Source organism: Lycium barbarum, chromosome 9, assembly GCF_019175385.1.
Source record: "Lycium barbarum isolate Lr01 chromosome 9, ASM1917538v2, whole genome shotgun sequence".
NCBI classification, from domain to species: Eukaryota; Viridiplantae; Streptophyta; class Magnoliopsida; order Solanales; family Solanaceae; genus Lycium; species Lycium barbarum.
The window spans coordinates 110,134,614-110,195,561 of record NC_083345.1 but is presented as its reverse complement, the minus strand read 5'-3'; the positions used below and the strand labels follow the sequence as shown (position 1 = coordinate 110,195,561).

The following is a 60,948-nucleotide window of genomic DNA, read 5'->3' as shown; positions in this document are numbered from 1 at the left end:
TTGTAAACTTTAGCCACATAATTTTATAATTAATTGTGACTTTAATTTTTGTCACTAATAGTTCGAACAATCAGTGACAATTGTATTATTTATCTCTGTTCAACTTACAAATTAGTCACAATGCAATTTTGTCACAAAAAATATAAATTTGAAATGGCTACGACTTAAATTTCATAGTTGAATAGTGCAATTATTGGCTACAAAAAAATTGTAGTTATAAAGAAAAAGATTCAGACACATCTCGATCTAAACAAAATAAAAATTAGAGTTTTATCTGTCAATAGATATACCCTGCAAGCATAATTTTCTTTGAAATACTAGACCATACTACTGACAAGCGACATAACCATAATACATAATAAAAGAGATAAAATGCCTATACACAAAATTTTAACTAATATACCACTAAAATTTGGAGACGAAAACTTTTGTCGCAAAAACTATGTTGATACATTAGGGACAAATTAGAATTTGTAGTTAATCATTCCAAACTTTAGCTACAGAATTTTATATTTAATTGTGCCTTTAATTTTTGTCACTAATAGTTAGAACAATTAGTAACAATTGTATTATTTATCTCTACTCAACCTACAGTTTAGTCACAACGAACCAGAAGACAAAATTACAAAATTACAACTAACATACCAAAACGACCCAAGCCCATGAATGGTTCTGCTTCGTCTTGTCTTACAAGCTTGTTGTTGGTCCTGTATTTCCACAAACAAAAGAAAATTAGCTAAAGTTCAATATAGCGATTTATATATTATAGAAACAGGTATTTAAAACATTATCCTACTTTGATATCTTTAAAGTAATGCTACAGGGAAGCAAAATATAGCATAAGTAGTGAGATGCTACAACTCTCCCAACTCCCAAGGATGTTTTTCTAGGCTCACCATACAAGCATCAGGTGCAAACCAATCCTCACAAGCATATATTTTGACCTCAAACATGTTGTAAGATGTACTAGATCCTCAAATATTAAAACAAGCTATGTGAACAATAAGAGTTTCCTGCACGGATGGAGATATTACTCCCACAGAAGCTAGGATCTAAAGCATAAAAACTACTAGCAAAACACAATCCAAGAAGCAGTAGACTAATTGTTTATGCCTTCCTCCATTCCTGTTGTCTTACTCAGATTATATTAAGTGGAAAAGGTATACCACACATTTACATTATTACATATAGACACGATTTCACTTTAGAATTGTAATACTTTTCTTTTAAAGGATAGTACACTCTGTCACCTATGATGACCATCTTTGTCAGAATGGGAAATTAAAATTAGTAGCATCTAAAAAGGACCTTCAGAAACAAGTGAATTTTGGCACATCACTCTTCATTGTCTACTTATTTTCAGAAAACAGAATTTCAAAAGTTGGCGCACATAAACTTTTCATGTGCCCTTAACCGTGCACATTTTTCCGGAAACAATGAATTCCAGAATCGCCGTAAGCTACATGCAGATGCTTACCACAGTGATTGACCATTCAGTTTACTGACAGAATTCATTGATCATACAATAAAATGAAGATCATGTTTATCAAAGGCTCAACTCAAGAAAACAAATAAAAGAATGCAATTCAGCAATTCAAAATTCATGGCTATAGATTAGCATACTGCTCCGTGTAACACTTTTCCTCTCCCAATTTTCATTTCCTTATAAATTGGTCAAATCTTAACAGAACACTTTAAAACCAACCGGCACTACCCAAAACGCACTTCTACGCATCTCCTAATTTCACCTGGTTACCTAGACTTCATTGGCGAATGAAATCGTCTTTCAGACAATATATCGAACTGGTTATGTGCATAACTTTAACCAAGTTTTTTGTGAAAACGGGATAATAGAGTTACCCTCCCAAAAAGTGGGAATTATAGTTCAACAATCACATATTCATCACCATCAAACAGAAGCACCAGATTCTCACGATTTGTTATCTAAATTCCACACAAAGAAACCACAAGTATAGAAATGATGAAAACAAAATTCTGCCAGCAAAGAGAAAGCGAGGGAGAGGGAGATAAAGAGAAGAGAAGAGGAGCATACCTGGTGGTCGTGAAAGGTGTAGGGGAGTCGGGGAACTGGGAGTTACAGTGAAATAAATAGGAGGTGAATGGTCTAACACTTACCTGGACGCAAAATAAGGCAAACCATCTGAACCACAAAACACTTTGGGACTTCTTTGTGCCTGCACTCCATGTAACTGGCAGAGAGCTTTGCACTGTTTTAGGCAAGAAAACTTTTGCACTATTTTAACCAAGAAAAGTTTTGCACTATTTTAACCAACTTCAACCCCTTAAACCTGTCCAATTAATTCCAAATAACATGAAACTTGGTATATTAGTAAAAAATAATATAATAAACTATTCTAAAAAAGAAAATTTCAAAAAACGACTAAGAATTTTGAAATCGATAGGTTGCCTCCCACCAAGTGTCACATTTAACATCGTGGCACGACGTGATTCAACTTTATCACATTTCTCGCCACTTTGAGCATAAGAAATCGCTCCCCAAATTCATTTCAAATCTAAAAAGACATATTAACCTATAGACCTCATAATCAAACCCAAAAAGGCATATTAACTATAAGAAATATCAACATATTTTAACAACACAAAAATATCATCATAAAGTACGATCATCAGCCTTACAAACTAAATTTAAACCCAATATTCACTCCAGCCATTCTAACATCCATTCTAACCACACAATCACATTTTCATATATTTAATCCAAATTCAACGAACTTTAATAGTTGTCACTAGGATTACTACCACCGGATGATCTTCTTGTGTCCATGGGTGATATAGGTTCACCATCTACATCACTTGGCTGCAAAAAGAAAAGAAGCAATAAGATCTTTGAATAAAAACCTGATTTTTACCAACTCCTAAGCTTTATTCTCTAGTCAAAATATTTAAACCCAACTCCTACGTTTCAGGAACAATATAAGTTATATTCAGAAATCATCCTCCTAATTCACTGAGAAGAAGCAACATACAGGATCATGTCACCACCACTGGCTGAGGACACATAAGGGATGTTATACCTGGAAAATTTTAGCCAACTCTATTACCTTATGAAAATAGTTAATGCCACAACTGAGGATACTTGCATGAAACTAAAATGCTAAAGGGAAGAAACTGAGAAATGACACTAAATTGAAGGTAAGATACAACTCCATTGCACTTTTAATGCGGCAAAAGTCAGAGTAGAGGGCTGGAGCAGAGAGGTAATCTAATCTTTTACAAGCAAATAAGCAGAATGGAAAAACACAACAATACAAAATCTGGCACCTGAGAGATTCCAAATAGCTAAAATCATAAGTTCAATGAGAAATTGAGAATCAAAATGATATATACGAAGGAGTGCATTCACACAAGATTCTGGTGATTACATTCACATAACAGTGTCAATTATAAGGCACAACACTATCCAGATATATAAAGTAGGAAAATAAGGTAGTTAAAGAAAATGAACATTTTGTGTACATAACTTATTGTGAAAGTCTGCAAATAAATTATGATTTTTTTTTCAAATAACTTATTATGAAAGACTGCAAGTAACTAGCTCTTTTCCAACCAAAAGAAAATGAAAAGAACATATTGTGCACAAAAAATCGATAGAGGGCGATATAGATTGATAGATGGCACTGATCTTATAAATTAATTTGCTGGTAAGAATTTTCAAAAGAAAGACACTCTTACCTTCATAGTTCAAGTCATTTATTATATGATTCATTTACGAAACGATAAAAAGAGACGTTACAAAGGAAATTCAAAATAGTAACTTTGGGAATATAGAGTTATTTACTCCGAAGTAGCAAATAGTATATTTAAACGATAACACATAGTCAAGAGTGACATCTTGGTGATGCACCTTCAAATTCTCCAAGTTAGAAATTAGGGACCCTCCTAACAACATAGCAACCAGAAGCTCATTATATCGGCCAAAAATTTCTTTCACTACTCTGGTTCTTCTTCTGCTCGATATGTTTTTTTCTTTTTTTGGGATAAAAAAGGTGCAGTCATAGCGGATAAATCCATATAAGGTCGCTACTTTTACAGTTTTCAAACATAAGAATATATACAAAATGCAATCAGACAAAATCTGCAAATAACTTATGAAAGTCATCCCCCTGAAATCCGCTAAACAAGATATAAAACTCAGAAGAACTATTAACAGGTAACTGACCTTACTATTATGAGATTACATCACAAGCCAATGTCGTCGCCATCACCTGTGCTATCAGCTTCATCGTCATTAGTACTATTATTACCTTCATTCTCCTCATTATCACTTATGTACTCTACCATAGTGTCATCCTCTTGGTCAGAATCTTCTTCGATATAATCAACTTCAACTTCTGGTTCAGTTTGAGCCCCCAATTCAATTACATTTGTATCCAGGGTAATGGGTTCAACATCATCTCTATGTAGTTTACTCAACATATCCACCGTATCATTGACAATCGAATTACTTTCAAGTGACATGTCTTGATACACATCATTATTTGTAATATGCGACTCATCACTTTCTGTCTCTGAATTTTCCTTCTCCGGGACATCATATAAGTGTCTATCTTGAAATTTGAGCACAATTCGCCAATTTTCCCCCAATTTTGGGTCATCAATGTAAAATACTTGTTTTGCTTGAGTAGCTAGTACGAAAGAATCATGTTCATACCAAAATCTTTTAACACATATGCTCGTAAAATGTTTATCTTTTTGCATCCCTGTTTTCTTGCGAAGATCAAACCACTTGCATTTAAATAGAAAAACTTGATTCTCATCAACATACTCTAACTCAATGATGTCAGTTATAATACCATAAAAATCAATCAACTCATTTTCATGATAGCCTGCAACAACTATACCACAATTCTGACTTTTACGTAATTCATCGCGTCGTTGAATAAGATACCTAACACCATTTATAACACAGCCAGTATGTTTTCTTCCACGCACATCAGATTCCATTGCCAAAGGATATAATTTCTTGATAGACATTGACTTGTCCTTATTATATAATTTCAAAATCTATGATTAAAAAAATATAGCGTTCAATTAGTAAAGAAGAAAAAGATTAAAATTTAAACACAACAACATGATTATTATCTTAAAATCACTTACTTTCCTTTTAAACCATAAAGGAAATTGTTCTCTGTGTTTCTCTTCTATATTCCCAACATCTTGTTTCACCAACTCTTCTTTATGCTCTCTGCATGTAAAAAAAAATTATTTAGAAATAGTATTAAAAAATAAAAATATCAATATATAAATAGAAAAATTACTCACTGAAGAAAAGATTCTGCTTCTTCGCAATTATTCAACACATACCACCGAGCCATATCAAGATCTTTCCTTGGTATGGCATCATAATCTCCATCTCCAAATGGTCTAGCACTCTTTGAAAATATGTCTAGAACATGTTCATCTTTCTTGGTAGATCCATCATCATTTCGATCTTCACGATTAAATCTAGTTTCGATGCCGGTAAGATACATAGAGCAAAATGTCAAACATTCATCAATAATATAGCCTTCTGCAATAGAACCTTCTGGTCGTGCCTTGTTTCGCACATAACCCTTAAGCTTGCACAAGAACCTCTCAATTTTGTACATCCAACGATATTGTACTGGTCCCCCATACATAGCCTCTCGTGGTAAATGCACAGCCAAATGTACCATAACATCGAAAAAAGCAGGTGGAAAGATCATCTCAAGCTTACATAATATAACAATTATATCCCTTTCAAGTTGTTCTAAGTCATCTCGTCTCAATGTCTTACAACATAATCGTTGGAAGAAATCGCCTAACTCAATCAATCATGAAGAGACATTTTTATTTTCAAATCCACGAATAGCAATAGGTAGCACTCGTTGTAACAGGACATGATAGTCATGACTTTTGAGTCTACTTATTTTACCATCATCCTCACTTACACACCCTGAGATATTTGAAGCATAACCATCAGGAAATTTAACATCTTTTACAAATGCCCAAAACTTTTTTTTCTCTTTTTTTTGACATATTATAACAAGCAGCTGGCATTGTACAACTAGAACCATCATGTTGCAACCATAGTTCTTTTCTTATGTTCATATCCTTAAGATCTTGTCTTGCTTTATATGTGTCCTTAGTTTTCCCATCAATATTTAATAAAGTCCCCAGAATACTCTCACAAATGTTCTTTTCTATGTGCATGACATCTAAATTATGCCGCAACTTCAAGCTCTTCCAATATGGTAACTCAAATAAAATACTTCTCCTCACCCAATTCAACTCTTCAGGAACACGTTTATTTTTCTTATTATTTGAGTGTTTTCCTGGTTTATAAGTACTGAGTAAATCCAATTATTGCAAGACATCATCTCCTGAGAGCTCTTTTGGTTTTATTCTTTTTTCTATCTTCCCATCAAATTTCTTGCTTCTTCTCCATGGGTGGCTAGCTTCAAGATACCGACGGTGACCCATGTAACAAATTTTACTTCTTACCCTCTGTGAAGGTGCATCCTTATTGCAAGTAGGACATGCCATGTATCCCTTAGTGCTCCATCCAGATAAATTACCTAATTCATAAAAAAAGATAATATATGTTCAGTAGCAGAAGAAGAGTTCTTCTCCTTGAGAAAATACAATTAATGATTGCGCAACTTTTCTCTCTCTCTCTGTTCTTCATGTTCTTACTAATAAAGTTGGTCTCCAAAATGAAAACGGAAAAAAGACTTACAGGGAGGCAAGTTTCCTCTTTAAGTATGCTCTATAAATATATTATTGATCTAACCAATTATGTAATATGAGTTGCATATTCAACTCGCCTATTTGACGTGAAATTTAGATTTACATGTGAAAATCCGTTAAAATTCCAACAAATATTAGATCTGAACTCCTATTTCTAAAAGTACCACAAGTTTACTGCTAAGAATCTTACAGGTCAAACCTATAAATTTTAGATCCTAAATCCGCATTTGGTCTTCTCATAGTGATCATGTTAATTAGAGACAGAAAAACTTCAACAGAGTTATATTATTTTTTATTTCTGCCAGTGCATCTACCTAGAATGAACTATTAAATAAATAAACCAGCTGTCAAATTGTGTGTTGCTATCGCAAATAGTGCTAAGTTTACACATCACTAACTGATATAAATAAACAGTTTCTAATATACACAGTGTAATATTTGTTGCACATGTCTATGCATCACATAAGTCGGTAATTATACACTACTAATTCTTTTTTATTTTTCATTAACCTACCATCCGAAATACATCTTCATGAACAATGGAAATTACACTCGTAAAACAACGCTTCATGATAAAATAAGTAAAAGCTAATTAATATGATAGAAATAATTGCAACGACAATAGTTGCGTAAGGATATAAAAAATATATAACTCTTCATCAACAACGTTTAAAGGTCACAGGAGAACCTCGTTATTATGCAATTTATTATCTTACGAATCTTCTTGGAATGAGTTAGCTTATTGCTCATTCTCTATGAAGTGAACAGATTGCCATAGAATTAACAAAAATTGCACTTACGAAGTTTGACTCCTTTGGAGAATGCACTGATCACTAGAGCTGAATTCCTCAGCCAGCAGAATTACTCTATTAAGAAAATGTACAACAGACTGAGAGGTACCTATCCAAAGATTCAGTGGAAGAAGCTCATTTGCAATAACCAAGGAAGTCCTAAATGGCTGTTCATTCTAAATTTAGCTCTGCAAAGGAAATTGTACACCAAAGATAGATTGATAAAATGGGGTAGGAACTACAGTCCTACATGTCCATTGTGTGACGGAGCAGATGAAAACATTCAGAACTTATTCTTCCTCTGTCCAATATCAGCACTCATATAACAAAAGATACTACATTGGCAAGGCATCTCAAAACCAGTACAAGGGTTGTTGGAAGAACTGAATTGGGCCAAGAGCAATGCAACAGGAAACAATTCAAAAGCTGAAATCTACAGAATGTCATTAGCTGGCTGCGTCTATTACCTATGGCAGGAGAGGAATCAAAGACTATTTCAAAACACAAAGAGGACAGAAGACACATTGGTGAGGCCAGATCATCCAAGATATCCATTGTAGAGGGACACCAACATCTCGACTAGTAAAACAGCGTGAGAGGTTTAATTTTTATCCTTAGGCTGTTTTAGCTTTGTAGTGCCTATGTAAAGATGATTGAAGTAATAGAACTGGGGCTTTCTGTCCTGTTTCTAGGGGGTCCTGTGTTCGAACTCTGTACCTATTTCCCTGGTAATGCAATATGTCAGTTACCAAAAAAAAAAAAAAAAAAAAAAACTAAAACTTTGACTCCTTCAACTGTTCTTACAATATGATATCAGTAGTCTAATAATAAATAGTATAGATTATTAAAAATCTGTGAAAGTAAGAAATTTCAGAACCTACCATAAGCTGGAAAGTCATTTATGGTCCATAAAACAGCGGCATGCATCTTAAAGCACTCCCCAGTTGACGCATCAAGTGTCTCTACACCATCACTCCATAACTCTTTCAAATCATCAATCAAAGAACGCAAATAAACATCAATATCCTTTCCAGGTGCTTGAGGACCAGGAATAAGCAATGACATCATCATGAATGGGTCCTTAAAACATTTCCAAGGAGGAAGATTATAAGGAACGAGAATGACAGGCCACATACTATACGATGTGCTCATGTTACCGAATGGATTAAAACCATCAGTTGCAAGGCCGAGTCTTATATTACGAGGTTCTTGTGCAAACCACTTATGATTCTTGTCAAACTCTTTCCACGCTTCAGAATCAGCGGGATGCCGTAACACATTCTCTTCATCAAGATGTTTTTCTTTATGCCACCTCATGTCCACACTTGTTTTTTTAGACATAAATAACCTTTGAAGTCTCGGCTTTAACGGAAAATAGCGCAATACTTTATGAGGAATCTTTTTATTCCTTCCATTATCAATTTTCCACCTCGAAGTACCACAATGTGGACACTCTTGTTTATCTTTATGTTCAGCCCAGTACAACACACAATCATTTTTGCAAGCATGGATCGAAATGTATCCTAATCCCAAACCTTGCAGCATGTTTTTAGCATCATAATATGAGTTAGGAAGTGTCTCACCATTAGGAAACGCCTCCTTTAGTAACTCCAGCAACATATCAAACGATTTATTACTCCATTGATTGTACACTTTCAAGTGTAGCAACTTCACAAGAAACGAAAGCTTCGAGAATTTCTTACATCCTGGCTATAGTTCGCGTTCAGCTTCTTCCAGTAATTTGTCAAACTTTTTAGCTTCCTTCTCACTCATATTACCACATATATTACTACCAGTTGTGGTCTTCTCTGAAAAATTGGCAAACGGTCTTCCACTGGCTTCTTCTAACATAGTGTGAATTCCATCATCATTGTCATGTTCTTCATTTTCATCTTCATTGTAAATCGCATCATTGTTATCTCTCCTTTGTAATTGTTCCCCATGGTGTATCCATTGCACGTAAGTTCCCATAATTCCTTGGATCAATAGGTGGTCATGCATTATTTCTTGCGTTTGAAAAATTACATTTAAACAGTCTTGGCATGGGCATCGAACTTTAGATTTTCGATCAAAGTGAGACCGAACAAGTCGCATAAAAGATTGGACACCCTCAACATATTTTTTGGAGAACTTTTGTTCATGCATCCAGCCTTTATCCATGATCAACTGCACAAACATATCAATTACCCAATAAATATTATAGAAGAAGCACATTCAATGTTCTTTCGGATAAAATAACTACCAAAATAAATATTTCATAAATGCTGGAATACTAGCGAAAAGTAGCTACTAGGGATTCCAATGGATTGAAAAATGCTGCTCACCCATTCTTCTATACAGTATTCATTGATGAAAAGTTAAGAGCTTGTCTAAGCTAATTTTAAACGTAGAAATAGAAAAAAAAATCCATATTTGTCATGGTTTTCTACTTCTTAACTATATTTTTAATGAAATTGGCAGTCCAAGTCCTAATTTTTTTTCTTCCTTTAGATGCATTGATTGAACCCAAAGGTGAATCTGTGTTTCCATTAAACTATGGCCCATGTATGGGTAATTTTGTTTGTATTTTGTTACATATCCGTTCGTCCTTTAGATGTATTATTTCATCCAAAAGGCAAAACGCCTTTAAACTACTGCTATGAGTCGCCTGGAATCAGTGGATAAACTCCATCCAGTAATTATTGCAAGAACAAAAAGGCAAGCTGCGGCCATATTTTTTGGGTTTCAACTTTGGCTTGTGCTTCAGGTGTGAATAAGAGTTTTATTTATAACTTTCTTATTTATTAACTTCCTCCGAATCGCAACCAAATTAATGAAATAAGTACCAACAAATCCACATATAAAAATCAAGCCCCAATACATTCTTATTCATAAATCAAAACTTATGATGCTAAGAATCAAATAGAGAGGAAAAGGACAGCGAAAGTATGAGGAGAAAACTAGATTTAAGTACAAGAGAAGACTTACCAGAGAGGACGAAGGGCAAAGAGATGCAGTGTGGAGCGATGGCTGCAGCTATTTTTCTTTTGAAAGGAGAAAGAGAAGAAGCTGCAGACTTGCGGCACAATTCCTTAAACGGTGACACACTCCTAATGAGGAAGTTAGTACTTAATAGAATTGTATAGATTCATTTTAATATGAGGTAAAATTCTACTCCCCGTCTCAAAATATTTGTGGTCCTTACTAAAAATACTTATCTTAAAATATTTATCATTTTATTTAACCAAGTTAAATTAAGTAGATTTTTTAAAATAGTCAAAATGCTAACCTAATAAATGCTTTCTTAATGAGCATATAAATGAAAAATGCGACAAATATTTTGAGACGGAAGGAATAATTGATTTACAAGTGTTAAATAATAGGACTTCATACTGTAATAATTATAATCCGAGTTTAACCAAAGAAATAATAATAATAATAATAATAATAATAATAATAATAATAATAATAATAATAATAATAATACGAAATTTTAGCTACATAATTCAAATAAGGAAAGGTTTAATAATCAAATTTTAATGAATTCTTGAGTTTTCAATATTAGGAAAATATTAAATAACTATTTTGTCTATTATAGAGTCTTTTAATGAAGTACAAAAAGTTCAAATCAACATTTCTAAGGTCCTTTATGCTTTTAATATAACTAGTTTCTATAAACGTGCAGTTGCACGTTATTGTCAATCGATCTCAATCTTAGTTAAAAAACAATATATATATATATATATAAGATATTATTTGAAATTAAAAACATTACAACTTTCTTTTCGGGTGTGCTCGATATGGAGGAAAATGTGATCTTGAAAAATAAGTGAATTTCAAACTTATTTTCTCATGTTCGTTTTGGATAGTGGAAAATAAGTGAATTTCTTACTTATTTTCTCATATTTGTTTGGTTGGTAGAAAATATTTTTCGAAAAATACCCACCCAAGCCCCGCCAACCCCACCCCAACCATACCACACAAACCCCCCACCCCAACCACCCCCTCCCCCTCCCTCAATTTTTTTTCTTTTTGAAGTTTTAAATTTTTTTTCTTGATTTTCTACACCACCACATCTCCCCCCCCCCCCCATACAGTGGACCCATACCACACCAACCCCCACACTCACCTCTCTATCCATTTTTTTTTGAAGTTTTTAATTTTCTTTTCTTGGTTTTCTATACCACAACCCCCCACTCCCACCCCCCGCGGGACACCCCCAAAAAAATTCTTAAAAAAAGTTTTAAAAAGTTACTTTTTATTTTGGATTTTTACACCACCCCCTCCAAAATCTTAATTTTTAACCACAAAAACTTTCAATTTTTATAATTTTTTAATAAAGATAAAATTAAATAGGAAGTAGAAAATTTAGAAGGGGGTAGGGGGTGGGGGGTTGTTGTAGAGAATCAAAAAAGAAAACTTCTCAAAACTTTAGAAAAAAAAATTGGAGGGGGTGGTGGGGTATCGGGAAGGGGGCGGTCGTGGGGATGGGTGGGGTGAAAAAATAAAAAGGGAAACTTTTAAAAAAAAATTAACAAAAAAAGGAAAAAAATGTTTTTTTTTTGGGGGGGGGGGGGGGGGGGAGGGGGGATGTGTTTGTGTAGAAAACCTAGAAGAAATTTAAAAAAAAAAAAAAAAGTGGGGAGGGGGGTAGGGTGCGGGGGTGGTGCATGAGTTGCGGGAGTGGTTTGGGTTTGGTGGTTGGGGGGGGAGGGTGCATGGGTTGCAGGAGTAGTTGGAGTTTGGTAGTTAGGGGTGGGGGTAGGCGTGGGTGGTGCAAAAAACCAAAAAAAAAAAAAACTTTTCTTTCAAAACAAAATTATAATTTTTTTTTTTTAGGACGAGGGGTTATGGTGTTGGTGTGTCGGGTGGGGGTGGTGGCATGCACTTGTGGACTTGTTTTCCCTACTTTTATTAGGGAAGTTATTTTCCCCATTTTTAAGGAACTTGTTTTCCTAAAGAAAATATTTTTCAGATTTTTTGACTAAAAGAACATGAGAAAATTGGAAAACATTTTCCGAAAAATATTTTCCTCCATACCGAACACATCCTTCAAAAAAAATGGAGGGGGACGTAGGGGAAATTGTGGGGTAGGGGTGGTGGGGAGTGCTAGGTGGGGTTGTAGGAGTGATTGGGGTGTGTTGGTGGTGGTAGGGTGGTTGGTGAAATGTCACTTGTGAACTTATTTTTCGTACTTCGATTAGGAAAGTCATTTTCCCCTTTTATAAGAAACTTGTTTTCCTTAAAAAAAATGATTTCCAAAAATTTTGATCAAACGAACATGGAAAAATTGAAAAATGTTTTCGTCCATACAGAGCACACATGAAAATATTTTCCACGAAAAATGTTTGCCTGGAAAATCTGTTCTTGAAAAATAAGTGAATTTCTACTTATTTTCTCATGTTCGGTTGGATAACGGAAAATAAGTGAATTTCTCACTGATTTTCTCATGTTCGGTTAGTTCGTAGAAAATATTTTTCGGAAAATACCTACCCAAGCCCCAGCCCCACCCCTATCACCCACACCCACCCTTCACCACCCAACCATCACCCTTGAACGCACTCCATCTTCACCCACCCCTACCCCATACCACCACCCATCCCAACCCCACCTCACCCACACCACTGCTACCCCCAACCACCCCACTCACCCCCTCCCAATTCTATTTCATATATTTTATTTTACTTTAAAAAAAATCATTAAAAATAAAAAAATTTCCCTTACCCACAACCACCCACCCCGTACCAATTTTACACACAAAGTTTTCATGTTTTATAAAAGTAAAACAACTGGGGTTTTGAGGGGGGGGGGGGGAGATGGTGTAAAAAAAAGTCTATTTGAAAACAAAAAAATGTGAAGAGGTGGTGGGGTGTTGGGGGTGGTGGAGGGGTAGTGGGTGGGGGTGGTGTGCATGGAGTGGTTGGGGTTCGGTCGAGTGTGGTGGTTGGTGGAATGTCACTTGTGGACTTGCTTTCCCTAGTTTCATTAGGAAAGTCATTTTTCTCATTTTTAAAGAACTTATTTTCTAAAGAAAATATTTCCAATGAACATGAGAAAATTGAAAAACCATACCGAACACACCCTAAATGGTGTACATCCTTTAAGTTTTTACATATGAAAAGATATATTAGAACTAAAATAATCCAATATTAGGAGTTATTAGTTAACGGAAGCGCATTTATATCTTGGTGATTGGTGGTGCGAAATGTAATTAACATTTTAAATTTAAGAATTCAATAATTAATGAAATTCAATCAATCACTTTATTATAATTTTAATTTTTTCAATGGTGTAGCAGTACGTAGAACAAAACATCAAAGAGCAAACTCGGGCTTGGCTTGGCTCAACTTGAGCTCGGTGATACTTTGACAAAGCTTAGTTGAGCTCGGCTCGGTATTGAAAGACGGAAATATTGATGAACATCTCTCCCCTTTTAAAATATAATGAAATAATTAATGTTAATAATATACAAAAACTTAAATACATTTATAATAGCTAAAATGCTCAGTCATATTATTAATGCCAAGAGCCTTTTTCTTTTTTGGTCTCTTTATTTATTTGTATTTATACTTATTTAGTGGCTTCAAACTTGTAAACCTTTCCAAATTCTTCATCAATATTCATTGATCTTCTAGATAATATTTTTATATATAATATATGATATGAAAGTATTTGTCTCCCTGTATATCTCCTTTTTCATATATATTTTTTTAGTTAAATACCATTAAGCAAGCTTAGTAGATAATTTATTAATCAAATAATAAAAAGAAGTCCCACTATCTTCAAGCAACACATAACATTAAAAAGGGGAAAGGAGATCAGATCATAACAATAAAACCCTAAAATGTAGAATCGTATATCTGCTGGGTTTGAGCACTTCTCCACTTCCTAAGTTTTTGGGTTAATCAGAGGCACCACTTCCTTCAAACTCGTTGTCCTTCTAATTCCCACCAAAGAGAATTACAGAAAGCTGAAACATGGAAAAAGAAACCGTTTTTTGGCGCTTACATTTTTTCACAATTTTGGCTCCAAAGGAATTTCAGGATAACCACCGTATATATGAGAAAATAAACGAAGAAGTTACATTGGAAAGTGAAGCAGAATTTCTGCACCTGAGCAAGAAGACCAGGTATGTATCATTCCTCCTTTATCTTTAAACAAGATTAAATTGATAGTTATTTGTGACAATGATATCTTGAATGATTTGTTCATTGATTATTTGTTGAACATCCATTCATCTTGATTTATATTTGTCTCATATAATCAATCTAGAAGCTCGAGAAAATAAATTACTATAAGTTTTTGAAACAGAAAGACTCTACTTTACTGTGTAGACTACAGTTTCGTGCCGTGTGTATATTTACCGTTGGTGTGTGGCACATAACGAGTGAAGTATGACATTATTCAAGGCATCTATTGAAATAATTTCTCCTCTGTTTTGTTCATATTGGCGTTTTCCCCTCGGGTTTCGAGGGAAGGATTGATTGTGAAAACATGGTATTAAAGCATGTGTTTGTGTCAAATGATTAGAATTCGGATGGGTAATGACAAATTGAATCCGGATGAATCGAACCGATATCTTTTGAGATGAATATTTTGTAGGTTAATTAAATATTTTGTTGAAACCAATGGGTATTTCTTCACAAGGCTCGATATTTATCAGACCACAGCCTCTTGTTAACACTGTAGCCTATATAAGTTTATGAAAAAGTTTCTGTGCTTTCACATTTGGAAATTTCCTGCATAAATATATCTTTGGTATGTTATACTGATTCTTTAGTACGCTAGTGATGCTTGAAAAATTCAATTAGTAATAGAACAAGAAGACATTGAACTCTTCTTAATAAATGACGTGCGTGAGACTTTCCAGCTTCATAATTTATGTTCTTTCTGGATTTTCCTTTAGTTATCAGTGATTTGATGCTTTTATATAACTACTGATTTGTTAATCCAGTTTACATCTTATGAACATACTAAAATTAGATATTGTGTTTTGTAGAATTTTGCAAATCAATGGCGCCCGGAGGACGTATCTTCAAACAAACTACACTTACAGGGGAAACTATTCAAGCTACTCAATCCCCGGATGAATCAAATAACCTTACTCCTGCTGTTAGTACAGGTAATACGTTTTATTATATTAGTTAGAATTAAATTATTTAGTTATTGGCCAAATTGGAATAAAAACATTAACCTTTGAAACTTTCATTTATGTTAAACTAGTAAAGAAAGAGATAGACATTAGCTCAGTATTTGAGGATGGTGAGAGTGATATTGGGCAAACGAAGTACTAGGATAAATGAAGTTGATTCAGTTCACTCTAGCGAAAATCATTCAACCACGAATGATTGGAATGATAAGCAAGTTTGTTTTTTTTTTTTTTTTGGGTCAAATGTGTAAATTTTGTTCAACCAAATTGAGCATAATTACACTACTGGTCCTTTGTGACTCTAGGAACCAGTTCAAGGCAAGATTAAAATGAAAACTAAGCTGTATTACAAGGATTCCTATCTATAACTATACAATGCTTTTAAGGATGTGCTTGCACAGTATTCAATACTCCTGTCCATTTGTACTGTTTTTGTCCAGCGACAGGCAGTTGCTGTGCAACGTCCTTCAAGATGGTCATGCTATTCCTCCTTTTTTGTTGGAACCTCCGACTATTTTTTTTTTGGTAACTAACTTTCCATTAATCACCAAGTAGTAATTACAAAGCCATTCTTTCTTTTACTAGCTACTAGATATCATGAGATGAAGATATAATAAAGATATTTTTGTTTTAGGAGGAACATTTATAGATATTCAGAAGAAATTTGTGTAGCATGGGAGTGCGGGAGATGAGTGTTAAATAGGAAGATTTCTTTCTTTTACTAGATGTCATGAGACGAACATATAATAAAGATATTTTTGTTCTATTGAGCTAGGAGGAACATTTGTAGATATTCAGAAGAAAAATGTGTAGCATGGGAGTGCGGGAGATGAGTGTTAAATAGGAAGATACAAAATTGTATCTATACTATTGTGGCTGTATTGGCCATTTTCTTTTCTTGTTGAAGGTATGGGGCTAGGTTTGTATTTTTAAAGGGATGAGAAATTGACAAGATTATAAAGGATAGTTTACACCAAATCCACGTGCCGCCCCTTGAACTAGTTCAAATTAATGGTCTATAGGACACTTCGCTACCCGAATTAGGAGGTTAGGATGAAAACGATAAATGTTGCTGTGCTAATTACTGTTTGCTAGTAAAGGTTTGGATGCATCATCTGAACCTTGTCCTATTTTTTGTACATATTGAGGAAAATAGACAATCTTTAGGAGGTGCAAGTATGGAACATGCAATATCAATGTATGATCGTTTCAAATGTATAACAGCCCGACAAGGTTCAAATGAATCATCTTAAATACAAAACATGCAATATCACATTATCAGATTGCTTGAAATTGTGAATTTCTTCCTTCAGACTTTGTCTGAGTTTTTTTTTAACTCCTTGTTCCTTTGGAGTTGGATTGTCCTCATCTATGTAAGCAATTCACATGTTTTGCTTCTTTTTGTTGCTCTTTTACTGTTCCTTTACAATTTCAGTTGTGGCATAGTTGGGGAAACCTATGAGGAATACCTTGAGACCAAAAAATTGCCTTTGTCTACAAAACAGCTAGAAATTGAACTAAACCATCCATGACTATTTCTTTTGATAAGCAAAAATTATTGTATTAAGTGCCAAGTTGGAACTAACCTGTTACAACTAAACCATCCATGCCTTGTGTATTTTCTGCACAAAGAAGAGAATTTCAGTATTAAGCTTGTCATCACCTCTTTTATTGTTTGTCTTTTCACTCGGTCTTTATTAGTGAGGCTTAAAAAGTGAGTGAGGTTTAATTTTTTTTTAGATAGAATCGTTTATCTTAAATTGTAAATGGAACGAAAAAACAAGGTAGTAAATGGATTAGCATTCGTTGATGACACATCACCAAGAAAGGTTGCAGGAAGTAGATCAGGCAAAAATATATACTTTTCCAGCAACTGATAAATCTATAAAATATGAACAGCAGTCCTCTATCATCCTGAAAAACTTCTCGAACCCCAAAAGATATGGCTTTCCGAGACTCTATCCAACCTCTGTAGGCAATGGTCAACTTCATGCAACATGCCTAACCTCACAATCAAGGCAAACAAAACTGCTACCATCCTCCTCATTCATTTCAATGCTTCCTTGTTGTTCTAAGGATGTACTCATGCTTGAGAAGGTTTGCTCTCAAAAGCATTGATCTAACGTCCCGATCGAATTTCTTGCCTGTCTGCAGCACCCTCTGGAAGGTTGCATTTCTCTGATCCGCATGCTGTGCATATAGAATTTTGTTGTGCGAGTCGATTCGAGCCTGTATTTGGTTGTCAGTGATCAAAGCTTCAAGTTCCTTCTCCAATCCTGCAACACTCGTCTTGAAAGCATTGGCCATCATATTCAAATCAACCGAGACAAATGTGTGGGTATACTGTATCAAAGCTTTGTTACGGATTTGATCATACAGCGTCTCGACGTGGTCATGCAAATGAATGTCAAGTAATAGATTTGCTTTAAGATTCCCTAGATACTCCAGACAAGAAGGTAGTGACTTGTGTAGAAATCATGAATGAGCTCCCTTATCTCAGGTACCAGCTCTAAGAAATTTCTGAAGTTAATATTATCAATAACTTTGCTCTTCAGTTCTGCTCGGTCAAAACTTGCAAGCGTACAGAGTCCACCATAAGTAGCAACATCTTGGGGTGCAATGACTTCAGTGTAGTTGTTACCTAGTTCGGGACCAACTTCCAGGAACTTACGAGCAGCAAGCTTGTACTTCTTTGCCTCCAAGTGAGCCAACCCAGCAGCACAACGAAGTTTTGCAACTGTAACAACCTCTAGAGCATCTTGGATCTGCTCCGCCTTGCTAACATAGCTTGTAACGTGTGTGAACTGGCCCATCTCGATGCTGACCAGAATTGCGTTCAGACACATATAAGTTATGTGCTTCGCAGTCGTGCAATAATCACGTGTACGAACATAATTCTTAAATGCCTCTCCAAGCTGTCCATGTGCATAGTAGAAATCTCCAAAATCATTGTATCCCATCCTAATGCTCTCTTTGATCAGATTTGTCCTATAAGCGTTGAGTTCGTTCTCAAGCTTCTCTTTCCTCATCTCAGCCCTACGATCCACAGCATCAGCACAAGCAGGATCCGGCCCATAATTTGGCCCCAAACGTCCATCAATCTTCTGCACAACCTCACGAAACAACTGATTATTCTCCCCTTTCTTAATCGCATCATACGCCATTCTCAAAGCTTCCAATTGCATTGCACCATTACCACATTGATCAGCTATAAATAGAAGCCTCATGATTTTAGTCCGGCCACTGTATAAGGCTGCGTAAGCCTCAATATCAAGCTGTTCACTGCTGATAATCGGACGGTGACGCTTTGAGTTCTCATCGCCGTTGGCGTAGATCTCGCCATCGGTTATTTCCTCATCGTATTCCATTGGAGATTGATTAATTTCTAGAATGTTCGATCGTAGCTAGGGTTTTTTTGTTCTCTCTCGTTGTTCTTACTACATCGAGAAGCGATAGTGAGTGAGGTTTAAAAACTTGAAGTAACATCTGCCTGTAGAGTTACCATTCTCAGTTAACATATCCCTTGTTAAGTAGCTTTTTGAAGTTTCTTTTGGTTGTTTCTCCTTGTATTTTTGTATGTGCAAATCATTTATGGTTAGGTGCAGGGCATTTTTCATAGCAAAAAAATGATGGAAGCTTTCCCGTTTCCTAATTCCTTTATACCTTGCCATATATATTCATCAAGAGTTCAGTTTCCAAGATGCCAATGAAGTTGTTGCCTTTGGCATCAAGTGAAACTGGACATAATCTTGATGTACTGTGCACTCATTTTCCTTGATACTTTGGCAATAGATAAAGATAATGTACTTTTCTTTCTCCAAGTATTAGATGCACACTGTTAAGCGGGTAAAACGTTTTGTGTCTATATCCATGCCCTTTTTTACCAAACAATCAGCAGTTAATAGCTTCCCCTGTACATGAATCCACATGGTGAAGAGATAAACAGTTGCAGCATATAACAACCCCAGTATATTATTCTTTGGCGACCTGTTATCAATTAGGAGTGGTAATTTAGAAACGAGGTTCGTTTACCTTCGATTATTTTGACAGGACAGTGAAATTCTTTTTGATACACAATGGAGCTTCTTTATAAGTGGAATATAGAAAATTTTAGAGCTAACATACTTAGAATTGGGGTTGTAATAGTGAAAGTACTAAATCTATAATAATTATTTAGTGTACTCTTTCTTCTGTGTTCTTTAATTTTTTTCACCTCTCTTTCTTGCATTTCCGAATTTCTCAAATAATTCTTATGTTGATCTTGACTGTTATTTCAGTAATTAAATCATCAACCGATATGTTTTGCGGATTTAAGTATTAAAGTTATCTGATGTTATTTCAACATTTTAAAAAGAAGTGCTTAATGATATCACCCTTTATCTTACATATTTTCTTAAAATGCAAGCCATTGGATATTTTGTCTGAGCAGTTGCGATTGATTTTGCTCTGTCAATATGCTATATAAGCTACATACGTGAGTCTAAGAAGTTGAAAATGTTGGCATACATTACATGTAATAGTTTCTTCATGATAACTAGTGCTAGTTACACTTGGTTTATTCTTGACTGGCTCTCCTTTGCTCATCATGGTATAAAAACCAGATATGTAAAGGTACCTACTTCGTCAATATGCACAATTTAAACCTTTTCCTTAATGGATAGTTGTTATGATCTACGCCTTTGGAATCCAACGGCATTTTATGTAATCTGTGAAATTTATAATCACTGGGTATGATCTCAATGATCAAAGGAGATGCTATTAGCGGATTAGCTGTCCTATATTCTTGTTGTTTTGTCGATGAATTTCTTGACTTGGTTATCTGTTAAAATAAATGAAGCAAAATTTTAAGTTGTTGCTTTCTTCATCCTGTGCGATACTCATATGTGGTATTTTTAACTGACGTTTTTCCTTCAGATGATTCCCCTAGGATCAGGAATGGTCGTGGCAAGACTAGAGGGAAAGGTCTTGAAAGAATGAGGAAGACTATGGGAAGCAAGATGAAAATTGAGATCCCAGTTGGTAAAGGGAGGCCAACTAAGCCAACTCAATCGGCAAAATTATCCAATGAACTAGGGATAATTGCCAGAAATTTTCTTTCGCTTCCAAACAAGTGGAAGGAACTCACAAGAGAGGACAAAGATGCAGCACCAATTAGATGCCACGTAAGGATTCTATACTCTTGTAATTTTATTACATGGTAGTGATTATAGTGAGTTCTCTTCTTTCGGGTATTGCTGTTACTCATTTATCTATTTATTTGATGAACTCATCGGCGATATCTATCTCCATCGAAATCTAGTAGTAAGTTCACTTATGTAACTGGAACAATTTTGGCCAAGAAATGGCCATAAACTGCTTCTATACAGTGCAGTTTTTGCCTTGACTGCACTGCTGATATGGAACTGTGCATGCATAGCTTCTGTGTGTGACAAACTGCTGCATACATAGCCTTCCTTGTGGAAAAAAATCAGTTGCATATTGATTTCTGCTCCTCTCCATAGCTGCTTGCCTTGCATTATCCTCCAAATGATGACCCAAGTTTGATCCTTTATTGCACCATTTCTTGTTGTCTTTCCAAACTTAGCATAACCTTGCAAATGTTTTTTCCCTGATGTTGTTGCTGCAAATCCTCCTAGGCCTTGTGAAATTCTCCTGAGTAACATTTCTGATGGTATTTGCATATCTGATCTTTCAAGTCTTTAGCCATATTGCATAAGTATACAGCAGCTCTGGTGATTCCTTGCTTTTTCTGCTTAATAATAGCACCACTTGACCATCCTTAGCTGTATCAAAACCACTAAAACCAATACTTTTCCTAAATTTGGCAATCTCTCAGCAGGTTAAGCACATAGTACTAACACCACACACTCAGAAAGAGCCAATAAATAGATTAAGTATGGCCTTCTATTACTGTGCCTGGCGTATCACTGTAGTTACTGTAGTTGTTGTAGCAGCACCAAGTTACATAGTATTGCCATTCAAGAAAACCATTACCCTTTCCATAAATTGGCGATCCCTTAGTAGGTTGAGCACCTAGTGCTAATACCACACATTGAGAGAAAGCCAATAAATGGATAAAGTATGGCTTAATAGTCACTTTCAACCACTTTGCAGATTTTAGAGTCCTGCAGAACAAAAACCAGCAAAAGTGCAAGAGTTTCTGCACACTGCATATTTTTTATGAATCTGCAAAGTAATATGAACAAAAATACCACATAAAGCTGCACCACATATACATATATTACTAAAATCTCATTAGTGCAATTTGTAGTAGTAATCATAGTGCTTAGTAAACCCCTATCATTTTCAGCGCAGTTTGGATCAAGGACAATATAATAATAACCAGTTATGAACAAGTATGATGTATGTAGTATTAGATCTGGTTTGAAACAAGATTGTACTAAATCCTTTCCTAGATAAGTAGGATCAGTGATACGAACATGCTTCAAATTTCCAGTTTGTCTATATACTTGAGTTTGAAGTTAACTAGTATATTAGCCGATGTTATGATTAGTTATTGTTTTAATATAAAAGGGATTTTGATTGTTTGTGTGTTTCCTCATAACATATCTGTTTTTTAGGAGAAGTTTGAAATTGATTTGGACGAGCATTACGTGAAAGATAGTGTTGAGGATATTCTGAAAAATAGAAGCCGACAATGGCGTTACAAGTTAAAACAGTTATTTGAAAGTGCACGTTCCGAGGTAGAAGCTCGTAAAATTGAAGTGCCAGAGTTGACCCGAGAAAATTGGAATAAGCTTTGTGACATGTGGGCTGATCCAGCGCATAAGGTAATTTATATTCATGTTATTCTCCTTGTTGTTTAAGTTACATATATTTATATTTTCTTTGTAGAAACGATGCGAGATAAACAGGGCCAATCGAGCTAAGCTTAAAATTAATCATTTTATGGGGTCAAAAGCGTTTGTGCCTGCTCGTGCTGAACTTGTAAGTTATATTTTTTGTTCTTCTTACTAACAATATTTTAGTTCTACATCATATTAATATTTTATTTTATAGGCTGAAAATGGAGTAGAGCCTGACAGAATCGAGTTCTACAAGAGTACTCATTACTTTACTGAAAAAGGATGGTCATCTCTAGAGGCTGAGACTAACTATGTAAGAAAATTATTATTTTAGTACCATAGCCATTGCATTTGTCCGGGTAAATATTCTTCAGAAGTTGTGTTTTCTTTCTTTTTGACTTAGAAATTGAGATTAGCCTTGAGTAATTCATAATAAGCTTTTTCTTGTGATTGGACTTTAAAATAATGAAAATTCCACTTTACAACATAAACAGCTACTCAAATCAATTCCCGAGCGAGTTTGGTGAATTCCATTTTACCAGGGAATATTTATTTTGTTATAGTTTCCCAGAAAACTGATTTCCAATCTAGATGTTATTGTGTTCGTTGGTAGAATTTGTGTCTTGTGTTGCTATTTGGTAGCGTGTTTTCGCTGCAATATAGTTGTATTTACTGCTAGATTTATAATTAATTTAAATAATATTAATATTCTTATGCAGAACAATATGAAAGATTTGAAAGATATATATACTTCGGGAGAGCCGGGAGAGCCTTGCATGACTATTGATCAAATTATGGATACTACGCTTGGTACAAAATCGGGGTACATTAAAGGTCTCGGTTATGGTCCAAAACCTGATACTACAAGAGCCACACAAAGAAGAACGGCAGAATTAGAAGATTCCCTTAGAAAGACGAAAGAGGAAGCTGCTAGTGCCCAACATGATTTACAGAAACGATTAAATGCAGCTGAAATTGTGGTAGAGACCCAGCAGTCCAAGATAGAAACCCAGCAGTCCCAGATAGAAACCCAGCAGTCCCAGATACAAGCATTAAATTCTCAATTGGTTACTCTAGCAGCACGCCAAGAAGAAATGTTTAAAAAAATGCAACATTTTGTTAGCTCATCGCCATCAAGGTTAGAAATAACACAACTTTACATGACAAGTTCTATTATAGTTCTTTTGTTATATATATCAATTAGAGTCCTACGTGTCCGATCCCATGTGTTAATTCTAGCAGCCATCTAACAACCATTTTATCAGCATGAGTTTTTTTTCATTCTGTTTCTCTATTTCATTAAGAGAGATGTTTTCTATTTGACTGTGCTTTTGGTTTGTGATGCTTAGTGGTTTCTTGTTCAAGATAGTTCTCATTTCTTGTCATTTGTGGTACTATTGTTGGCTGCCAGTTTTTTTCTTTTTAATTTTTTGGGTTGTTGGCCGCGACTTAGTATGCAGTCCTGGCAGTTTGAGTAACACTTCAATTTATAAACAAATGCTCTTATCTCTAACTGGCTCATGCATGGTTGGTCACTGTATATTCCTGGCGTCATTCAAATATACATCAGCGATTTCTATATCAATTTTGGTATAATGGACTTCTCTTTTCTGGTTTTTATATTGGCATCTCAGTCTGCTTACAAAGCATTCTAGATATCATCTTATTTATAGTATTGCAGCATGATATTGTTCCAAATTGATAAAACCCTTTTGATGATGAACTCTATTTAGCTTTGGATTTGGGATTTGAATTCTTCAACTGCTGCACTTTAAAGCTAATCTTAATTTTCTTTTGTCTCTTTCCGCAGGTATTAAATGTGGGAATTGAATCAAGACTGATTGCAAGCTGAGTGTCACCACATTATTAGTATTTTGGAAAAAACTTGCACTATCTATCTTATTTTAGGAGTAATATTTCGTATATTTCAGTTGGATTGGTACTTTGGAAGAAACTGCATTGTCTGTCTTAGTTTAGGAGTAATATTTAGTATATTGCAGTTGGATTTTCTTGTTATTAGACAATTTTACTTTTGTTTAGGAGTTTGTAATGAGATGTGATCTCAGTACAATTTTAGTTGTTCTTAATTGTATGATCATGGGTGAATTGTATTATTATTTGGTATGTTTTATTATTTTATTTTCAATTTATGCAATTCTATTTTAAAAATTAATATCTACAAAATAATTAAACGTCATCGAATGTCTATAATTAGTGACAAATATTTTGTTATTAAAGGATTAATTTTTGGCGACGACTAAACTAAATTTTTCTAGACAAATATATTTTCGTCATGAAACAAATTAGTTCGTCATAAGTTGACTACATTTAGCGACAAAAATATATTTGTCCTAGTATCCTCCTCCTTATTGGATACGAATTAATGCTTTATGTTATGACAATTGTAATTGTCACTAATCATGACAATTTACAGTGACAATTTATTTTGTCAGCAAACGCAATACTATTAGTGACGAGATGATAGATTTAACTACAAAATTGTAAACTTTGTTTATAACAGCAAATCTGTCACTAATCTCTATACATTTAGGGACGAAACATTCTTTGTATATAAAAGGTAGTCTTTAGTGACGAAATTACATTATTTTAGCTACAAAATACATATATCTTTTGAGACAATTGATATCGTCACTGAACAAACTACATAGTTAGTGACAAGATAGTTTCGTCGGTGTTAATAGCCTCTTTAGTGACAAAAACACACTATCAACTACGAAAATCTATCCCTTTTATGACAAATATGTTCGTCACAAATACTATGCATTTGGGGACGAAAGGAGGATTTCGTAGTTAATAAACTTTATTTAGCGACGAAACATTAAGTTGTCTTTGTATACTTTTAGCGACCCGCTTTTAGGGACGAATGATTGACGAAATTTTTTTCGCCACACAAGATTTTTGGTGACGAAATATGACTTATAAGTGACGAAATTATTTGTCCCTGATAATCGAATTTGTTGTAGTGTGGTGTGTTGGCTGGATATGAAAAGCTTCAGCTGATGGTTTTCAGAAAAAAGAATATGTTTCTGGTACAGTGGTGCCTAAATTCAGACCGTATATATCAACCTTTAGCAGTGGCAGACCTAAAATTTGGAGGTTCCGGGTGCCGCGCTATCCAAATAGAATAAACGGGTCGGTTTCTTCAATTTTGGGCTACGGTTCGGGTTATTTATCTTTATCGATTTGTATAGATAAATCGACTGAATATGTAAATTTTTTTAGTAATCTTCTCTTTTAGATATTCTGAGATTTAAGATTCCTAACCAGTCCAAAAAAAAAAAGAAAATTAGGAATATCAAGCCCTATTCTAGATCTAAACTTTGAGAAAGAAAAAAGTTTTCACGCTAAAAATCTGAATTTGTGTAAACCGTCTAATACTGTTACCTCAATATATTTATTTTTTATAAACCAGTGTTGTTACAAATATATATCGTTGAGACAGAATCAAAAAATAAAAGCTTCAACCTAGTGATTTTTATTTAGTGTGAACGTCGGTGAAAGATTAAAATAGCATTTAAATTTTAAAAACTCTAACATAATCAATATTCATCATTTTTTAAAACTTTAAAAATATAAAAAGTTATAATTATTTTTGTATTAATATTTATGTGATATTTTAAAATTTAGTACGCATTGATATGTGATACTCACGCAACGAGAGTATACTTAAAGAAAGGGGAAGAAAAGTCAAGAATTAACTAAAGCAAAAAGAGTCCATTTAGATTAATAAAGAATAGCAACTAAAAACGAATTTAAGAAAGAGATAAAAAAAAAGGAAAAGTATAAAGCTGCAGGTGTGTTTTCGCAGCAAGCAAAAGAGCTTGCAAAAAAAAAAAAAAAAATGCTTTACGCTAGCTTCGAACTCCCGTCTGCTATGTGATATGTTATTCGCCTGTTTGCTCTTCAGGGTGGCAAGACTAATATATATTCTATTTCTCATACGTATAGACATATATATCCTGAGTTTCAACCAAGTCGTCGGGGCGCCGTGGCATCCCCACCAGTGGCGGAGTCAAGATTTTCATCTAGGGGGTTCAAAAATTCTAAAAGGTAAATACATGAAGAAGTCAGGAGGTTCAACATCTACTATATATACATAATAAAATAATTTTAACTTTGAAAATACACTATAATTTTTCGCCGAGGGGGTTCGGATACCCCTGGAGCTTACGTGGCTCCGCCCCTGATCCCCACCTTTACACATAGATCCGCCCTTGGCCTTTAAGTATTAGATGTTGATGAAAATCTTTTTTCAGTTCAATGTGAGGATTCTTTTTCGAAAGATGTTTTATGTTTTACCTCTTTTATTTTTTTTGAATAATTTGAAACGTTAGAGCGGGTTAGAAACTGGAGACCTCCACACTTATTTCCCTTGTTGAAGGTGTTTACCCTGAATTCGGATAATCAATTGAATTTGTGAGTGGGTATACGATATGTGGTTGAATCTCAATCTATTTGATGGAGAAAAGAAATATATGAATATAATATGAGGAGGTAGCTAATGATCGGTGAACTGCTATGCACTTGTATGCTTGCTAATATATGAGTGTTACTTGATCGAAGAAATGTAAGAGATAAACACAACAAATATGGACCAAATCAGATGTTTGAGAGAGAGATTTTATATATATTTTGCTATTATAAGAGCTCTTGGTATGAAGGAGCCAACCCTTCAAAAGGAGGACAAGGTCCCTTATTTATAGTATTGCCCCGTGGGCTTCATACTACATGAAAAATAAAATAATAAAGAAAAGTTCTGAGTTGGGTTAGGTTGGGTTAGGTTGACCGTACGTCCTGACACTCGTACGATTGGTAGTTGAACATGGCAGGACGTTATCGACGCGTGAAAATCGCGCAACGGATCTCCCGGACCACCGGCCACGATAAAACGGACTAATGGCCTCGACCAAACGGACCAACGGCAACGACCAACTCGGCCATGAAGAAAACCGGACCAAATGACGCCCTTCCTTTGCTTCGGTAAAAGGCATTCCTCCGGTTCGGGACGGGAGCCTCTATGCACGCTCTTATTCCTTTCTTCCTTCGGTCTTTGACCTCACTAGTTTAACACATATCCGATTTTTACCGTATACAGATAGTCCCCACACTCCCCGGATCGTAGATTTGTCGGAGTGACGGGGAGTGGATGAATCGCGAAACTGGTGACTCCATTTGCCCGTTATTATCTTTTCATTTTTGGCGGGAACAGTTGCGCCACGTTCCTCTGCCGTCGGCCACGTGTCTTATCTCGGATGGTCCGCTCTGACAATCGCCGCACGCACGTCGTTTCAAGTCATTCCTCATTAATTAGGGGGACACGTGGCGCTCCCCGATTTGCTGGGGAATTGTAACCGTCACAGCCCCATGCCTATATAAGGTCTTTTACCCCTCATTTGAACGTTTTACCTTTTCAACTAAACTCTCTGCCTCAAGTTTTTTGCCTCTTTACACATTCCATAAACTTCACTCATAATCGTCTGAAAAACTCACATTTATTGTTGATCTTCTGCTTGCACTACGTGAAAGGAATCGATACTGCCAATTTCTCCACTCGTCATTCTCGTTTGTTGCTGCTTCCTCCTGTTGCTGCTTCCTCCTTTCGCTTTTGCCATTTTTGAACTCTTTGACTGCTCCCTTTACTCTTTCACCTTCCTTTTCGAATCCACTCAACTTCTTCCTTTCATATTTCCAAATGTCTGAAACCACTTCCCATGATATTCCCTCAGTTTCATCTCAAGGAACCGAACTGCATCTCCAGCTAAAGCAAAGAGCACCTTCGAGCCCACGGCCTCGGACATTATACCGGCCAAATCCAATTTCACCAAAGACTTAGAGGTTGAAAAACCTTCTTCGGTCTCCGATAGGGGGTATGATGTAAGACGATATCCTTCGTCCATTACCGAGGAAAAACTCAACTTGGTCCGGGCCGACTGCGGGTGGGATACGCGTTCGGTTCAAGTTTTTGCTCATGGGCCAAGAGAATCGGTCACTGACCACCGGGAAGGTTTTTTATACGTTTATACTTACCCCTTCACTCTCAAACTCGACCCTCCGATCGACCCGGTCATTTTAGACATGTGCCGGACTTATGACGTAACCTTGGCACAGATTGGTCCGATCGTTTGGAGGGTCGTGGCATGCCTCTGGCTATTGGCCAATAACGCCAAGAAGGAGCTCACGTTGGCCCACTTGATACGCCTATATTTCCCGAGGTTGTTCCGGGGTGGCGTAATAAAACTAGCAAAACGTAGCCGGAATCCCTTTTTCTCGAAAATGGATGAAGACAGAGATCGGGGCTGGTTGGAGCGATACGTCCGGGTGCGGACTTCGGACATCATTCCGGACGATTACATGCCCTTTCCGGAAAAGTGGAACAACAAGCTTAAGCCTGAACTCTGAGTAATTGCCTTCGTATGTTTTGCCACTCTTCGGTCCTACTTTCTCACTGCCTTTATTATTTTTATTAGCCAATGGATACATTCCTCCGGTCGTCCGTAATCTGAATGAATAGGTTACTGCACTCCTCATCCAGCATGCCCATGACAACCGGACGTGGGCCCACCTGTCACGCGTGTTAGGATTTGAATCCCAAATCCGACCTTTGTAAGCAGGTTCCCAGGAAAGATTGGAGGGTCACAGCTGGACCACTTAAATACCAACCTCCTTAGACAGAACCTACTTACGCCGTGATGTAAGCGAAGAATAAATAGCACACACAGATTTATAGTGGTTCACCCTCAATGTGAGAGCTATGTCCACGTTGCTGCTGCAGATCTTATTAAGGAAGAAATATTACAAGTGCTTACAACACTCAACCTCACAACCCCAATCCCAATTACTCTCAAGAATTTTACCACAGAAAATTCTCTCAAAGACCTTCTCTTACTTAGGCCTTTCACTAAGAGTATTTCTCTTAGATTTTTCTCTCTCTTTGGGATGTGTTGTCTTCTTCAATTTGGTGTGTTTTCAAATGAACCATAAGCTACCTATTTATAGGAATGAATTTCCTATGATGAGGTAAGCGCTTACATCACGACTATTATGAGGTAAGCGCTTACATCACGACTATGTGAACAAAAGAATTGACTTGTTTGGCCAATTCCACACCTAACAAATCTCCCACTTGAAGACTAATTTTAATTTGTCTTCACACTTTGATCGATGCAAAAGCTCTTTCCTACTTTCATACTTCGTGCAGGCCAACTGAAGTTGAGCATAGCTTCAGTTTGTCTATCGTCACTGCCTTTGTCAGCATGTCTGCTGGATTCTGACTCCCTGCGATCTTCTCAAGCACCAGCGCTCCATCTTCCAAAGCTAATCTAATGAAATGGTACCGGAGTTGTATGTGCTTCGTTCGAGCATGGTAAACCGGGTTCTTTGCCAAATGAATGGCGCTTTGGCTATCACAATATAGCACACTTCCCTCGTGGTCCTGATCCAATTCCCGCAGAAAAGATTGTAGCCACATCATTTCCTTTGTGGCCTCCGTCACAGCAACGTACTCAGCCTCACAACTAGAGAGAGCTACTATTTTTTGCAACTTGGAAACCCAAGAGATTGCAGTACCTCCGAAGGTGTAAACATACCCGGATGTGCTCTTTCTGCTATCAATATCACCACCGTTGTCAGCATCAACATACCCTTGCAATCCTGTTTTTGATTTTCGGAAATACAGAGCTGAACTCGAGCTGCCTTTCAGATATCTGAATATCCACTTCACAGCCTCCCAGTGTTGCTTTCCCGGATTGCTCATAAATCGGCTGACAACTCCCACTGCATGTGAAATGTCAGGCCTTGTACATATCATTGCATACATAAGACTACCGATTGCAGATGCATAAGGTATCTTGTCCATCTGCTTCTTCTCATCCTCGGTTGTCGGCGACTGATCCTTTGACAACCGAAAGTGTCCAGCCAAAGGAGTGCTGACTGGCTTGGCATCATGCATGTTGAACCTTTTGATAACTTTCCTCACATATTCTTCTTGTGAGAGTTTAATGCCCTCCTTGCTTCGGTCGATTCTCATCCCAAGGATTTGCTTTGCAGCTCCCAAATCCTTCATTGCAAACTCTTCCGATAACCCTTTTTTCAACCGATCAATCTCCTGTAGGTTTGCTCCTACGATTAGCATGTCGTCGACATAGAGTAGCAGTATCATGTACGAGTCTTCAAATTTTTTGAAGTAACAGCAGTGACCTGCCTCGCACCTTGAAAAATCAGCTTTCTTCATAAAGCTGTCAAACTTTAAATACCACTGTCTTGGAGCCTGTTTTAGTACGTACAGACTCTTTTGAAGTTTGCACACCAGATTCTCCTTTCCTTTGATTTTGAATCCCTCCGGCTATCGCATGTAGATTTCCTCGTCTAGATCACCGTGAAGAAATGCAGTTTTCACGTCCATCTGTTGCAGATGTAGATTTTCCTTTGCTACCAGCCCAAGAACAGTTCTGATAGTCACCATCTTGACTACGGGAGAGAAGATCTTTGGATAGTCAATGCCTTCTTTTTGTTGAAATCCCTTTGCAACCAGCCTTGCTTTATAACACTTGCTTCCATTGGGTTCTTCCTTTATCCGATAAACCCATTTGTTTTGCAATGCCTTTTTATCCTTTGGCAACTCGGATAATTCCCATGTATGATTTGCCGATAGTGAATCCATTTCATCCTTCATTGCCAGCTCCCACTTAGTCGATTCATCGACTTGCATTGCTTCTTCATAACATTCCGGCTCCCCTCTATCAGTGAGTAGAATGTAGTTGAGGGATGGAGAGTACCTGTGAAGCGGCTTCCTGATCCTGGATGATCTACGCAGCTCTGTGATTGGCGTCTGTTCATTTGTTTCAGAATCAGCACTTTCATCAGCACCTTCTCGGATTGTTTGTTCCTCTGCCTCGGTTGTACCTGGCTGCTGCTCAGGTGCCGGAAAGTCCCTCAAATCGACTATTTCCGATTCCTTGTCCTGACATTCTGAATTCTTTTGCAGCTTGTCTTTGTACAGTACCTCTTCGTTAAAGACAACATTCCTGCTTCGGATGATTTTCCGATTTTGTTCATCCCAAAATCGGTACCCAAGCTCGGTGTCACCATAGCCAATAAAGTAACACTTCTTTGATTTTGGATCAAGCTTGCTTCTAGCCGTATCATCATTATGAACATATGATAAGCAACCGAACACTTTCAGAAATGAAAGATTTACCTTCTTGCCACTCCAGACTTCTTCTGGAATTCTGAAATCCAAGGGAACTGACGGTCCTCGGTTAATTAAGAAGGCCGCGGTATTGACTGCATCTGCCCAGAATGTCTTGGGCAGTCCAGAGTGTATTCTCATACTCCGAGAACGCTCGTTCAACGTTCGGTTCATTCTTTCGGCTACTCCATTCTGTTGCGGCGTTCCAGGAATAGTCTTCATCATCTTGATCCCATTATCGGCACAGTACCGTTTGAAATCACCATCAGTGTATTCTCCGCCGTTGTCGGACCTCAAACACTTCAACTTGAGGTTTGTTTCATTCTCGACCATGGCTTTCCATCTTTTGAATACACTAAACACATCGGATTTATTTTTCATAAAATAAACCCATACCTTCCTGGTTGAATCATCAATGAAGGTCACGTAGTAGTGTGATCCTCCAAGAGAGGGGACAGTGGTAGGTCCCCACACGTCTGTGTGCACCAATTCCAGCTTCTCGACCTTCAACTCCCTGCCTGCATTTGAGAAGCTTACTCGCTTTTGTTTTCCGAGAATGCAGCTCTCACACGTATGAAGGTCCACCGTCTTCAGCTCCGGAATTAAGCCATTTGTCACCAACAGCTTCATCCCCTTCTGGCTGATATGCCCCAGCCGACAATGCCACAAATCTGTCTTCTTTGTGTTGTCAACCACAGCAACAGTATCACGACAGCTAGTCGTCATGTAGAGAGTGCCAATCTTCTTTCCTCGGCCAACTACCATAGCACCTTTCGCCACCTTCCAAGACCCATTACCAAAGTTGAGATCATATCCCTCATCATCAAGCTGACCTACTGAAATCAGGTTTCACATCAGCTTTGGAACATGTCTAACTTTTGTAATCTTCCACGAGGATCCATTTGACATCTTCAAATTAATGTCTCCCGTGCCAACAACGTCTAGCGGCTCTCCATCGGCTAAATAAACTTTGCCGAGATTCCCAGCCACGTAGTTTGTCATTATATCATGATGTGGGGTGGTATGAAAGGACGCTCCTGAGTCAAGCACCCAAGAGTCTATCGGGCTGTCAACCGATAGCAACAACGTATCGCCAATGTCTTCCGTAGCAGCGTTGATTCCAGCCCCCTTGTTGTCCTCTTTCTTTGGCGCCCTGCAGTTCTTCTTGAAGTGACCTGGTTTTCCACAGTTCCAACACTCAAATGTTCGTCCTGGTCTGGATTGACCCCTGCCATTCCTTGACTTCGATCTGCCCCTATTTCGGTTGTAGTTTCTGTCATAATTTCTGCTTCTGTTTTCAACATTAAAAGCAGAACTCGTCGATGCCTCTCCAGAATCTGTCCTGCGCACTTCCTCAACAAGGATACGATCCCTAACATCGTTGAACTTTAGTTTTTCACTACCGACAGAATTACTAACCGCTGCTCTCATTGGCTCCCAGCTATTTGGTAGGGATGCCAACAAAATTAGAGCTTGCACTTCATCATCGAAGTCAATTTTTACCGATGACAATTGATTTACAATGGTATTGAATTCATTTACGTGTGCAGCAACATGAGCATTTTCCATCATCTTTAGATGAAATAGTTTCTTCATGAGAAATACCTTATTATTTGCTGAAGGTTTCTCATACATGTCAGACAATACCTTCATCATATCAGCGGTGGTCTTCTCCTTTGCCACGTTGTGAGCAACGTTCTTCGACAGCGTCAGCCGAATGACTCCCAGAACTTGTCTGTCGAGGAGATTCCAATCTGCTTGCTTCATCTCCTCTGGTTTCGGACTCAGAGGTTCATGAAGCTTTCTGCCATATAAATAATCTTCAATTTGCATTCTCCAAAACGCAAAGTCTGTACCATCGAATTTACTGATGTCGTGCGTCGTACCATCTTCGCCTCCCATCGTTTCTAAATCACAACACAACCTGTTGCTCTGATACCAGTTGTTAGGATTTGAATCCCAAATCCGACCTTTGTAAGCAGGTTCCCAGGAAAGATTGGAGGGTCACAACTGGACCACTTAAATACCAACCTCCTTAGACAGAACCTACTTACGCCGTGATGTAAGCGAAGAATAAATAGCACACACAGATTTATAGTGGTTCACCCTCAATGTGAGAGCTACGTCCACGTTGCTGCTGCAGATCTTATTAAGGAAGAAATATTACAAGTGCTTACAACACTCAACCTCACAACCCCAATCCCAATTACTCTCAAGAATTTTACCACAGAAAATTCTCTCAAAGACCTTCTCTTACTTAGGCCTTTCACTAAGAGTATTTCTCTTAGATTTTTCTCTCTCTTTGGGATGTGTTGTCTTCTTCAATTTGGTGTGTTTTCAAATGAACCATAAGCTACCTATTTATAGGAATGAATTTCCTATGATGAGGTAAGCGCTTACATCACGACTATTATGAGGTAAGCGCTTACATCACGACTATGTGAACAAAAGAATTGACTTGTTTGGCCAATTCCTCACCTAACAACGCGACCGATGGGTCACCCAGAACCATGGTAGTACTTTACTTCTACCCGTGTTCACTGCATCTTCTACTATCCGTACTCATTGCGTCTTTGATTTTCAGGTTTACCTAAGGGCTCGGTGGATCCCCGACCGGAGTGGGCAGTTGAATTCACAACGTCGGCATCCGAGTTCGATTCAGCAGGTGCATCTCGTATCCTTGCTGCCGCTGCTGCTGCCAAGAGGAAAAGGCCCTCGGACAAAGGGCAAAAGTCGAAGAAGAGGCGAGGAGCGTCACTCGGGCCCTACGGGATGAAACATAGCCCGATATTATTGTTCGGAGAGTCAATGCCGATTCTCTCGTGGCTCCGATCCCGGAGGAGGCCGACGCCGTTCCACCCCTCCCTTCTGCTGGTGAAGAACTTTTGGTTCCGATTTCACACACAGGTGCGGAAGAAATTCTTTCCCCGGCTCCTCTAAGGTCGATTGATTTCGTCGACATTTCAGGTGAAACTTCGTCCAAAGAAACTCCTCTGCAAAGGACAAGAAGGCCTGGGAAGGTGGCAGCTGCCGAAGCCTGTCAAAGGACTGAGCCGGTCCCGGAGATCGAAGTCCCCGTTGACGTTCATCTGACACCCGAGCATGAGCCTGCTACCACAACGGAGCCCCCGACCTTCGCTGAAGATACTGAGGCTGCTCCAAGTTCCTCTACTCCGGCTCCAAGGTCGGATGAATTTGAGGACATGTTCTCGAGCACTCCTCCTGCAACCGGCGAAGCTGCTGGTTTCGGACATCTCCAGATCCCTTGGGCCACGAGGGCGGCTAGTCGAACCACTGAGTCCGATGCTAGGGACAGCTTAGTTCGTACCTTTCCGGCCCCAAGTGTGGAGCCGAGGAGGACAAGGTCGGCTATGATCACCGTTCCGGAAGATTGCAGTTTCCTCTCTCACCCGGTGGGGGTGGCAAGCTATCTCAGGCCCTTGGTCTCGGACTCGTACAAGCGGAAGATGAACGGGGTCCCTTGGCAGTGCCTCATCAACGAGGGTATGCACGCAGGTAACCGGGTAAGTTCATCACCCGTCTTTGCATAATTTCATTGAGAATGTTATTCTTATTCATTCAAGTTTTTTGATTTCACCTGCAGAGTGTAGTGCTTGTCAATGAAGCCTTTATCCGTGCCCAACAAGAGGTGGACGATCTCAAAGGCCAACTGGATGCTCAAAGCCGTGAAACGGAGAAATATCTGCACCTTTTGCGGGTGAAAGAGGATGAATTGAACCAAGCGGTTATTCTTTCCAACCTCCGGCCCGAGCTTGATGCAGCAAAGGCCGAAAATAGTAAGTTAAAGGGTGAGCTGGCCGAGATGGCCGGGTACAATTGGAGTCTTGAAGTGGACATGATCGTCCTTAGCCGAGACAACGCTCAACTTTCCTCGAGGCTTGGTGAGCTCGAAGCCACCCTCTCTCAACTCCGGAAGGAGCTGGATTCGGTGAAGTCTGATGCTGCGAGCTTGGCCGAGAGGAATCGGCTGCTCGAATCCGAGAGCGCCTAGTACAAAGAGCATATGACGGTGTTCGAGGAGATAGTGGAGCAAAGGGCCCAGATATATGATGATCTAAAAAACGAGCTTCAAGAAACGGCCAATGTTAATGACGCACTCAAGGCCGAGCTCGAGAAGGCCATCCATATGCAAGATGTCCTTGGAGAGGCACGGGATGTTCTGGCGGCGAAGTTAGCCCAGGCCGAGGCCGATTTAGAAGAAGCTCTGAAAACGGTGGAGGCCGCCGAGGCTCAAGCTACTATTGTTGCTGAGTACGAGAAATGAAAATCTCGGAGAATCACCCTCGAGCAAGTTGAGCATGGCTTTACGGATCTTCCGGCCCTTATTCTCGAGGCTAAAAGGATCGAGGGAGAGGCTAAGGGTGCCCTCGGTTCTGACTCCGATGACTCTGAGCGGACAGTGTCCGAACATTCCGGCTCCAATCATTCCGGGTAGATTAGGGCCTATACTTAGCCTTTTTTATTTTTTGCCTTTGTAGGACTTTGGTTTGGATGTAAAACATCCCTTGTATAAATTTGTATAAATAGGAAATGCATATTTTTTGTTTCTTCGTTTGAATGTTTGTTTTGGTTTCGTTTTTAAGGAGTCATTACTTCTCACTGTGCCTACATATCGGCTTTTCTCTATCTCCAGTATGCGTCGTCCGGGAATTTTATGGAGTTTTTTCCCATGGGTCTTACCTTACGCTTTTGTGAATTTGGATGTGTCCGAATCACGACTGGCGTTGTTAAGGACGATATTTTTGGCTACTTTAGGGCTGGTATATTTCGGTCACCTGCGTCTCAGCCTTAGCTGGATTTTGACGTAAAAAGTCCCCGTTTGTGGGGTTGACAGTTTTGGCTCGGTTCGCTATGACCTGGTTGCCTTTGTCGAATTTCGACCGTAGCGCCCGGTATCGGGTATATGAATGAAGTAGTGCTGAAATACGGCAGTAATCATCGAGGTAAAGTCTTTTAACAAAAAGACACCCGAAATATTGCTATCGAAACTTTCGATAATTTTGCATTGCAAAGTGTTTGTATACACGAGAATTTTGTTTCCTTCTGCTTTTGCCATAGCAAGTACTAAATGGACATGATTTATTTCGATCGTTTGGTCCTTACACCGAAACCTATAGCAGAAGGTCCGACCTTGTTTTTATTTTGCCGTAGCAAGCATTGAGTTTCTCCGTCTTCCTTGACCGGGGTAAACTTCGATGTGGGCATAGTATTCCCCCAGCACTGATCCGAGCTGCAAGGTCGGGTGAGTGCTATTAAGTCCCCACTCGGAGGGTGTGACCTCGGGTCTCCGGGCACTGGTCCTTTATCTTTATCGAGTAACACGTTGTACTTGTTGCCTCATTAAAAACCTTGTCGGAAAACCCATTTTGGGACAAAATCGTACTAAGGAAAAGAGTGCAACACGTGCTTTCAGGCCTAAACTCTAACTTTATCTAGTTCACGATTTCCTGCAAAAGAGAAAGGTTAAATACGAGAACATGGGGAGCCCATACCTTAGCAGTAGTATCTTTTCAAATGAGCCACATTCCAGTTATTGCGCATCCGTTGCCCGTCCATAGAGTCCAACAGGTACGATCCTTTTCCCGTTATCCAGGTTATCTTATACGGACCTTCCCAGTTCGGACCCAGCTTTCCTTCGTTGGGATTTTTGGTGTGCAAGGTAACTTTTCGAAGCACCAAGTCCCCGACTTGGAAATGTCGAAAATTGGCTCTTCGATTGGAGTACCTTTCCATTCTCTGCTTCTAGGCTGCAATACGGACTAACGCTTTTTCGCGAAGTTCATCCGTGAGGTCGAGCTTTACGGCCATGGCCACTTCGTTTAATTCCTCGGTGGTATATCTGAACCGGAGAGTCGGTTCGCCAACTTCTACAAGAATGAGGGCTTCAGCCCCGTATACCAACGAGAAAGGGGTTTCCCCCGTGCTTGATTTGGATGTGGTTCTGTAAGCCCACAGTACCTCCGGTAATATTTCTCTCCAATGATGTTTTGATGCTTCAAGTCTTTTCCTCAGATTTTGGATTATTGTCTTGTTCGTGGATTCCGCCTGTCCGTTTGCACACGGGTGATACGGGGTTAACACAATTTTCTTGATTTTCAATCCCTCGAGAAAATTGTTGACTTTGCTACCCACGAACTGAGGACCATTATGACAATTTATCTCGGCGGGGATGTCGAAACGACAGATGATGTGATCCCATATGAAGTCAATGATTTCCTTTTCTCTGATTTTTTCAAAGGCCTACGCTTCAACCCACTTAGAGAAATAATCAATCATAAACAAAATGAAACGGGCCTTACCTGGTGCCCACGGCAATGGACCCACAATGTCCATTCCTCATTTCATGAAAGGCTAAGGTGAAACCACCGAATGCAGCAGCTCTCCGGGCTGGTGAATCATCGGAGCATGTTTCTGACACCCGTCACATTTTTGGACAAAATTTTTCGAGTCTTCGTCTATCCGGTTCCAGTAATAACCGGCCCTGATGATCTTTCGGACCAGAGCTTCAGCACCGGAGTGGTTGCCACAAGTTCCTTCGTGCACCTCTCTCATCATATACTCCGTTTCACCGGGGTCCAATACTTAGCCAGGGGGCCGAGGAAAGATCGACGATACAATTAGCCGTCTACCAAGCAGAAACGCGTAGCTTTGGTCCTTAATGACCGTGATTCTTTCGGGTCATTCGGGAGCTTTCCATCACGCAAGTAGTCGATGTACTTGTTGCGCCAATCACAAGTTAAACCCATCGTGTTTATTTCGGCATGTCCGTTCTCTATCGCGTGTTCAACAAGTGCACCGTTGTCCCGGGGTTGACCTCTTCCCCCTCGACCGAGGATCCCAAATTTGCCAATGCATCGGCTTCGCTGTTCTGCTCCCTCGGGATATGCTGCATGGTCCATTCTTTAAACCGATGTAATATCACTTGGAATTTTTCAAGATACCTATGCATCCGTTCGTCCTTGACCTCGAAGACGCCGTTCACCTGGTTTACGACTAAGAGCGAATCGCACTTTGCCTCGATTATTTCGGCCCCCATACTTCGGGCTAACTCCAAACCTGCAATCATAGCCTCATACTCGGCTTCATTGTTAGTCAATTTAACGGTTCTAATAGACTTCCGAATGGCATCCCCGGCCAGGGTCCGAAGGACGATTCGTAGCCTGGAACCTTTAAGGTTCGAGGCTCCGTCCATATGTAGCGACCAAATACCCGAGTCTTTCCCCGAGGTCAGCATAAGCTCTTCTCAACATCGGGGACCATAGCCGGGGTGAAATCTGCCACAACATCGGCCAAGATCTGGGACTTGATGGCCGTTCGAGGTTTGTACTCGATATCATATCCGCTAATTTCGACTGCCCATTTGGTTAGTCTACCCGATAATTTCGGTTTATGCATGATGTTTTTTAGGGGTTACGTAGTTACTACACATATTGGATGGCATTGAAAGTAGGACTTGAGCTTTCTAGAAGCACTCACTAATGCCAATTTTTCCAAGTGGGGATAACGAGTCTCTGCATCCCCCAAGGTTCTACTCACATAATAATTAGGGAATTGTGTACCTGATTCTTCTCGGACCAAAACGCCACTTACTGCTATCTCGGAGACAACAAGATAGAGAAAGAGCCGCTCATTCGTTTTTGGTGTGTGCAGCAGCGGGGGGCTAGACAGGTATTTCTTCAATTCTTGTAAAGCTCTTTGGCACTCCGGTGTCCAAACGAAGTCGTTATTCTTCCTTAGCAAGGAGAAGAAATGATGACTCTTGTCCGAGGACCTCGATATGAAGCGACTCAACGCCGCTATCCTTCCAGTGAGCCTCTGTACTCCTTTTACGTTATTCACCACCTCGATATCCTCGATGGCCTTGATCTTGTCCGGGTTGATTTCAATCCCCCGGTTTGACACCATGAAACCCAAAAATTTGCCGGACCTTACTCCGAAGGCACATTTTTCCGGGTTGAGCTTCATGTTATACTTGTGGAGCACGTCGAAGGTTTCCTGCAAATGCTTTAAATGGTCTTCTGTTTCCAGGGACTTAACAACCATGTCGTCAATATAAACTTCTATTATTTTTCCTATTTGTTCTTCGAACATCCCATTAACTAGGCGTTGGTACGTTGCACCGACATTTTTTAGTCCAAAAGGCATGACATTATAACAGTAAGTCCCATATCGGGTAATGAAGGACGTTTTCTCTTGATCCTCCGGGTGCATCCGAATTTGGTTATACGCGGAGTAGGCATCGAGAAAACTTAACATCTCATGCCCGGCCGTCGCATCGATCATTCTATCGATGTGAGGCAACGGAAATGAATCCTTCGGGCATGCTTTATTTAAATCCTTGTAATCAACACACATTCGAAATTTATTACCTTTTTTGGGTACCACTACCACGTTAGCTAGCCAGTCCGGGTACTTTACTTCCCGGATAGAGCCTATTTTTAAAAGCTTTGTTACCTCGTCTTTTACGAAGGCGTGTTTAGCTTCCGCCATGGGCCTTCTCTTCTGCTTCACAGGGGGAAACCTCCCGTCTAAACTGAGCTTGTAAGTTGCTACTTCCGGCGATATACCTATCATATCTATATGGGACCATGCGAAGCAATCTGCGTTAGCTCGAAGAAATTCAATTAACTTGTTCCTGAGCTCCGGGGTCAACCCCGTGCCCAGGTATACCTTTCTGTCCGGTAGGTACTCGAACAAGATGATCTGCTCCAGCTCTTCCACTGTCGACTTGGTTGCGTCCGAGTCATCCGGCACAACTAATGATCTTGGCACGCCGAAATCACCCTCTTCATACTCCGGGTCCACACCCGAATGCTTTGATTGCTATTTGGCGTTTGGTCCTCCGGTTGGCTCCTCTTCCCTGTGATCCGATTTTTCGGGCTGAGGTGTCGCCTCCTCTACTGCGAACATCTCCTTAGAAGCGGATTGTTCACCTCGGATTATTTTTATTCCCTCCGGGGTCGGAAATTTCAGCAGCTGGTGTAATGTTGAGGGCACGACCCTCCTGCTATGTATCCAGGGTCTACCCAGCAACGCGTTGTACTTCATGTCCCCTTTAGCACATAGAACACCGTTTGCTGGATGGTGCCATCGATGTTTACCGGCAATGAGATCTCCCCCTTTGTGGTTTCGCTCGCCATGTTGAACCCGCTGAGTACCTGGGCTACCGGTACGATCTGGTCGAGCAGCCCTAGCTGTTCGACCACTCTCTACCGGATGATGTTGGCTGAGCTACCTGGGTCAATCAAAACACGTTTAATCTTTTAATCTGAGTTTTAAAGATAAGAATAGAAATTACCAATGCATCATTGTGCGGCTGAATGATGCCTTCTGCGTCCTCGTTGCTAAAAGAGATGGAACCCTCGGGTATATAGTCCCGGCTGCACTTTTCACGCACAGCAGAGACCTTGGCCCGTTTCATCACCAGCCCTTGAGGGGCATCGATACCCCCAACTATCATGTTGATTATGTGCTGGGGTTCTACTGGCTCGGCCCTTTTATGAGTCTCTTTTTCCTTATAGTGACTTTTGTCTCGTTCACTAAGCAATTCTCGGAGATGACCATTCTTCAGTAACCGGGCTACCTCTTCTCTTAGCTGGCGACAATCCTCGGTCCTGTGACCATGGGTTCCGTGGTATTCACACGTCATGCTCGGGTCCCGCTATCCCGGATCCGACCTCAGAGGCCTTGGCCATCTTACATCCGGGACACGGTCAATAGCCGAGACGAGGCCCGAGGTACTAACGTTGAAGTTGTACTCCGATATCTTTGGCAAGTCCTTGTTGCTGGCAGAGCTTCCGGCATCGCTCCTGAATGAGAGACCCCTACTGTTCGACGGGCGCTCGACCCGTTTATTACCCCGACCGGAGAAATGGCTTGGGCTATCCCTCGATTTCTCCGACCTAAATCTTAGCTTCTCCGAATGGGAGTATGGCCGATACCTTTCCCTCGACGATTCGGCCTTCGCTTCGTAACCTTTCCTTGATCTCTCAAAATTCTTGTTCATATTAATTGGCCCCGGGGGAAACTCGAATTGATCATCCTCCACCCGAATTTTTGACTCGTATCTGTTATGGACATCAGCCCATGTCACAGCCTCGTACTCCAACAGGCTCTCCTTCAATTTGAACGAAACCGTCGAGCTCCGAACATTGAGCCCCTTCGTGAAAGCTTGTGCGGCCCATTCTTTGGGAACCGGAGAGAGCTCCATTCGTTCCCTTTGGAACCGGTTGACAAATTCACGGAGCAACTCATCGTCACTTTGGGCTATACGGAAGATGTCCGCCTTGCGGGCCTGCACCTTTTTGGCACCGGCGTGAGCTTTTACGAAGGCGGCGGCGAGCATCTCGAAGGAAGTGATCGAATGCTCGGGCAGATGATCGTACCACGTCAATGCTCCTTTTGACAAAGTCTCCCCAAACGTTTTCAACAACACTGACTCAATTTCATCTTCCTCCATATCATTGCCTTTTATAGCACAGGTGTATAAGGTCACGTGCTCGTGCGGGTCCGTTGTGCCGTCATATTTCTGGATATTCGACATTTTGAACCTTTGTGGGATCAATTTCGGAGCTGCACTGGGAGGAAAAGGCCTTTGGATGTACCTCTTCGAATTCGGCCCCTTCAGTAAAGGCGGAGCCCCCAGGATTTGGTCCACCCGAGAGTTGTATGTTTCGACCCTCTTTTCGGTTGAGTCTACCCGCTTTGCCAAAGTTTCGAGCAATTTTAGAACCTCGGTGGAGGAGCTAGCTCCGGATCCATTGCTCTCAATAACCCGTGCCTCATCCCTTCTGGGTTCAGCAACACCGCTCGTCTTCTCCGGGGTCGTTGTATCCCCTCGGGTTTGCAACTGGGCAATTGCGATCCCTTGTTCGGCAATCGCCGCTCTCTGTTCCTGTAACATTTCAAAGATTAAACGTAAGTCAATATTGCCATTAGGTGTATCCGGCTCTTTCCGGCCCAGTGTCTGGGACAAAGTAACAGAATTGTGGGTATTTAGAGGATCAGTGGCCGACAAGGTGGCATTCTCCTGGTCCACAGTGTTTTGACGGTTGAGGCCCTCCCTCGAATTAACGGGGTTAGGGTCAGCAGGGTTTGGCAATCCTCGTGGCTCGCTGCCTTCATTTTTGGCCACGATCTCGTTGTTGTTGACGTGACCAGATTGCCCACTGTCAGCCATTTAGTCTGTTTTTTTAGAGACGAACGGAAGGTGGTTTTGATTTTGATGGGTAAGATAGAGATCAAGATAAAAGACCACTATTATCCTAGCCCCACGGTGGGCGCCAAACTGTTTACCCCGAATTCGGATAATCAATTGAATTTGTGAGTGGGTATAGGATATGTGGTTGAATCTCAATCTATTTGATGGAGAAAAGAAATATATGAATATAATATGAGGAGGTAGCTAATGATCGGTGAACTGCTATGCACTTGTATGCTTGCTAATATATGAGTGTTACTTGATCGAAGAAATGTAAGAGATAAACACAACAAATATGGACCGAATCAGATGTTTGAGAGAGAGATTATATATATATTTTGCTATTACAAGAGCTCTTGGTATGAAGGAGCCAACCCTTCAAAAGGAGGACAAGGCCCCTTATTTATAGTATTACCCCATGGGCTTCATACTACATGAAAAATAAAATAATAAAGAAAAGCTCTGAGTTGGATTAGGTTGGGTTAGGTTGACCGTACGTCCTGACACCCGTACGATTGGCAGTTGAACATGGCAGGACGTTATCGACGCGTGACAATCGCGCAACGGATCTCCCGGACCACCGGCCACGATAAAACGGACTAACGACCTCGACCAAACGGACCAACGGCAACGACCAACTCGGCCATGAAAAAAACCGGACCAAATGACGCCCTTCCTTTGCTTCGGTAAAAGGCATTCCTCCGGTTCGGGACGGGAGCCTCTATGCACGCTCTTGTTCCTTTCTTCCTTCGGTCTTTGACTTCACCGGTTTAACACATATCCAATTTTTACCGTATACAGAATGGTGTTTCATTTTGGGACCATTATACTCATACTTGATCTTTTGATAAAATTTACACTTTAATCAGTTTCAGTCCGATCTCGGACAGTTGCATCTCTGTATACTTTTGCAAATATGATTTAGTTTGGCAAACACTATTTTCTTTCCCATAGAACGGAATGACCCTCGTAGATTCTGTTGAAGTGAGTATTGGTCTATATATCTTGTTTACAATCAAGAAACTCTTTGGCTTCTCTTCCACTTCAGAATAATAACTTCAGATGATCATTTTCCGGAAGAAATACGGCTCTGTTGGGGCCTAAATCGGACCGCAAATAGCATCCTTTGGAATCAGATGTTGATGAAAATACGGCTCTGTTGGTGCCTAAATCGGACCGCAAATAGCATCCTTTAGAATCAGATGTTGATGAAAATATTTTTGCATTTCTATGTGAGGATTCCTTTTTTTTTTAATCAATAATGCATAATGCGAATATTGATTATCTGCAGGAATTCTAAACACAGCTAAGTTATGATCATCAAATTCATTAACAGGAGAAGTCACCTTATCCAAAAAAAAATAAAAAAAATTACTCATCGGTGTAATAGAGTGGGAGGGAAAATTTTATTGTCCAGATCTTATACGAGACCTCCACACTGCTTGTGTTCCTATATCCATTAAAGCAATTCAATTGACCAGTGAATGACCTCTAATCTGATCACTTGTCGCAAACTCATTATTTTTCCTTGTTAGTGCACGTCAATTTAGTACTTTTGATGACGACGATACGGCTTCTTCACTGTCATGTAAGGCCTGATAAATGTAGAACACAGATTCTGAAGCAATTTCTATGAGTGATATTAAGGACCTCAATACAAGGGGATGGTACAATCGAGTAATTAACCTCATGTATAGTGAAGGAAGTTCCCTAAGAACCTGAAAAGGAAGTTCCCACACTCATTTCCTCTGTTTAAGGGTGCTCTTTTTTGGAACCTTTTAAGTTATACGCGATCTTTCGATATCAATTTAAATATCGATCACTCTTAGACCGATGTTGCACAGTTGCATTTCTTTATATATACTTTTGCTCATGTGATTAGTTTCTTTGAGTTAAATAGCTTGCAGCTGTTGTCTTCCTTTTTGAATTATGTAAAGACACATTCCAAGTTTATTTCAAAATATAAACTTGAAAACAATATGAGGCTAATGAAGCTCAGGTAGATTAATTAATACAAACTTTGAGTACTAGTCACGATAAGAAGAAAAACAAATATAAACGCAGATGAGAGCATTTCACAAAATAATTCTTAAAGGTGAACATGGGAATAACCATATCCATTACGCCAGCGCCTTCTAATCCTTGACATCTAAAATTTTAAAATTGTAAGATTTAACAAGGAACTGCAATTGCTATATCTTTTTATTCCTTTTCTACACTTTCCAAGCTCACTACAAGGCTCCATTACTGCAGAAATGAAAAGAGATGTATATGAGAGAGCGAACAACGAAATATTTTGGGAAGCATCCCTAAATGATTTTGAGTTGATTATTTTGGTTTTTGTTTTTATGGGACCTTTATATATACCTGCAAGAGGTTACATATTACCACACTAGAATCTTTTGATAAGATTAAATTTGTTCAGTCTCTGTCCCACGCATTTTGCACATTTGCATCTCTATGGATCGGAAGTCCCTTTTTAGATAATTATTTGAAGTGAGTATTATTGGTCTATATATTTTGTTTCTAATCAACATGTTGAGTTTTTGGACTTTTTCTCTTCCTATGTGGATTAATGAAAGGGGAAAGATTATGGATGCCCCCTCAAACAAAAAAAATTACCCGCCCATACCCCTAGAAAAAATTTAAAATATTTAGCCGAGATGCTCCCAGTTGACCCCAGTTATGATACCAAAATGGTATATAAATATACTGAGATGATATCATGGAAGATGCTTCAGTCCTTCTCTTAGTCATCCATGATACCATCATGGTATATAAATATACTGAAATGGTATCATGGAGGACTGTTTCAGTCCTTCTCTTAGTCCTGGACTATTTTAGTCCTTCTCTTAGTCCTTCATGATATCATCGTGATATATAAATATACTGCGATGGTATCATGAAGAGAAAGGGGTTTGATCGAGGGGTATGCCGAGTAAATACTTTCAGCCGGTGGGGGTAGAAGCTAAAATAGTTTGGGAGAGGGCATGGTCGGGTAATATTTTGTATTTTGGGGGCAATTATTGATGTTTTCCCTTAATACAAAACACCTTTTGGACCTAGCCCACTTTGCCCTATAGCCCACTAATTTCAATGAGCTAGAGATGTTTTTTTATATATTCAGTACAAAAACACTTATCTCTACTTGGTCCGTTCAATAAGCACAAAATGTACTAGCACAAGAAGTCGGAACTATACCGTTCCCATAATGAAGATAAATATATTTAATCTTGTGCTACAATCATACCGATAGCTTTGTTCAATTTCTATCTTAGATTGTGAACATAAAACTTTATACTTATAAGAACTAATGATTTAATCTTTCGTGTATAAGCTAAACTCTATACACTAAATCATCTCCTATATAAGTAAATGACACACATACTAGTACATGACCTATTTAACTCTTTATTAAAACTGAATAAATAATTGTTCTATAATAAATACTATATCCAAACACATGGTTAATAGTATATATCCCAACACCATCATCGTCCCTAAATATATACCTTCCGGAGGTTACACATTCTCATACTTGAATTTTTTGAGAAAATTAAATTCTAATCAATCTCGGCCCCATTTTGGACAAGCCGCCAGCTGTAAGATTTCAAATTCAGGTGAATTATGTTTTTCTCTTAAAGCTTGTGCTTTCCGTTAAAACAATAGCTAGTATTTTGCTGTTCAAATTCCTAATAGGTCAGTTACTGAATGAGCTACAAAAAGAACTCATGATATCATTGAGAAATTTTAATGTTTCAAACAGATTAACTTTTGGAATGAAATACGGCTCTGGTGGTGCCTATATCAGACCACACACAGCATCCTTTAGAATTAGATATTGATAAGCTTCTTTCGAGAGATTGCAAATTCTCATACTCGAATCCTTTGATGCAATTAAATTTTAATCGTTCTAGGACCAATTTTTGCACAGCTGCATCTCTCGATACTTTTGCTACTATGGTTCCCATTGTATAGAAGTCACTTTTTGCGTTAATTAGCTTTGATCTAACTACACAACTTTGATGTGTACACGCATATGTGTAACTAGTTTCTGGATATGCGCGTTGCGCGTGTTCCCTGTAATTAAAGTACAAAATTTAAGAGAAAAAATTGAAAAAGTATTAATTAAACAAGATTCAACTAATTTTAAGTTGATAGAATTCACTTTCAAATGATATTGGAAGGTCTCAAAATTCATATGTAAAGTCTCCAAAAATTATCTCTTGAATCATACTCCATACATCCTGAGCGAGATATAGACCTATAGTCATCGTAGACTAAATAGCAATTTTTTCACTTAATAAGAGCAAAAGAAATGAAAACAGCAGGGTCCAACCCAAATCATATAAGTAAAAATATGGAGTCCGCAACTTTTTTAACCCAAAAAGTGTCTAAAGTTACCAAAATACTCCGCTAAAAAAAAAAAAAGAACCAAATTTCCTTCTATGTACAAAATTAGTGCGTAATAGGGTCAAAGTGTAAATTTACACTTTGGCCGCCCTATTGCGCACTAAATGAGTGCGCAATATAGATTCAATAAATTCCGCCCAGCTTCATTTTTCAAGCTACTCTTCTTCGCGTCCCCCATTTTCACTCTTTCAACATACTTTAGCTAGCCCGCTCCCCCCTCCCTAAATCATGTCTCAAAGATCTGAAACGTCAAACTTTGCTATAGAACCCGATGTTTGTGAATGTGGCCGTTATTGTAAGCTAAAAATATCAAGGACTGAAGATAATTAGAGGCGTCATTTTTGGCGTTGTAAAGTACCCGAAGTAAGTGTTTTTACATTTTTTTAGGGTTTAATTTCTTTTTTAATTATCTACATATTATACGTTTAAAAACTGATTTTCTTGTCATGTTTATAGGATATGGGCAGTTGCAAATGTTGACACCCAATTTTGTCCTGCCTTTCTTCCGAAATAGTTATTTGCGCTCCTAATATTTTTGATAACTTAAGAACAATTATTTATATTTTATTACAATTTAGCTTTTGTTAATATCGTCGTTTTCATTATCCAACCATAGTCATTGGCTATTATCATTTTATTACCGTTATTATTATTATTATCATTATTATTATTATTATTATTACCGCTACTATTACCACTACTATTATTATTACTATTATTGTTATTATTATATTGCCATCAATCAATATTATAATCGTCATGATCGCTTTTAACATTTCTATTTATCATCTTATGCAAAATGCATCGCATTTATCTGGTTACTTATTTTTTAAACTTTATAAATATTATTACGATATTATGTAATCTTATTTGAGTAATAATAAATATGTTTTTATATTAAGTAATATTTTAGCACGCGTTAATTTTGGAAGCCTAAAGAAATATACGAAGAAAGATATTTTCAGTCCAAGAATTGAGCCCAAAATCTTTTCCTAAATAAAATCCCAAGGGGGCTTCAGCAATACAGCCCATTGGCTATCCGAAATGCAGCCCAGACAGCTCCAAATAGGCCCAAATCAGTTAGCCCAATTAATTACCCAAAAAATGCCAACAACCCGGCCCATCTTTCGCTTATTCATCTTCTAAACCTAAAACGAAGTCAGCGGCGCCTCTTCTCTTTCTCCCTCTCTCTCTCTTCAAAGCGGAAATGGCAAGGTTACAGGAGCCTTTCACTCCCGCAGACCATGCGCGGTCGATTCGGGAAAAGAATTTAATGTGTCGTACCTCCTCTATCAGGGTTCAACGTTGAAGAGGTGAATTTTCCATCTTTCTGTTTTTTTTTATCTGAAATCCTTAATGGGTTTTGTCCATTTGGTAGTTTGAATATTCGTTTGTGACTGTCTGTTCAACATTGGAGGGATTTTCCCCTCCATTTCTACTCGCCTCTTACTAAAACGAGGATGAAATCTAGGATTTTCGGGGTTCTATATAAAGAACCCCGTCCCCAGTGTTGAGCCATCTTTCGGGACATATTGAAATTCTCGATTAAAAGCTTTAAAACTTAGTCTTGTTTTAATTAGAAATCCAGTTTCCAATGGAACTTCCATTAAGTCTAAATTTTAGTTTTAAATTCTCTTCTTCTTTTTTCGCTGTGGTTGAGTGTGTCGAGGATCTTGGAAGCGAATTCTCAATTCCATTCGGGACAAAGACTGCACTCGAAAAGATCCGAGTATCGTTCGCGTTCGAGCTTAGATCGGAGATTCAAAGCCCTACTTCGCTGCACCTGAAGAAGGTCCGTAATTCCCCTATCCCTTTTTATTTGCTTGCATTTTCTTGTAATTTTCTAGTTTAAATTATATGTGCCTATGTGTTGATATTAATTCTAGCATTAGTTAAGCATGTTATGTGTTAATTTAGTTAACCTATGTGGTTAAGCATGTTCCTGTGTTAAGTTGGGTGTAATTTGTTTCAATAAGTATGTTTAGCAGTTCAATGTAGTGAAACATGTGTGTATATCAGTCTTAGTTCAGTTTAATTTTTAGTTAAATATGCCTGATAGGTTAGTTTAGCCTAATATGTTTTAACTAAGCATGTTGTGTTAGTTTGGTTAAGTTTGATTTTGTTAGACTGAAGTGATATTTGAAGCATGCCTATATATTTGTTCAAGTATTGGAGTTTAAAATCACTTATGATCTCTATCTGGATACAATATGGTTATTTCCTCTATGGTGTGTTTTTTGAGTTTAATACTGCCTTCATAGTGTTCTATTGATGATAAGTATAACCCGTAAGCCTATGAGATTAAAAAATGAGTTTGCTAAGACTAAAATGGCATTTGCTTGCTTTGAAAGTGACCAAGACTTATGTATGTTCCCTAGTGGTTCTATTTCAGATTATGAAGCCCATGATATGAGTTCAGGTTGATTGGTTTGGTATTCTAAAGTCTCAGAATGTGTGTAGAAGGATTTAAAGGATTTTTAAATGCAACCTGCAGAATCTGCGAATCCATTTAGTATTCTGGGAAGCTTATGATGCATGTTTGAGGTCCTATTTTGGTCAAATATAATGAATATATGTTGTGTGATCTCCCTTCTTCGCTAAAATGGCTTTTTTTGGATTAATGAGAAGTAAGTAGAAGAAGTGCTTAGCTAAGACATTGTTTCCTTTAAATTGACAAAGTTCTCCCCTAGTTTGATTTCAATTTTTAGAGATATTCACTAGTTTGCCTCTTCCAAAATCCCCCTTATTTATATTTCCTCTTGATCAACTAGCAAATTAGATTGTATGCTATGTTATTCAGTTAAGTCATTGTTTTCTCCATGGAAATTGGTCTTAAAACTTGTAGAAGCTTGCTTACACTTTCAGTTATTTTCCGTTAAATTTTAACAAGCAAGTTAGTTCGGATTTTGCATATGTAAAGTGTTTCTACCTTAGTTGTTTAAATGCTCTGATCCATATTTATTTTTTCTGAATGTTTAATATTCTTCCTTTCTTTAGAGAAATTGCAAGTCAATATGAAGCTCCCATCCCTTCCAAATATTCCAAATGTTCATATATGTTTTAAAAGTTGGTTTTTTAAGGGACTGAAAGTTTGTTTTTAAGGGACTGATGGTTTTTAAGGGACTGACTAATAATTTTTTTTCTAAGTTTAGTTTCCAGCCTTAATCGAACAAAATTGGTAGCTTTTATGAAAGAACGAAACCGTTTGTGTCTCCAGTTGGCACTCATGATTGGTATGAGTTCTTGGCCTCCCGAACTGGTGATCAAATCCAATGGAAGTACCCCTTGCTATCACGTACCACAACCTACATAAGAGGTAGGAGGCTTTACTATATTTAGCTTATTGGGTTGAAAGGCCTTCAGCCACACACTCCGGTACGCGTGCTTCGACAGTTCGGTATAGATCAAGTAATCCCTCTCCAAGCTGATATGAGTGGTTCTGAAATCCTTTTTGGGCCAGACTTCAGAGTTCCTAGAGCTGGCCAAATTCTCGATGAATGGGTTAATATTGATCCGATAAGTATTGGGGCTGGACCGGCAGGAGGTGTCCCAGAATATCATGCATGGCTGCAAGAAGACTATGGTAACATAGAGCCTAGCCCAGCAGGTGAATCAGGCTTCGAGGATATTGGGAAGACAATTTGGATAAGACATTCTCGCTTAGGGACCATGGTTGTCACTCCCGAGATGTGGGCTCAAATGGAGAATATAATGCAGTATTTGGGGAATGCGGGAGCAGGGTCTAGCAATGATGGAGCGTCATCTTTAGTTCAGCCGCCAGCATGATCAAGTGCAAAAGATTTAGGCCAAGTGTTAGGATTGTCTTTACATTATGCCATCTTTGATGTATTTTAGTTTATTGTCTCATTAATGTACTCGCTTTTTTTTATGAAACTTGGCCTTTTATTTCCAAACTCAAGTGTCTCAATTAAATGGCTTGGATCACTCTATCATAATCTCGAATAGTTGGCGTTAGGCCTACCTCTGGCACAAAAGAGGTCCCGTGCATAATAGGTCGCGCTATGATTGCTAGATTTCTCTTTTACTGTTTGATTTGTTTGCTATGTAATATATGCTTTTTCAACATTATTTGTCAAATGTTCGCATTATTTTATTTAAAGCAGCAATCATTCACACTATACTAGCGTAGTTTTCTTCATTTTTGAAGGTTTTCTTTATTTTGATTATTTCCCCAAAGGTTGATTCGTGTTGAATGCGAACTGGCGGATCATCCATACTTCACAAGATCAAAAGCACAAGCATCCAACAATATGAATGATTCAGGTGCATCTGAATAGACTGCATTGGGACTTATCATCGTTCCGAGAGACGAACCTGAGGCTTCGGAAGGAAGGAATGATGAACTCATCGCCCAATTGATGCAGCAAATGGCCCGCATGCAAAGTGAAATTGAGCGACTGTGAAATCTCACCAACCTTTCCATTACCCTCAACACTTCTTAACATGAACAGAGAACAAGTGCGACAATCCCACCATCCTTTTCGCCTGTTGACTCGCCCGCCCCTCAGCCCTTTCCCTCAAACCCTCCACTTCACACAATCAATCCAAGCACTACTAATTCGTCCCCCATCCCACAACAAACTAACCTACAACAAACCATCTCACAACAATCTAATCCACAACAAGCCATCCCACCACCGATTAACTCACAACAAGACATCCCACCACCGATTAACTCACAACAAGCTATCCCGCAACAAACTAACCTACAACAAACTATCCTGCAACAAAATGACCCGCAACAAGCCAACCTACAACAAGTTAACTTTCAACAAGCCAATCTGTTTCCTTTCACCACTCCATATATTCCTCAGCCTTCAGTTATCCAAACTACCCCACGTACCCAAAACTACCAAGCAACCCAACACATACTGTTGACACACACCACTAACCATAACACGCAGTATGTGCCACCGGTATATGTAGCGAAAGCTAAATCTCTTACTACCCAATTGCAAGCCGTGCAACATCCAAAGGCTGATCCTTATGAGGAGATGTAAAGGGAAGCTAGGGCGAAAGCAGACGAGAATGTGGCAAAAGAGATTCGTAGTCTGAAGGAAGCATTTAGAAGCATCCAAACCCACAAGGGATGTGAAGGACTTGAGTACGAGGATTTGTGTATTCATCCCGACATTGAGTTGCCTGCTGGATATAAGGTGCCAAAATTTGATATGTTTGATGGGAAAGGAAATCCTCGGGCTCACTTGAGATCGTACTGCGATAAACTTTTTGGAGTGGGAAAAGATCAAGCCATTAGGATGAAGCTGTTTATAAGGATCTTGACAGGAGAAGCACTTGATTGGTACACATGCCAAGATCCGCAGAAATGGCATAGTTGGGGAGAGATGGTGCAAAAATTCATGGATAGGTTCAGGTTTAACACTGAGACTGTCCCAGACAGATTCTATTTGATGAAGTTGGAAAAGAAGTCAACAGAAACTTTAAGAGAATATGCCATGCGTTGGAGAGCAGAAGCAGCGAAAGTCCAGTCCTCAATGGCTGAAAGTGAGATGACGACGCTCTTTGTACTATCTCTAAAAGATGCAACATACTATGAAAGACTAATAAGTGTCATCAGGCAAAAGTTTTCTGAAGTTATTAGGATGAGAGATTTCATAGAAGAAGGTATCAAGACAGGAAGAATCACAAATTTGGCAGCCTTGCAAGCAACAAGTAAGGCAATTCAATCAGATTCGATTGGGGGAGCAGCTAAGAAAAAGAGGGACGGAGTGTCCGCGGTCATGACCATCCAGGAACGAAGACCAAACCAGATGTTAACCTACCAATACCCTTCATCCCACCCTTCATATTACAACCAATACACCCAAGCCCCTCAGCCTTATTATCAACCTCCACCCACTCCCCATCTTGTTTACCACACCCAGCCAACATATTACCCACCTCGAGCACCTTCCTATCAAAGCCCATCACAATACCAACCAACCTACTCGCATCAACCCCAATACCAACCACAAAACCGTCCACAAAATGCACCCAGACCTCGCCCAAACTTTGAAAGAAAACCAACCACAACTTATACACCATTAGCTGAACCCTTAGCCCAATTATACGAAAGGTTGAGAACCGTAGGTATACTCCAACCGATTCAAGGAAGAGTTCCTAACCCCCTTCCTGGATGGTATGATGGGACTAAACATTATGCGTATCACTCAGGAGTTGCGGACATGATGCTGAAAATTGCCTTACTCTCAAAGATAGAATTGAGGCATTAATCAAAGAAGGAGTCATCCAGCTCAAAGGAGCTCCACCAAATATAAACAACAATTCTCTACCCAATCATGGTGATGCAAATGTGAACATAATTACCATTGATGAAGATTGTAATTTGGAAGGGACTATTGTATCGGTCAAAAAAGAGGAAAAAGTTGAATCGTCAGCCTTTATTGCTCCCGTAATCACAGTCCAAATGAGGGCACCAATTGAAGTGGAAGTGCTTACTCCAAGGCCTAGAATCACAGCCTTAGTTGCTCAAGCACCTTCTTTCAACACCAAAGCAGTTCCTTGGAATTATCCGTCTGATGAAAGGAACAAAGAAAAAGGAAAAGTGGTTGTGGAAACGGTTGCTGTTGGATTAACAAGATCTGGGCGGTGTTATGCCCCCGAAGAGGTAGCACGAGGGGCACCGAGTAAGGAAAACGGTCAAAAGAAGGCTGTGATTGAGGCTGAAGTCGAAGAATTCTGGAGAAAAATGCCAACTAAGGAATATTCTGTTGTAGAACAATTAAAGAAAACACCAGCCCAAATTTCTTTATTGTCATTATTGATGAATTCCGAAACTCACAGGAGCGCTTTAGTGAAGGCACTAAATGAAGCTTATGTTCTGGCCGAGACCTCTAGCGAGAAATTTTCAGCCATGGTTGGAGAAGTCCTTGAATCCCATAAAGTCTATTTTCATGACGATGAGTTTCCACCTGAAGGTTTGGGGTACAACAAGGCATTGAACATTACAGTCAAATGCAGGGACAAATTCATTTCTAAGGTGTTGATTGATGGGGGTTCAGCTGTTAACATATGTCCTGTCACTACTCTCCGAGCTGTAGGAATTGATATCGGGAAACTTCGGGACAGTCACGTGAGAGTTAAAGGTTTTGATGGAGCTCAAAGAGGTGTCGTAGGGAAAATTGACTTAGCATTGGAAATTGGACCCGTGGAGTTCACGGTGGAATTTCAAGTGATGGATATATCCGCCAGTTACAACTTGCTGATAGGAAGACCATGGATCCATATGGCTGGTGCAGTCCCTTCTACCTTGCATCAAAATTTGAAATTTGTCTGGAATCGTCAGGAAATTGTGATCCATGGAGAAGGCAACAATCCGATCTATCCCGAAAACTCAATTCCTGTTATCGAAAGTGTAGAAAGGCTAGATGGATCCATTTTCCATATCAAGGAGACCATGTGTACTACTCAAGTTGAAAGGATAAAATTGCCACGTGTGCTTATGATGGTGGCTTAGGAAATATTGAAGAATGGTTTTAAGCCTGGTCGAGGTCTCGGAGTAAATTTGGATGGAAGTGGAACCAATTCAATTACCCGGTCAGAAGGATACTTTTGGCCTTGGATACGAACCCACTCTTGAAGAAATCTCATTGGCTAGTCTCAAAAGAAAAGGTGATATTCCCTTGCCAAAACCTGTCCCTCTCCTGAATCAGTCATTTTTCAAGGCGTCCGTCACCCAAGTATTAGAGGAAGCTGCTGAAGACAACCTCGTGGAAGGACTCAAGAATCTATTCATTTCCGAGAAAGAGGCTGAATGCAACGCGATTCTGGATGATTGCCTTGAAACTCCAACTATCTGGGATGCTGAGCCTGAAGATGTTTTGAACAATTGGACTTGTACCCCGCCTCTGGTTCTCTGGAAGTCTTGGTAGATGATTTGTATTAGTATTTGATGAAACAATGCGATTCAAAATTGAGGCCTGAATCGTGTTTATGCTTTTGTTGTGTTTTGCCTTCAACTTTTGAAAGCTTAAATGCTAAATCCAAACTATGCTTTTCTATTTCTTATTTCGTCTTTATTTAATTCATTTCTCTTTCATTTTTAAGCAATCAAACTAGTAAATCTGCTGATACTGTGAATGTGACACGTAATGAAACAAGCGAGCCCATAGTAAATGCCGAACAAGACTTTGAAGAATACTAAGAGGACATGCAACCTGAAGAGTTAACTAAAGATTTTGAACATTTTAAGGATAAGCCAAAACCAAATTTGGATGAAACAGAGGCCTTAAACTTGGGAGATTCAGAAACAGTAAGGGAAACAAGAATTAACGTCTATTTAACTCCATCACAAAGGGAAGAATTGATCAACCTTTTGAGGCAATATATAGACGTGTTCGCTTGGTCTTATGATGATATGCCGGGTCTAAGCACAGACATTATTTCACATAAGTTGCCTATTGATCCATCTTGTCCTCCGGTGAAACAAAAGAAGAGAAATATTAAACCGGATTTGGGTTTAAAAGTCAAGGAAGAAGTCTCCAAACAATTTGATGCAAAGGTCATTCGAGCTATAAGGTATCCCACTTGGCTAGCCAACATCGTGCCTGTACTAAAGAAGGATGGCAAAGTCAGGGTATGCGTGGATTATCGGGATCTCAACAAGGCTAGCCCGAAAGATGATTTCCCCCTCCCAAATATTCACATACGTATTGATAACTGTGGGAAGTATGAGTTGCAGTCATTCGTTGATTGCCTCGCAGGATATCACCAAATTCTGATGGATGAGGAAGATGCTGAGAAAACGACATTCATCACACCTTGGGGAGTATACTGTTATCTAGTGATGCCTTTTGGACTCAAGAACGCAGGTGCCACCTATATGAGAGCCATGACTACCATTTTTCATGACATGATCCATAAGGAGATTGAAGTCTATGTTGATGATATCATCATCAAGTCACGAAAGAGTTCAGATCACTTGGCGGATTTGAAAAAGTTCTTTGACAGGTTGAGGCGATACAATTTGAAATTAAATCCCGCAAAATGTGCATTTGGTGTTCCTGCTGGGAAGCTGTTAGGTTTTATTGTGAGCAGGAGGGGTATAGAATTGGATCTTTCGAAGATAAATGCTATTCAAGACTTGCCTGCCCCAAAGAGTCAAAAGGACGTGATGAGTTTCCTCGGTCGCCTCAACTACGTTAGTCGGTTCATAGCACAATCGACAGTAATATGTGAGCCAATAATCAAGTTATTGAAGAAAGATGCTGCTACCAAATGGACGGAAGATTGCCAACGAGATTTTGATAGAATCAAAGAGTATTTGTCTAATCCACCTGCTTTGGTGCCTCTAGAAGCCGGAAGACCGTTGTTATTATATTTGTCTGTGTCAGCCAATACATTTGGATGCGTGTTGGACAATATGATGAAACGGGAAAGAAGGAGCAAGCGATATACTATTTGAGCAAGAAGTTCACGCCGTATGAGGCTCGATATACTTTGTTGGAACGCGCCTGCTGTGCCTTGACTTGGATTGCACAAAAGTTGAGACATTACCTGTCTGCATATACTACTTATCTCATCTCAAGGATGGATCCACTCAAGTATATCTTTCAGAAGCCTATGCCTACTGGGAAGTTAGCCAAATGGCAAATTTTGCTAAGCGAGTTCGATATTGTATATGTTACCCAAAAGGCTATCAAAGGGCAGGCAATAGCCGATCATCTTGCTGAAAACCCCGTAGATGAAGAATACATGCCCCTTAAGACTTATTTCCTGGATGAAGAGGTGTTGTTTGTCGGAGAAGATATCTCAGAGGAATATCCAGGATGGAGAATGTTCTTTGATGGGGCTGCAAACTCCAAAGGAGTTGGCGTTGGAGCAGTCTTAGTTTCGGAGTCATGCCAGCATTGTCCAATTTCAGCAAAGCTCAGGTTTCCGTGCACCAACAATATGGCAGAATATGAGGCTTATATTCTTGGACTCAGAATGGCCATTGATATGAACATACAAGAATTATTGGTTATAGGTGATTCTGACCTATTGGTTCATCAAGTACAAGGCGAATGGACCACTAAGAATGTGAAGATACTTCCGTACCTGCATTGCGTGAAAGATTTGTGTAAGAGATTTATCAAGGTGGAATTCAAACATGTCCCAAGGGCTCAGAATGAGTTCGCTGATGCTTTGGCAACCTTGTCCTCTATGATTCAGCACCCGGACAAGAATTACATAAATCTTATCAAGGTGAATGTGCAAGATCAGCAAGCTTATTGTTTCCACGTAGATGAAGAACCTGATGGAGAACCTTGGTATTATGACATTAAGAAGTATCTCAAGGCAGGAGACTATCCAGAAGGCATAACCAGTGTTCAGAAGAGAACACTTCGAAGGTTAGCAAACCACTTTTTCCTAAACGGAGAAACCCTTTAAGGAGGACTCCAGATTTAGGATTGTTAAGGTGTGTTGATGCTAAAGAAGCGGTCAAGTTGATTGAAGAAGTGCAGGCGGTACATGTGGGCCTCATATGAATGGTTTTACTCTGGCTAAGAAAATTCTACGAACTGGCTATTTTTTGATGACTATGGAATCAGACTGCATTCGTTTTATGCAAAAGTGTCACCAATTTCAAATTCATGGCGATTTGATTCGAGTCCCACCAAATGAGTTAAATGTGATGAGTTCTCCGTGGCCATTCGCAGCTTGGGGCATGGATGTCATTGGTCCTATCGATCCAGCCGCGTCAAATGGACATAGGTTCATTTTGGTAGCCATCGACTACTTCACAAAATGGGTAGAAGCATCGTCGTACAAGTCAGTGATGAAGAAGGTAATAGTAGACTTTGTTCACAATAACATCATTTGTCGATTCGGAATCCCTGAGTCAATTATAACAGATAATGGAGCTAATCTTAACAGTGGTTTGATGCGTGAGATGTGCGAAACATTTAAGATTACTCACCGCAACTCCACCCCTTATCGACCTCAGATGAATAGAGTAGTTGAAGCAACCAACAAAAACATCAAGAGAATATTGCGGAAGATGATTGATAATTACAGGCATTGGCACGAAAAATTGCCATTGGCCCTTCTCGGTTATCGTACCACTGTTAGGACTTCAACTGGGGCAACGCCTTATCTTTTGGTCTATGGAACAGAGGCTGTGTTACCTGCAGAGGTAGAGATACCATCCTTGAGAATTATCCAAGAAGCTGAGTTGAGTGATGCCAAGTGGACACAAAATCGATATGAACAATTGATGCTCATTGATGAAAAGAGGATGAATGCAATTTGTCATGGACAACTTTATCAGAATAGAATGGCCAAAGATTTCAATAAGAAGGTAAGATCGAGACAATTCAAGTCGGGGCAATTGGTGCTGAAACGCATATTCCCACACCAAAATGAAGCTAAGGGAAAATTTGCACCTAACTGGCAAGGGCCTTACATGGTTCATTGAGTACTGACTGGAGGAGCACTAATTCTAGCAGAAATGGATGGCGAAGTATGGCCAAAAGCTATCAATACAGATGCTGTCAAGAGATACTACCTTTAGGAGCTTTTCGTTTATTTTATATGTAATATCCTATAATGTCTTTTTATGTAATGAAAACTACGTTCCCTCGGCGGGGCACGTAAGAAACCTATATTAGGTTTAGTCTTTTAAGATAGAAATTTCTAAAAATTTCCATTTGTTTGTACCATGAACTACGCCTGACCTGATTCCCGCGGTGGGATACGTAGGCGGCCTACATAGGCTTCGGTCACATTATTAGAAAACATCAATTTTATTTTGCCTTGTATGTTTTGAACTACGCTTGACCTAATTCCCTTAGTGGGATACGTAGGCAGCCTATATAAGGCTCGGTCTCGTCATGTAAAAAGTTCAATATCCTCCTATGCCAGAAACTGGGGCAATTTTTAAGGGCATCATTGCAAAGCGACATCGAGAGGCATGAAAAAGTATGTGGTGAACAGAGTCATCAGACAAAGGAAAGATTTTGGAGAAAGGACGCTCGCTTTGTTTCATAACGTGTCACAGTTTCAAGTTCGACAGAAATTATTTATTACTATATACATATTTACCATAATTTATGCATATTTCCTTTTGAAATAATATGATTTTTTTAATAAAATAGTTTTATTAGTTGGCCAAGACTTAGAAATAGGCGGAGGTTACAAGTCCAGACAAAGTTGGAAGCACGAACCATCAAGAACTGAATCTTCAAAGTCAACGCGAATCAACCTCCCCCGAAACTTACAAATTTTCTTTGAGTGCAGGTCTTAAAATTGTGGAAGCTGAAAATATGTAATGTTTACAGCCTTGCAAGGACTACGCGTCGAACGGTTTGAGTTTTCTTATAACATTTAGGATAAATTATGCCTCTCAAGTGTCAATAATTCTCAAATTTACGATAAATTAATGCTTAAGTCTTACAAATGATTTTTCAAATGTATCGACGCACAAATATTTTCTACTGCTTTTAAATGCTCCGCATAAATGCTTTCAAATGCATTGCACATGCACTATTGCTTTCAAATGCCCTGCATAAATGCTTTCAAATGCACTGCACACGCATCGCACTACAACTTTCAAATGCCCTGCAAACGCACTGCATAAATGCATTCGAACGCACCGCACATGAACCGCACTACTGTTTTCAGATGCATTGCACATGCATAGCATTCCACTTTCAAATGCTCGGCATAAATGCTTTCAAATGCACTGCACATATATTGCACCACTGCTTTCAAATGATCTGCATAAATGCTTTCAAATACACTGCACACGTATTGCAATACTGCTTTCAAAATGCTTTGCATAATAAACACTGCACATACACTGCACAAATGCTTTCAGCCGCTTCGCATAAATGCTTTCAAATGCACATGCACCGCACAAATGCTTTAAAATTCACTGCATAAATGCTTTACACCATGAATCATGTTGGTTTGAAAAACCTCATTTTCATCAATCATTGGGTATTAAAGAAAAACCTCATTATGACCGCTTAGAAAGCCTCATTTTTCATATATCATTCGGTTTAAATAGTCTCATCTTCATATCTGGTTTAAGGCCTCATTTTCATTAATCATCGCCAAAGGCATCATTCTCATGAATCATCGGCCTAGAACCTCATTTGAATTAGCCTTAGCTAAGGCTATTTTACATCGCTTTACTTTCGATATTTATTTACTAACTATTTTATCTAGTTTAAGTTTCGCAGGAGCTTTAGCGCAACGTGGAACTATTTCTTCGGCAGTGAACTGGGGCAATTTGTTGGGAAGGATAATCAGACTTCCTGACAAAGGTCAAGGGTCTACCTCGAACGCTCGTCCCAACCCCCCACATATTCCGCTTACATCCATAACCGATTATCGAGCTCACACGCATTCATATTCCAAAATTCTCAAGTTCGATATATTTCCTTAATCATAATACCCAATGTCATCATAATTCAACACTGGGGAAATATTTTTAAAAGATTTGCATCAGTCATGATTGCTCATTCGCAAGTGCCGTAGCTTCCCGGAACTACACACGGCCTGATTCTCGTGCAACCCGAGATATGTAGGCACCTCGGAGACCGGAGTTCAGCCACAATCCTCTCCAATTTTCTATTTCCTTAAGGCCTCCCAAATTCTTTGGG

The 60,948-nt window shown here is 39.0% G+C and overlaps 2 protein-coding genes and 1 pseudogene across 7 annotated transcripts; 1 reads left to right on the top strand and 2 right to left on the bottom strand.

The window, feature by feature from the left end:
• Positions 1–360: 360 nt before the first annotated feature.
• Positions 361–10,646, bottom strand: LOC132609387 (uncharacterized). Of its 6 annotated transcripts, XR_009570825.1 has the most exons (8): positions 10,509–10,646; positions 8,423–9,707; positions 5,305–6,578; positions 5,140–5,227; positions 4,202–5,046; positions 3,009–3,056; positions 2,782–2,839; positions 361–2,309 (listed from the first exon to the last, which is right to left on the bottom strand). XR_009570825.1 is itself a non-coding variant. In XM_060323361.1 (7 exons), the coding sequence occupies exons 4-6, from the start codon at positions 5,724–5,726 to the stop codon at positions 4,222–4,224; spliced, it is 1,335 nt and encodes a 444-aa protein (XP_060179344.1). In that variant the 5' UTR covers positions 5,727–6,578; positions 8,009–8,266; positions 8,423–9,707; positions 10,509–10,646; the 3' UTR covers positions 2,609–2,839; positions 4,202–4,221. The 6 variants fall into 6 exon arrangements, 3 of the variants coding, with proteins under 3 accessions (XP_060179345.1, XP_060179344.1, XP_060179343.1); XR_009570824.1 differs by lacking the exon at positions 3,009–3,056; XR_009570823.1 differs by lacking the exon at positions 361–2,309 and having other exon boundaries at positions 2,609–2,839.
• Positions 10,647–14,376: 3,730 nt separating this feature from the next.
• On the top strand, positions 14,377–24,567 carry LOC132609386 (uncharacterized). Its single transcript, XM_060323359.1, has 8 exons — positions 14,377–14,649; positions 15,520–15,642; positions 20,584–20,831; positions 22,251–22,460; positions 22,525–22,617; positions 22,690–22,788; positions 23,195–23,613; positions 24,286–24,567. Exons 2-8 carry the CDS (start codon positions 15,534–15,536, stop codon positions 24,290–24,292), a joined length of 1,185 nt encoding a protein of 394 aa, XP_060179342.1. The 5' UTR covers positions 14,377–14,649; positions 15,520–15,533; the 3' UTR covers positions 24,293–24,567.
• LOC132609385 (COP9 signalosome complex subunit 1-like) lies at positions 17,410–19,052 on the bottom strand (annotated as a pseudogene).
• Positions 24,568–60,948: the final 36,381 nt, after the last annotated feature.

Coding starts and splice junctions, on each gene's coding strand:
- LOC132609387 (XM_060323362.1), bottom strand. CDS start 5,726: ATGATCTTTCCACCTGCTTTTTTCGATGTTATGGTACATTTGGCTGTG. Junction 5,228..5,304: donor GAAGCAGAATCTTTTCTTCA/GTGAGTAATTTT, acceptor TTTTACATGCAG/AGAGCATAAAGAAGAGTTGG. Junction 5,047..5,139: donor CTTTATGGTTTAAAAGGAAA/GTAAGTGATTTT, acceptor TTTTAATCATAG/ATTTTGAAATTATATAATAA.
- LOC132609386 (XM_060323359.1), top strand. CDS start 15,534: ATGGCGCCCGGAGGACGTATCTTCAAACAAACTACACTTACAGGGGAA. Junction 15,643..20,583: donor TACTCCTGCTGTTAGTACAG/GTAATACGTTTT, acceptor TTTTTCCTTCAG/ATGATTCCCCTAGGATCAGG. Junction 22,618..22,689: donor TGCCTGCTCGTGCTGAACTT/GTAAGTTATATT, acceptor TTTATTTTATAG/GCTGAAAATGGAGTAGAGCC.